The 72,089-nt window shown below is 31.9% G+C and overlaps 1 protein-coding gene and 1 long non-coding RNA gene across 4 annotated transcripts; both read right to left on the bottom strand.

Moving 5' to 3' along the window:
- Window positions 1-14,216: 14,216 nt before the first annotated feature.
- Window positions 14,217-45,475, bottom strand: LOC130799325 (uncharacterized). The gene is made up of 8 exons (XM_057662428.1): window positions 45,308-45,475; window positions 44,087-44,203; window positions 43,099-43,231; window positions 42,090-42,133; window positions 41,343-41,753; window positions 38,426-38,523; window positions 14,603-14,735; window positions 14,217-14,288 (listed from the first exon to the last, which is right to left on the bottom strand). Exons 1-8 carry the CDS (start codon window positions 45,473-45,475, stop codon window positions 14,217-14,219), a joined length of 1,176 nt encoding a protein of 391 aa, XP_057518411.1.
- Window positions 45,476-62,117: 16,642 nt separating this feature from the next.
- On the bottom strand, window positions 62,118-68,979 carry LOC130799518 (uncharacterized). 3 transcript variants are annotated; one of them, XR_009039279.1, is made up of 3 exons: window positions 68,792-68,979; window positions 68,250-68,296; window positions 62,118-62,666 (listed from the first exon to the last, which is right to left on the bottom strand). It is a non-coding gene; the product is annotated as an uncharacterized LOC130799518 (long non-coding RNA). The 3 variants fall into 3 exon arrangements; XR_009039277.1 differs by having other exon boundaries at window positions 68,250-68,979; XR_009039278.1 differs by having other exon boundaries at window positions 62,118-68,296; window positions 68,392-68,966.
- Window positions 68,980-72,089: the final 3,110 nt, after the last annotated feature.

The following is a 72,089-nucleotide window of genomic DNA, read 5'->3' as shown; positions in this document are numbered from 1 at the left end:
CTTTAATGAGTTTGTCTCTTTCGCTAACAAAATACAAAAATCTACCAATAATCAAATTGTTCACATAAGGTCAGATCATGGTAAAGAATTTGAAAATTCAAGCTTTATGAGTTATTGCAATGAACATGGAATAAGTCACAATTTTTCCGCCCCTAGAACACCACAACAAAATGGTGTTGTAGAAAGGAAAAATAGAACTTTAGAAGAAATGGCTAGAACTATGTTAATTGCTAGTGGCTTACCTAGAAATTTTTGGGCCGAGGCTGTTAATACTGCATGTTATATTTTAAATAGAGTATTGATAAGACCAATCACTTCTAAGACACCCTATGAACTATTTAAAGGTGTTAAACCAAATATTGCCTATTTTCGTGTGTTTGGATGCAAATGTTTTGTACATGTTAATGGAAAACGGAATATAGGTAAATTTGATGAAAGAAGTGATGAAGCAGTATTTCTTGGCTACTCATCTCAAAGTAAGGCATATAGAGTCTATAACAAAAGAACAATGAGTGTGGAAGAATCCGTTCACATAATTTTCGATGAAACTAACTTTTTGTCAAGTGAACAGGATATAAATTATTTTAAGATAGGTCTTGCAAATCTAGAAGAAGATGATGAAGAATTGAAAGTGCATGATCAAGAAACAGCTGGTGAACAGCCGGTTCCAGCAGAAGCAGAAAGTACTGATCAAGTTCAGGAACTGCCAGAACATCAGGAACAGCAGACTGTTCCCAATCCAGCTGTTCCCACAGATGAGCAGAACAACCCAGTAGCTGAACAGAATGTTAATCAAGCTAATGAACCAGAACATGCTACTGTTCCCACAAGAGATTTTATGCCAAAACCTTGGAAATATCAAAAATACCATCCTCTTGATTTGATTGTAAGTGACTTAAATAAAGGAACACAAACTAGATCTCAAATGAGAAACTTTTGTGCACATTTTGCGTTCCTATCATCACTTGAACCCAAAAATCACGAAGAAGCTCTAAAGGATTCCGAATGGGTTGTAGCCATGCAAGATGAATTGAACGAATTTGAAAGGAACAAAGTATGGCATTTAGAACCCAAACCGAAACACAAGAAGGTAATTGGTTTGAAATGGGTATTTCGGAACAAACTAGATGAGCATGGAATAATTGTAAGAAACAAAGCAAGGCTCGTGGTCAAAGGGTACAATCAACAAGAAGGTATTGATTATACTGAGACATTTGCTCCAGTAGCAAGGTTAGAAGCTATTAGAATTTTAATTTCTTTTGCTGCATTTATGAACTTTAAATTATATCAAATGGATGTGAAATGTGCTTTCTTGAATGGTTTTCTTGATGAAGAAGTTTTTGTTGAACAACCGCCTGGCTTTGAGAATACCTCGTGTCTTGATCATGTCTATAAGCTTGATAAAGCTCTTTATGGGTTGAAACAAGCTCCTAGGCAATGGTATGAAAGACTATCAAAATTTTTGATTCAAAATGACTTTATTAGAGGTAAAATTGATAAAACCTTATTCTTTAAGAACAAAGGTTCCAATATATTAGTTGTTCAAATATATGTTGATGATATTATTTTTGGTGCCACAAATGAATTGCTATGTAAAGAATTTGCTAACCTTATGAGCACTGAATTTGAAATGAGTATGATGGGAGAATTAAATTTCTTTCTTGGTTTGCAAATTAAACAAACTGCTAATGGTATCTTTATTCATCAACAAAAATATATAAAAGAACTTCTTAAGAAATATGGCATGAATAACGCTAAAACCTACCATACACCCATGGCTACTAATGTAAGATTAGATGAAGATACAAATGGAACAAATATTGACCAAACTATGTATAGAGGCATGATTGGATCTTTATTATATCTAACTGCTAGTAGACCCGATATTTCATTTAGTGTTGGTTTATGTGCAAGATTTCAATCTAACCCTAAAGAATCACATCTAACTGCAGTGAAACGTATTTTGAGATATCTAAAGGGAACAGATGATTTATCATTATTTTATCCTAAAAGTGATGTCTTTGACTTGAAAGGCTTTAGTGATGCAGATTATGCAGGAGATCTTGTTAATAGAAAAAGCACGTCAGGTATGGTACAATTTCTTGGCTCATGTTTAGTTTCGTGGAGTTCCAAGAAACAAAACACTGTTGCATTATCAACTGCTGAAGCTGAGTACGTAGCAGCAGCAGCTTGCTGTTCCCAAATGATATGGATAAAGCAGCAGCTAAGAGACTTTGGTATTAAGTATGCATGTGTTCCTATTTATTGCGATAATACCAGTGCCATATGCATATCCAAAGATCCAGTGCATCACTCACGAGTAAAGCACATCCATATTAGGCATCATTTTCTTAAGGATAATGTTGAAAATAAAAATATCATTGTTAAGCATGTAAACACTAACGAGCAAATAGCAAATATCATGACCAAACCGCTTCCAAGGGAACAGCATGAGAAAATGAGATTGGAACTTGGCATGATCAAGCTGCATTAAAGGAAGTATCATATATGATTCCTAGAGACAAAATGAAAATTGAAAATGATCAATCAACCACAATAATCTTGATTGAAAAATCAATTATCGAAAGGATCAGGTACGCATTTTTTAAAAGGTATATACTTTGGATGTTCTCATGATTGCATGATTATTTTGATCTGACGGTAGTAGCACAATATTACCATTTTTCTTTTTAAAATTAAAAAGACAAACAAAAACAACAATTTTTTTCCAGCAGTTCTTTTAAGTAGGAGTTGAATCTCAACATACTCCATTTTCACAATTCAAAATCAATTGTCTTGATTTGATAACTGCCTCAACACGTCACTTCATCCAATACAATTACTACCTCTCGTCCCATCTTTCATTTCATCTTCACTAACCTTTCACGTTCACTCAACCCTAAACCGTCATTCCTTCCACTTCCCTTTCACTCCGTCATTTTCCTTTGCTTTTCTCTCTAAAAACTTCAATGAAAACCAAGAATATGAAACCAAAAATGAAGCAACCTGTCCCTCTTCGAGTTATCTACCCACCTTCTCTCACTCACAAACCTAAGTCTTCATCAAAGGAACCAGAGGACACCCCTATGTCTCCGCAAACAAGTGGTAAAAGAACAAGAGAATCCAAGAAACCTTCAACCCACTCTACCAAGAAAATGAAGGTAACGCATTACTCAAATGCTGAAGAACTTTCTAAAGAAATGTCTGTAGGATTTGGTCTAGACAAAGAATGGTACGAATCTACAATCTTTCCTAAATTCCATGAAATTTTACAAACTCAAAAATGGGAATCACTTATGAGCGTATATTGCTGCAACCCCATTTACCCTGACATTATGCATGAGTTTATTTCTAATTTTGCTGTTCATGATGGAGTTTGTTCTAGTTCAATCAAAGATATTGATATTGAATTTGATAGTCTGACTTTAGGAGAGTGGTTAGGTGTTCCTGCTACTGGTTTTGATGTTTATCATGTTGGGTCTAAGATTGCGTTTTCTGGAAGAGATGAAAAAGATGTTTGGAGATGCTTGGGGGTTAGGCAAAAAAGGGGGAAAGTAAGTCACAATGTCCTGTCTCCTTTACATAAGTTGCTGTACAACATTGCTAGAAGGTTTATCTTGCCACGAAACTCAAAACGTAGTGAGGTAAGTCTTCGAGATGCAACCCTGATATACTGTATGGTGAACAACATAAAGATTAATTTTCCTTCCTTGATGATTTCTCATTTAAATGATTGTATAGCCAAACGTTGTATGGTTGGCTATGGTGGTTTGTTGTCATGGATTTTCTCAAAGTTTGGTGTTCCACTGGGTGATTATAGTTTTCCTATGGGTCCCAGCAATATGATAGGTGCAAAATGTTTGAGTAATTTGCGCCTTAAATTAAATGAGGAAGGGATTCTTGAAAATATTGTGGAACAGATTGAGATTGATTCTGATAATGAGGAACAGGAGGAAGAGGGGAAGGAAAAGGAGGAACAGGAGGAAGAGGAAGAGAAGGAAGAGAAGGAACAGGAGAAAAAGGAAGAAGAGGAGAAGGAGGAACAGGAGAAAGAAGGGGATGGAGTTAAGGAACAGGAGGTTGTTCCTTCTGAGGAAGAAGACCAGGGGTTGGAATCTAAGGTTTCTCTTGAAGAAGACTCTAGGACTGAACCCAATAGTTTTCCCTCATCAAAGCCAACCACTCCACCAACTCATCATTTTCAATCACCACTACCTTCACCAACACCAAGATCACCATCACCATCATTTCACAAACACAGCTTTGATTAGGCAACCATTCCTACTGCTCCCTTATATTCCATTCTTCTCAAGCTTGATGATTTGCAGGATCGCTTCTTCAAATTTCAAGATGAGATCCGTGTTTCCCTAGCCTCTTTAGCTGACCAGATGACTCAGATGGAGGCTCGTCTTGGCGCTAAATTGGATACAGTTGAGGTGGAAACGGAATATGTTGATGAAGATGCTCCTGCTTCATAGTTTCCCTTTTATTATTTTCATTGCTGCTGTCTCTGTCTTTAAACAATTTCTTTCTTTTGGTACCAGCTGGGGTACACCTCTTAAACATTGTTAACTTTGTTAAACCTTTTTACATATGCTACTAACTGTTAGGTTTGATTAGTCATTGCTTATCATGCTTGCATTCATTGTTATTGCTTTTTAATTTGTGCATCCTTATTCTCTCTTTGACTATAACTATATGTTTAGTGCTGTGGTTTGATTGCTTATCTTCTTTTTGAATGATGTCAAAAGGGGGAATATTTGGCACAAACTTAAATAATGCTTGAGCATGTTTGAGATCTAGTTAAATCTATTATGTTGGACTTATGGATTAAGGTGCTGGTTTGTTTTTCTGATGTTTGTGTGTTGCTAATTTTGTTAGTTGTTGGAAGTTACTGATTTGTTAGTTGTTGGAAGTTACTGACTTCTTGTTTTGTTATTTCAAGTTAAGTTATGCTGATTTCTTTTAATTCTGATTATGGATGATTATATAATTTTCTTCATTGTTTGATTTTATGCTGAAATAATTTAAGTTGTTGTTTTGATTATTTTTAGAGTAACATGTATCATGATATTTGGTTAAGAAGAGTTGTTTTGATCTCTAACATACTCTTCAACATTGGTTTACTCTATTTTGTTTTTAAGTTTGTTTGAAAAGTTTGTCATCATCAAAAAGGGGGAATTTGTTGGACCTCTTGAGTTTTGATGATGACTACACTTTAGCAAATATGTGTTTAGAGATTGTGCAGGTCGATATCCGATTATGATTATGATTATGATCGTTGATAGTACCTATGCCTTAGCTTATGGAAACGTACATGTCAAAAGGTTTCAATTGATGTTAGGAGAAGCATATCGCTTGGGATGTAAAATGGAGACAGCAGATCTACTGTTCCCAAGTTGGATGTTCTAGCTAAACTGAAGTCTGGAGACAGCACACTGTTCCTGAGCTGAAGGTTGACTACGTTAACTAAAAATTCTGGTTATCATATTTTAATTATTATTTTTTTAGTTAATGTATTTTAAATTAAATTGTTGCAGTAAAAATTTATTTAAGTTAATTGGCAAATCGTTTTTGTTAAAGAAAATGTATTCACGATTTATTTGTTAAGATCCTTTATTTTAGGATCTATTTTTAATAAATCTTGGATTTGTTAAAAATAGAATTAACTAACTTTGAATTGGTCTTAGCAAATCTTTTCAGCCGGTCTTTATTCCTAAAAATTAGCAAACAATCATTCCCACTAAGATTAACCGTTTTCTAAATATAGCATGAAGTTCCAGCCATTAATTTGGGGAACAGGAATTACTACTGAAGAAACTGCTACTTTAGGGAACAGCGGTTATTAAAGGAACAGCGGTTATTGTTTATGTACACGTGTGATTTGACTTAATCAAATCTTATGGAAATAACCGTGTGTTTGCTTAATCCACATTACTCCCATGATCTCTTGATAGTGGGATGATGGATTGGATTATTCCACTTTCTTAGGAATATTATTTTCTATAAATTGCAAGATAATTCCGGTTTTTAAAGTGAAGAGAAGTAATCCAACGTTTTGTGCTTAAGTATTTTTCATACGTTTTTGTTGGATTTTACAAGAAATATTTTGTTCTCAAAATTGCCAATTAATTTAGAATATTTTCTTGATGCAACTCTTTGATTTATTTTAGAGAATTTCTATCCTTTTTGTAAGGGTTTTTGAGAGTTTATGTAATTAGACTCGGGTGAGTCTAAGGGGGAAATTAGATAGCTTTGAGTGAAGCTAGAGAGGATTAGCTTGAAGAGAAGCTAAGGTTGTTGCTTGGAGTAAAGCAATTAGAGAGAAGAGGAGTCGGCCTAGGTGTTACGCTTCGAGTGAAGCAAGGTGTTTATTGTGATTGTAACTAATTGCCTTAAACATAGTGGAGTTTTTGAAAATCCCAAGTGGTCGTGGTTTTTCCTTTTGTTTAGGCCCAAAAGGTTTCCACGTAAAATCGTGTGTCTCTCTTATTATTTTGCTCTTAGTTTAAGCTTTATTTATTTTAAATAATTCCGCAAAAACAGGGCACAATCGCTTAAACTTGCAACAACAACAATTCACCCCCCCTCTTGTTGCTGTTCCCGTTCCTAATTGAATCAACAGGAGGATATTGAGATGACAATCTAAACCTTCTTCTTAGTATGGATGGTGTGTGATCATTTAGAGAACTTGTTTCTAATTCCTTTGAGGAATTTTCATTTGGAGTATTTAAACTAGTACGTTTAGGAGCTTTTTCCAAGTCTTGAGGGTGGGTCTCAAGATCATGTTGTGAGTCTTCAATGTGCTCAACCTATTTTTCTTCAACCTCGTCAAGAATTTGTATAGGATCTTGCATATTCTTCTTTTTATTTTCGTTATGATCATTAACATCTAAATCATCATCACTTATGTCATCAAAATGTCTGTTAAGGTTTAACTCTTTAAAACCTTCACTTAATATTCCATTTTTGGATTCATCAAATACCACATGTATGTTTTCCTCAACCATACTTTTTCGCTTGTTTAGCACTTTATAAGCCTTAATATTTAATAAGTATCCAAGAAACATACCTTCGTCACTTCTAGCATCAAACTTACCTAGATTATCCTTACCATTATTTCTGATAAAACACCTACAACCAAATGGTCTAAGCTAAGGTAAGTTTGGTTTTCTACTTTTAAATAACTCATAGGGGGTTTTCATAAGTATAGGTCTATTAAGACACCTATTTAAGACATACTTTGATGTATTAACTACCTCGGCCCAATAATGTTTGGCTAATCCATTTTCTATGAGCATAGTCCTAGCTATTTCTTCTAAAGTACGATTTTTCCTTTCAGCCACACCATTTTGTTGTGATGTCCTAGGAGCTGAAAAGTTATGGGTTACACCGTATTTTTCACAAAAAGAGTCAAAGCCTAGTTGATCAAACTCTCTCTCATGATCACCTCGAATAGAAACTATTGCAAGATTCAACTGAGTTTGCATTTCTTTACATCGTCTTAAAAGCGGCTTCAAGGCTTCACCTTTATCCTTCAAAACATCAACCCACGTAAATCTAGAATAAACATCAACGATTACTAGAATATAAAATTTACCTCGTATGTTCCTTACACGCATTGGACCACATAGATCAATGTTCACGTGATCTTTAAAGTACTTACCATTTTCTTCGGTTTAAATGAACTTCGTACTTGTTTAACTCTAATGCATGCATCACGTGAAGGATTGTGCTCGTAGTCAAGAGCTGGAAGTCCCTGAACTACATCTTTACTTACTAATTCATGCATAGTGTGCGTGTTGATGCGACCAAGCCTTCTATGAAATAGCTTTGGATCATCAGTTATAGCCTTTATACTCTTGATATTTTGAGCTGTAATTTCGTTAGTATTCAAAGAATAAACATTATCATGTCTAAGGGCGATAATAAATGTATCTCCGGTGTTAGGATTTTTGACAACACATTTTTCTTTATCAAAAATTACTTGATTACCTTTATCACATAACTGAGACACACTTAGCAAGTAAATTTTTAGACCTTCAACCAAACAAACATTATCAATAACTTTAGAAGGATCCTTTCCAACTTTGCCAACACCTAAGATTTTGCATTTACCTTTGTCGTCTAAAGTAACCGAGCCACTGCACTTTTCTTTAATTTCAGAAAATAAAGAAACTTTACCACTCATATGTCTTGAACATCCACTATCTAAGATCCATTTTTTCTTTTCCTACGAAACAAAAAATAACCTTTTTTAACCTTACTTAGCCAGCCAAGTGACAAATTTGGGAGCATATTCGGGGTAATCCATGTTAGGTGGTCTTGTCCCTTTAGGAACCCATATTTGTTTTATCTGCTCACGTAACTTATAAGGAAATGTATTCTTAATGATATAGTTTTCCTTATGTTTATAGGGACTTGTAAACTTAGATGTTCTTCTTTGCTACAATAGGAGCAAGTAGCCATGTGTCTATGCTTGTATGCACTTTCAACAAATGTGGTTTGACTCTTGTAGTTATATTTAGCATTATTATAACCAAAACCACGTTTATCATTAGATCCTTTTTTTCATATAAGCATTTTTACGAATTTAAATTCAGAATCATTTAGCTTAGTTAAGGATTATAAACTTTTCTCAAACTCATATCTCAAAGTCTGAAGATCAGATTATGTGTCATCGTTTTTAGTTTGAAGATCAATGAGCTTTTTCATTTGACTGATATTTTGTTCTTTCAAGACTTTGATAGTCTCTTTAAATTTAATTTTTCACCCATAAGCAATTCGTTTTTCTATATAAGGTCTTCACAACCTTCGGCATAGTGACGAATTCTATCTTCTAATATGTTTTTCTCATCTTTCAAGATTTGTTTAATTTGAGACATATCAAAGAGAGTTTTAACTAATTCGTCTTTAGAAAAAGAGTTATGATAGTCAAGTACCTCCTTATGGTTTTGTTCTCGTCATTATCATCATTTGCCATTAAACATAAGTGAGCTTGACAAGATGCTCTGTAGATCCACTTAGCAACCATTACTTGTTTCTTTTTGTTTTTCTTGTAGTATTTATTTTTCTTTTAGGACATTCTTTTACAAGATGCTCTGTAGATCCACACTCAAAATAAGGAAGTATGTTAGTTTTATAATTGATATTAGAAGATTAACATTTGTTTCTAAATTTGAATTGTTTTTATATTTTTTTCGCATTTTCATGATTCCTGCTAGTCCTCTTGTGATTAAGGCAAATGGATCTTCCTCATCATCACCTTCCACATTTTCTCTTGAGGATTCTTGATGTTTCTTTGCCTTTAGTGCAAGATTCTTCATGGATGGTGTTACATCACTTTCTCCATCATCATGTAGGGTACGTTCATAAGTTGTGAGCTTTGGTAGAAGATCGTCAAGTGATAGTACTCTCAAGTCTTGAGCTTCTTCAATGGTGGTTACGTTTGGACCCCATTTAGATCTTGGAAGACACCTTAAGTCCTTTTGGACTTTTTTTGGATTAGTAAAAGTTTTATCAAGAGAATTCAAATTCATTAAACTCGGTACCTTTTAAAGCACAACACAATTCATTCATTGCTCTATAGTTTTTGGACACGAATTCCAAATCACTTTTTGAGTATTCAGATTCAGATTTTTCAACATTATTACTTTAAGCGTCCTTTTTCATTAGTACCTTAGGTCCTTTGGTTATGATGTCCTAAAGTTCCATATCTTCATTAATCAGAAACATCTTCATCAAATTTTTCCAATGAAAGAAATTTGTTCCACGAAACAAATGAGGCCTAGAACACGAACGACCTTGAGCAAACAACCCTTCTCCCATTGGATCCATCACAAGATAATAATCTTTATACGTGAAACTCAACTCTGATACCAATTGAAGATTGATAGGAGATCGAATACTCTCTAGAGGGGTTGAATATTAAAGCTCAAAGTAAGTCGAAATCTATTTCGTAAGATGTGTGGCAATTGCCTTAGTTCTTAAATGAAGCCTCTTATATATATGTTATGCCTCCAACATAGTTTTTCAAACAATTGAAACTTCATTCCTTTTTTTTCGCCAACTGGTTATGCTTAACCAGTGTTCAAAACCTTGGACAACAAGTAAAATCTGATGCTCCACTATGACTTGTTCAACACACTTTTGTTACTATTTTTAGCTCTTTGAAATCTTTGATATGCTGCCATGTTAGTACTCATGCCAAGCATTGAATATTGATTAATTAAAAAAAAACCAAAAGATATAAGCCACATAAAATTCCTAGATTTTAAGTTCATTTGAATTATTCTTCCTAGTTTTTAGGTGAGCTAAAAACAACTCCATATATATAGAAAAACTGTAATTATTATAAACTTGTTTACCAAGTAAATTACTCATTCAAATTATCAAATTATAAACCGTGTACTTAAATGACAAAAACGTTAAACCTAGTCAACTTATTTTAAACTTATTTCAACATATATTTGGACTTAAATTATCTATTAATTAATCACTTTATATCTTTGATGATTTTGGACCTATTTAAAAAAATAAATATAATTACTTAATTTATTTTTATTTAATTTAATATGTGTTTTGAATATCATCACTTAAAGGAGTTAAGTCTTCAATATGCTGAAGATTAAACATCTAACATCCTTAAGAACATGAATTGTAGTAGCTTATCCTTAGTTTTGAGTTTGTTCATCAATGCAAGCTAAAGAATATTTTAGTCCTAGGGATAGAGGATCGTTCCCAGACAAATCTATTACAAGGAATAGTAGGACCACTAGCACAGTAACTAGTATAAACCTCTTTGTCTCCTTCCATACTTCTACCCTTGCTGATATTGTAAAGAAGAACTTGAGAATAGATAGTTTCAAGAGGAAAACCATTGTTATGAGTATTAGAATCGAAAACAATAGTCATATACTTGAAACTACGTGCTAAGTTTCATTTTTTAGGTTTTTATGCTTTTTTTTGCAATTTCTCGCATAAAATAGTTCAAACTTGGTATATTTGGCAAGAAATTTGGCACAAAACACTATTTTGTGTGTATTATTGCGTTGAAATGGTTAGAATTGAAAACAATAGTCATATGCTTGAAACTACCTGACAAGTTTCGTTTTTAAGGTTTTTCAATTTTTTTTGGCATTTTTTCGCATAAAGTAGTTTAAACTTGGTTTATTTGGCATGAAACATGGTAAACAACAGTATTTGGTATATATTAGTGTCGAAATTTTAAGAATTGAAAAAATAACAATATCTTTGAAATTACACGCAAAGTTGCATTTTTTTGCCTTTGTAATCTTTTTTAGCACTTTCTCGCTTAAAGTAGTTCAAACTTGGTTTGTTTGGCATGAAACTTAGCACACAACACTATTTGGTATATGTTATTGTATTGAAATGGTTAGAGTTAATAAAATTGTCATGTCTTTGAAATTACACGCAAAGTTGCGTTTTTTTGCATTTTTAAAGTTTTTTGGCACTTTCTCGCTTAAAGTACTTCAAATTTTGTTTCTTTGGCATAAAAGTTGACATACAACACTGTTTGGTAGATGTTTATTGTGTTGAAAATGTTAGATTGAAAACAATAGTCATATGCTTGAAATTACATGCTAAGTTCCATTTTTAAGGTTTTTAAAACGTTTTTGGCACTTTTTCGCTTAAAATAGTTCAAACTTGGTTTGTTTGGCATGAAACATGGCACACAACACTATTTGGTATATATTATTTTGTTGAAATGGTTAGAGTTGAAACGATAGTCATATCATTGAAATTACGCACAAAGTTGCGTTATTTCCCTTTTTAGGCTTTTTTGACACTCTTTTGCTTAAAATATTTCAAACTTTGTTTGTTTGGCAAATAACATGGAACACAACACCATTTGGTATATATTATTGTATTGAAATGGTTAGAATCGAAAACAATAGTCATATGCTTGAAATTACGTGCTAAGTTCCGCTTTTAAGGTTTTTAAAGCATTTTTGGCACTCTCTCGCTTAAAATAGTATAAACTTGGTTTGTTTGGTATGAAATATGTTACACAACACTATTTGGCATATATTATTATGTTGAAATATTTAGAGGTGAAACAATAATCATATTTTTGAAATTACGCGCAAAGTTTCCTTTATTTGCTTTTAAAGCTTTTTTGGCATTTTTTCGCTTAACATAGTTCAAACCTTGTTTGTTTGGCATGAAACATGGAACGCAACACTATTTGGTATATATTATAGTGTTGAAATTGTTAGAATTTAAAAAATAGTCATATCTTTGAAATTACGCACTAAGTTCCGTTTTTAATGATTTTAAAGTATTTTTGGCACTTTCTCCCATAAAGTAGTACAAAAGTGCTTTGTTTGACATGAAACTTGGCACACAACACTATTTGGTATGTATATTATTGTGTTCAAATGGTTAGATTTGAAACGATAGTGATATATTTGAAATTACACGTAAATTTGCGTTTTTTTTTCCTTTTTAAGCTTTTTTGGCACTTTTTCCTTTAAAGTAGTTCAAAACTTGTTTGTTTTTCATGAAATTTGACACCCAACAATATTTGGTATATATTAGTGTATAGAAATGGATAGAATTGAAAAGCAATAGTCATATGCTTGAAATTATATCGGCATAGAACCAAAGGACGAGGTCCTACGAAAAGCCTCAAAGTCATAGAACGTATGCACTTGGAATACAATGCATTGGGTCAACTGTGTGATAAATGGCATAGGCAATATGGAAATTAAATCGGCATATGTATCCGTAAGATTTCCATATTGTACGCATGGAACGAGGTTCCAGAGGGTTTGAAGAACTCTCTATTGGATGATACTGTGGTAAACAACTTTACTATTTTTATTCATTTAGTTTCATTTTAAAATTAATTTAATTGACAGTAATAAATATAATTTTTCTTTTTTGCAGAATCTTTTTCACATTGAAAATGATGAAGAGACAACTAATGTTCTTCTTTCAGTTGTTGCTAAAAGATTCAGAGATTTCAAATCCAACCTTATAACTGGCTGGATCACTAAAAAACGTGCCCGTAAGACCAAGAAGGTCAAAACGGGAAATGAAGGTGGAGACCAAGCACCTGCAAAGATGCCCTATGAAATATGGGGTCATATATCAAAGAAAAAATGGGAAGCGTTTGTTGCTAAAAAAACAACTCCCACCGAAGTTGTAAGTATTCCATTATATTAGCTTTTGATTTAGTTTTACTTCCTTTGATTCAATCATTAAACTAATATATGACATTTGATTTCTATTGATTAATTAAGAGAAGCGTGATAAAGCTTCTAAATCAGTAAGCAAAAGGAAGTTTTACCATCGCTAGGGCCCTAAAACGTACAATGAGGCCCGAAAAGAGTGGGTGGATACGGGTTTATACCCCCAATTTGAGTCCAAGACCTCATCGACGGCTACCTCTGCATTTGTGAATACTCCTGCTGGAGATCAGGTGCAAGATTGGTACTGCGTGGTACATTAACCATTACTGATCGGGGAACGAAGAAGGTTGCTGATGCTGTGGTGAGTTTTGAAATTATTATTTATATGCTTGATGTGTTTTGTATTTTGGCTTTGATTTACTATAAACTAATTGTTATGTAAATTTTTATTTGAATAGATGGACTAGAAGGAAAAAGAAGCAACTGCGGAGTTCACCCGTGGAGGCAATGTTGATGCATTGCATATGGTATTAAGGAAAGACCATAAAGGGCGGATAGTTGGAAAACAAATGGCTCGTGTGGGGTTAAAGAAGGCCTTCGGCAAAGAGTGTGTCGCTACTCAATCAAGCACGATGCCACCTGAAGAAGTAGCGACCCTCAAAAGGAAATTACGAAGGACGTACTCAACAAAGTTGCAATCACTTTTGCAGAAAATGGGAGCACCCAATGTAGGCTTGGCAAATATCATTATCGAGGATTAAAGTCAACATGGGGATCCTAAGGTTTCGGTCGAACAAACACCCAAGCCCATTACCCTTGTAGCTCAAAATCCAGTAGCCCGGCCCATTACTACTCCCGAACCTCAAAATCCTACACCAGAGACCATGAACTCCGTTGCTCAAAATCCGGAGCCAAAACCCGAGCCTGTGGTAAAGGTACATAGTTTTTAATATATAAACACCTATTAATTTAAATTGCAATGTGTTTTTTGTATTGTGATACTAATTATACTAAACGACACTATTTTCAGGAGGCGACTCCTTGTTCTCTATTGCTGCCTCAGTTAGGTGTGGCCAATAGTGGCGACTTAACTGAGGTTGCATATGGTGTGGCACAGCCAACCACAGAGGGCTAAACAATGCATTTCATATCTGTTATAGGTAGCCACATAAGTTTGCCCGTAGAAACTATTATAAAGGGGTTTGAAAATTTCTCACTCCCAGTTCCAATTCCATAATGGAGCCTTGAGAAACTATCAGACGCCCAAGGTAGTTTCGTCACATGGTCATATGCTTGTGTCCGATTCACTACCAAGGTAATAATCAGTAGTATCTTATTTATTTTTATTATTTTAATTGCATGGTTACACTAATTAAATTGTATAAATTCAAATAACAAAAGAGTCCAAAGGGCTCTAAGAGAGAGATCGATTCCTCATCAAAGACGTCGGCTAGTTCAAAGTCGATGGCAACCAATCCAATTTTGACTAATGCGAAGCTAAAGGAACTCTCTTCGGATTGAAAATGGCTCCACACATGTGCATGTCGCATGTCTGAGGAGGACCCAATCATGCTACCCCTATAGAAGGACCAATTCAGCTGTGCTGAAAACGCTTTTGTAATTATCGGTCCTAGTGATATTTTGCAATTTTTTAGAGGAGACATTTTTAATGTAGCTCTTATCTATGTCTACAATTTGGGCTTTATTGTTTAATTGTTTTAATAACCGAATGACTGAAAAAAATTTCTAATTCGTGAGTTTAGTGCGGCTTTTGAGGTGATAAATTGTTGCGAACCTACAATAAAAATTGGATGGTTTTGTCCTGAAACGATTACGAGTATTAGATGCATAAAAGTGCCAGATGACTTCAAAGCATACATTGAGCGTGCTTTGAAAAATTCACCTGCAACCAAACACACCTTCATTCTGGCTCCATAGTTCAAACTTGGTTTGTTTGACATAAAACATGGCACACAACACGATTTGGTATATGTTATTGTGTTAAAATGGTTAAAATTGAAAACAATAGTCATGTGCTTAAAATTATGTGCTTAAAATTATGTTTTTAATGTTTTTTAAGCTTTTTTTTTGGCACTTTCTTGTATAAAGTAGTTCAAACTTGGTTTGTTTGACATGATACTTGGCACAAAACACAATTTGGTATATATTATTGTATTGAAATGGTTAGAATTGAAACAATAATCATATGCTTGAAATTACGTCTTTAGTTTCGTTTTTAAGGTTTTTTAAGCTTCTTTAGCACTTTCTCGTACAAAGTAGTTCAAACATAGTTTGTTTGACATCAAATTGGCACAAAACACTATATTATTCTGTTGAAATTGTTAGAATTGAAAACAATAGTCATATGCTTAAAATTACGTATTGAGTTATATTTTTAAGGTTTTTTAAGCTTTTTTTGCATTTTCTCACATAAAGTAGTTCAAACTTGGTTTGTTTGGCATGAAACTTAGCACACAATACTTTTTGGTATATATTATTGTGTTGCAATGGTTAGAATCGAAAACAATAGTCATATACTTGAACTTACGTGCTAAGTTTCGTTTTTAAGATTTTTACGCTTTTTTAGCAGTATCTCACATAAAGTCGTTCAAACTTTGTTTATTTGGCATGAAACTTGGCACACAACATTATTTGGTATGTATTATTGAGATGAAATGGTTAGGATCGAAAACAATAGTCATATGCTTGAAATTACCAGATAAGTTCCGTTTTTAAGGTTTTTCAATATTTTTTGGCACTTCTCGCATAAAATAGTTTATACTTGGTTTATTTGAAATGAAACTTGGTAAACAACACTACCTGGTATATATTAGTGTTGAAAAAAATAATCATATCTTTGAAATTACGCGCAAAGTTGAGTGTTTTTGCCTTTTACGCTTTTTGGCACTTTTTTGCTTAAAGTAGTTCGAACTTGGTTTGTTTGGCATGAAACTTAGCACACAACACTATTTGATATATATTATTGTATTGAAATGGTTAGAGATGAAAAAATAGTCATGTCTTTGAAATTACGCGCAAAGTTGCGTTTTTTGCCTTTTTAAGCTTTCTTGGCACCTTCTCGCTTAAAATAGTTCAAACTGGGTTTGTTTGGCATGAAACTTAGCACATAAAACTATTTGGTATATTTTATTGTGTTAAAATTGTTAGGGTTGAAAACAATAGTCATATGCTTGAAATTACGTTATAAGTTCCATTTTAAAAGTTTTTAAAACTTTTTTGACACTTTTTCTCATAAAGAAGTTGAAACTTTGTTTGTTTGGCATGAAACTTGACACACAACACTATTTTGTATATAAATTATTGTGTGTAAATGGTTAGAATTGAAAACAATTGTCATATGCTTGATATTACGAGCGCAGTTCCGTTTTTAAGGTTTTTAAATCTTTTTTGGCACTTTGTCGCAAAAAGTACTTCAAACTTGGTTTGTTTGGCATGAAACTAGGCCCAAAAAGCTATTTGTTATATATAATTGTGTTGAAATGGTTAGGATTAAAAACATTAGTCATATGTTTGAAATTACGTGTAAAGTTGCGTTTTTAAAGTTTTTTAAGCATTTTTGATACTTTCTCGCATAAAATAGTTAAAACTTGGTTTATTTACATTGTAACTTTGCTCACAAAACTATTTGGTATATATTATTGTATTGAAATGGTTGGAGTTGAAAAAAAATCATATTTTTGAAATTACGCGCAAAATTGCATTTTTTGGACTTTTTAAAGTTTTTTAGCATTTCTCACTTGAGGTAGTTCAAATTTGGTTTGTTTGGCATAAATTTTGACGCACAACACTATTTGGTATATATTAGTGTGTTAAAATTGTTATAATTGAAAACAGTAGTCATATGCTTGAAATTACGTGCTAAATTTCGTTTTTAAGGTTTTTAAAACGTCTTTGGCAATTTCTCGCTTAAAATAGTTCCAACATGGTTTGTTTGGCATCAAACATGGAACATAACATTATTTGGTATATATTAGTATGTTGAAATGGTTAGAGTTAAAAGAATAGTCATATCTTTGAAATCACGCGCAAAGTTGCATTTTTTTTTTTCCTTTTTAAGCTTTTTTGACACTTTTTCGCTTAAAATATTTCAAAACTGGATTGTTTGGCATGAAACATGAAACACAACACTATTTGGTGAATATTATAGTGTTGAAATGGTTAGAATTGAAAAAATAGTCACATCTTTGAAATTACACGATAAGTTCCGTTTTTAATGATTTTCAAGATTTTTACGCACTTTCTCGCATAAAAAAGTTCAAAATGGTTTGTTTGGCATGAAACATGTTACACAACACTAATTGGTATATATTATGCTGTCCAAATGGTTAGATTTGAAACAATAGTCATATCTTTGAAATTAGACGCAAAGTTGTGTTTTTTTTTAACTTTTTAAGCTTTTTTGGCACTTTTTCGTTTAAAGTTGTTCAAACATGGTTTTTTTCCATAATATTTTACACACAAGACTATTTGGTATGTTTTATTGTGTAGAAATGGTTAGCATTGAAAATATATAATCATATGCTTAAAATTATCTGCTAAGTTTCGTTTTTATGGATTTTAAAACATTTTTGGCACTTTCTCGCTTAAAGTGGTTCAAACTTGGTTTATTTCCCATGAAATTCGGCACACAACACTATTTGGTATATATTATTGTGTTAAAATGGTTAGAATAGAGAAAATATTCATATACTTAAAAGTACGTGCTAAGCTGCGTTTTTAAAGTTTTTAAATATTTTTTGGCACTTTATCGCATAAAGTAATTCCGATTTAGTTTGTTTGGCATGAAACTTGGCACACAACAATATTTGGTATATATTATTGTGCTTAAATGTTTAGAGTTTAAAACCATAGACATATTGTTGAAATTACATGTTAAGTTCCGCTTTTAACGTTTTTTAAGCTTTTTTGGTATTTTTTCAGATAAAATAGTTCAAACTTGGTTTGTTTCGCATGAAACTTGGAAACAACACTATTTTATATATATTATAGTGTTTAAATGGTTAGAATAGAAAAAAATTGTCATATGCTTAAAATTATGTGCTAAGTTCCATTTTTAAGGATTATTACGCTTTTTTGGATCTTTCTCGCATAAAGTAGCTCCTACTTAATTTATTAGGCATGAAACTTGCGCACAAAACTATTTGGTATATATTTTTGATTTGAAATGGTTAAAATTCATTACAATAGTCATATACTTGAAATTACGTGCTAAGTTCCGTTTCTAAGGTTTTTAAAATGTTTTTCGTACTTTCTCACTTAAAATTATTCCAGCATGGTTTGTTTGGCATTAAACATGGAAAAAAAAACTATTTGGTATACATTATTGTGTTGAATTGGTTAGAGTTGAAAGACTAGTCATATCTTTGAAATCACGCACAAAGTTGTATTTTTTTTTTTGCCTTTTTAAGGTTTTTTGACACTTTTTCGCTTAAAGAATTTCAAACTTGGTTTGTTTTGTATGAAACATGAAACACAACATTATTTGGTATATATTATTGTGTTCAAATAGTTAGAGTTGAAACAATAATCATATCTTTGAAATTACATGCAAATTTGTGTTTTTTTTAACTTTTAAAGCTTTTTTTGGCACTTTTTCGTTTAAAGTAGTTCAAACTAGGTTTGTTTTTCATAAAACTTGACATACAATATTATTTGGTATATATTATTGTTTAGAAATGGTTAGAATTAAAAATAAAGAATCATATGCTTGAAATTATGTGCTAAGTTTTGTTTTTAAGGATTTTAAAACGTTTTTGGTACTTTCTCGCTCAAAGTGGTTCAAACTTGGTTTGTTTGGCATGGAACTTGGCAGACAACACTATTTGGTATATATTATTGTGTTCAAATGGTTAGAGTTGAAAAAATAGTCATATCTTTGAAATTACACACAAAGTTGTGTTTTTTTAACTTTTTAAGCTTTTTTGGCACTTTTTCGTTTAAAGTAGTTCAAACTTGGTTTATTGTTCATAAATTTTGACACACAAGACTATTTGGTATATATTATTGTGTAGAAATGGTTAGAATTGAAAATATATAATCATATGTATAAAATTAAGCGCTAAGTTTCGTTTTTAAGGATTTTAAAACATTTTTGGCACTTTCTCGCTTAAAGTGGTTCAAACTTGGTTTGTTTCACATGAATTTTGGTACACAACACTATTTGGTATATATTATTGTGTTATAATGGTTAGAATTGAGAAAATATTCATAAACTAAAAAGTACGTGCTAAGCTCCGTTTTTAAGGTTTTTTAAAACATTTTTTGGTTTGTTTGGCATGAAACTTGGCACACAACAATATTTGGTATTTATCATTGTGCTTAAACGTTTAGAGTTTAAAACAATGGACATGGACATATTATTGAAATTACGTGTTAAGTTCCGCTTTTAACGTTTTTAAGCTTTTTGGCATTTTCTCTAATAAAATAGTTCAAACTTGGTTCGTTTCGCATGAAACTTGGCAACAAAACTATATTGTATATATTATAGTGTTGAAATGGTTAGAATAGAAAACAGTAGTTATATGCTTGAAATTATGTGCTAAGTTCCATTTTAAAGGATTATTACGCTTTTTTGTATCTTTCTCGCACAAAGTAGATCCTACTTAATTTATTTGGCATGAAACTTTCGCACAAAATTATTTGGTATATATTTTTGTGTTGAAATGGTTAAAATTCAAAAAAAATAGTCATATGCTTTAAATTACGTGCTATGTTCCGTTTTTAAGGTTTTTTTTTATGCTATTTTTGCACTTTCTCGTATAAAAGTAGTTCAAACTTGGTTTGTTGTAATGTAACTTGGCACACAATACTATTTGGTATATATTATTGTGTTGAAATGGTTAGGGTTAAAAGCAATAGTCATATGTTTGAAATTACGTTCTAAGTTCCGTTTTTAAGGTTTTTAAAAGTTTTTTGCACTTTTTCGCATAAAGTCTTTGAAACTTGGTTTGTTTGGCATGCAACTTGGCACATAACACTATTCGGTATATGTATTATTGTGTGGAAATGGTTAGAAATGAAAACAATTGTCATATGCTTGATATTACGTGCGAAGTTCCTTTTTTAAGAATTTTTATGCTTTTTTCGCACATTGTCGCAAAAAGTAGTTCAAACTTGGTTTATTTAGCATGAAACTAGGCACACAAAACTATTCGGAATATTTAGTTGTGTTGAAATGGTTAGGATTGAAAACAATAGTCATATGCTTGAAATTGTAAAGTTGCGTTTTTAAGGTTTTTTATGCATTTTTGACACTTTTTCTCAAAAAATAGTTTAAAGTTGGTTTATTTTCATTGTAACATTATACACAACACTATTTGGTATATATATTATTGTATTGAAATGGTTAGAGTTGAAAAAAGAGTCATATTTTTGAAAATTACACGCAAAGTTGCATTTTTTGGCCTTTTTTAAATTTTTTTGCACTTTCTCGCGTAAAGTAGTTCAAATTTGGTTTGTTTGGCATGAATGTTGACACACAACACTATTTGGTATACATTATTGTGTTGAAATTGTTATAATTGAAACCTATAGTCATATGCTTGAAATTACGTGTTAAGTTCCGGTTTTAAGGTTTTTAAAACGTTTTTGGCACTTTCTCGCTTAAAATAGTTCCAACATGGTTTGTTTGGCATTAAACATGGAACACAATACTATTTCTTATACATTATTGTGTTGAATTGGCTAGAGTTGAAAGAATAGTCATATCTTGTATTTTTTTGCCATTTTAAGCTTTTTTGACACTTTTTCGCTTAAAAAATTTCATACTTGGTTTGTGTTGTATGAAACATGAAATACAACAGTATTTGGTGTATGTTATAGAGTTGAAATAGTTAGAATTGAAAAAATAGTCATATCTTTGAAATTACACGATAAGTTCCGTTTATAATGATTTTCAAGATTTTTTGCCACTTTCTCGCATAAAATAGTTCAAAATTGGTTTGTTTGGCATGAAAGATGGCACACAACACTATTTGGTATATATTATTGTGTTCAAATAGTTAGAGTTGAAACAATAATCATATCTTTGAAATTACACGCAAAGTTGTGTTTTTTTAACTTTTTAAGCTTTTTTGCACTTTTTCTGTTTAAAGTATTTCAAAATTGGTTTGTTTTTCATAAAACTTGAAATATCGTACTATTATGTATATGTTATTGTGTAGAAATGGTTAAAATTGAAAATAAATAATCATATGCTTGAAATTATGTGCTAAGTTTCGTTTTTAAGGATTTTAAAACGTTTTTGGCACTTTTCTCGCTTAAAGTGGTTCAAACTTGGTTTGTTTTGCATGAAACTTGGCAGACAACACTAATTGGTATATATTATTGTGTTAAAATGGTTATAATTGAGAAAATTATTCATATACTTCAAACTACGTGCTAAGCTCCGTTTTAAGGTTTTAAAAGATTTTTTGGCACTTTCTCGCATAAAGTAATTACGATTTGGTTTGTTTGGAATGAAACTTGGCACACGACACTATTTGGTATATATTATTGTGTTCAAATAGTTAGAAATGAAAAAATAGTCATATCTTTGAAACTACACGCAAAGTTGTGTTTTTTTTAACTTTTTAAGCTTTTTTGGCACTTTTTCGTTTAAAGTACTTCAAACTTGGTTTGTTTTTCATAAAATTTGACACACAAGAATATTTGGTGTATATTATTGTGTAGAAATGGTTAGAATTGAAAATATATAAGCATATGCTTAAAATTATGTGCTAAGATTCGTTTTTAAGGATTTTAAAACATTTTTGGCACTTTCTCGCTTAAAGTGGTTCAAACTTGTTTTGTTTCGCATAAAATTTGGTACACAACACTATTTGGTATATATTATTGTGTTAAAATTATTAGAATTGAGAAAATATTCATAAACTTAAAATTACGTGCTAGGCTCCGTTTTTAAGGTTTTTAAATATTTTTTGGCACTTTCTCGCATAAAGTAATTTCGATTTGGTTTGTTTGGCATGAAACTTGGCACAAAAAAATATTTGGTATGTATCATTGTGCTTAAATATTTAGAGTTTAAAACAATAGACATATTATTGAAATTACGTGTTAAGTTCCGCTTTTAACGTTTTTTAAGCTTTCTTCGCAATTTCTCTGATAAAATAGTTAAAACTTGGTTCGTTTCGCATGAAACTTGGCAACAAAACTATATTGTATATTATAGTGTTGAAATGGTTAGAATAGAAAACAATAGTCATATGCTTGAATTTATGTGCTAAGTTCCATTTTTAAAGATTATTACGCTTTTCTGGATCTTTCTCGCATACAGTAGCTCCAACATAATTTATTTGGTATGAAACTTGCGCAAAAAATTATTTGGTATATATTTTTGTGTTGAAATGGTTAAAATTGAAAAAAAAAATTCATATGCTTTAAATTACGTGCTAAGTTCCGTTTTTAAAGTTTTTTTTATATGCTTTTTTTCACTTTCTCGTATAAAAGTAGTTCAAACTTGGTTTGTTATAATGAAACTTGGCACACAATATTATTTGGTATATATTATTGTGTTGAAATGGTCAGGGTTAAAAGCAATAGTCATATGCTTGAAATTACTTTCTAAGTTCCGTTTTTAAGGTTTTTAAAACTTGTTTGCACTTTTTCTCATAAAGTATTTGAAACTTGGTTTGTTTGGCATGAAACTTGACACACAACACTATTTGGTACATATATATTATTGCATGGAAATGGTTAGAATTGAAAACAATTCTCATATGCTTGATATTATGTGCGAAGTTCCTTTTTTAAGATTTTTTATGCTTTTTTGCCACATTGTCGCAAAAAGTAGTTAAAACTTGGTTTGTTTGGCATGAAACTAGGCACACAAAACTATTTTGGAATATTTAGTTGTGTTGAAATGGTTAGGATTGAAAAAATTAGTCATATGCTTAAAATTTTGTGTAAAGTTGCGTTTTTAAGGTTTTTTAAACATTTTTGACACTTTTTCTCAAAAAATAGTTTAAACTTGGTTTATTTTCATTGTAACTTTGTACACAACACTATTTGTTATATATTATTGTATTGAAATGGTTAGAGTTGAAAAAAGAGTCATATTTTTGAAAATTACACGCAAAGTTGCATTTTTTGGCCTTTTTAAAGTTTTTTTGCACTTTCTCGCTTAAAGTTGTTCTAATTTGGTTTGTTTGGCATAAATGTTGACACACAACACTATTTGGTATACATTATTGTGTTGAAATTGTTATAATTGAAACCAATAGTCATATGCTTGAAATTACGTGCTATGTTCCGTTTCTAAGGTTTTTAAAACGTTTTTGGCACTTTCTCGCTTAAAAAAGTTCCAGCATGGTTTGTTTGGCATTAAACATGGAACACAATACTATTTGGTATACATTATTGTGTTGAAATGGTTAGAGTTGAAAGAATAGTCATATCTTTGAAATCACGCGCAAAGTTCTATTTTTTTTTTGCCTTTTAAAGCTTTTTTGCCACTTTTTCGCTTAAAAAATTTCAAACTTGGTTAGTTTTTTATGAAACATGAAACGCAACAGTATTTGGTGTATATTATAGTGTTGAATTAGTTAGAATTGAAAAAATAGTCATATCTTTGAAATTACACGATAAGTTTCGTTTTTAATGATTTTCAAGATTTTTTTTCCACTTTCTCGCATAAAATAGTTCAAAATTAGTTCGTTTGGCATGAAAGTCGGCACACAACACTATTTAGAATATATTATAGTGTTCAAATAGTTAGAGTTGAAACAATAATCATATCTTTAAAATTACACGCAAAGTTGTGTTTTTTTAACTTTTTAAGCTTTTTTGGCACTTTTTCGTTTAAAGTAGTTCAAACTTGGTTTGTTTTTCATAAAACTTGACACACAATACTATTTGGTATATGTTATTGTGTAGAAATGGTTAGAATTGAAAATAAATAATCATATGCTTGAATAATGGGCTAAGTTTTGTTTTTTAGGATTTTAAAACGTTTTTGGCACTTTCTCGCTTAAAATGGTTCAAACTTGGTTTGTTTCGCATGAAACTCTGCAGACAACACTAATTGGTATATATTATTGTGTTAAAATGGTTAGAATTTAGAAAAATTGTACATATAGTTGAAAGTACGTGCTAAGCTCCGTTCTTAAGATTTTTAAAGATTTTTTGGCACTTTCTCGTGTAGAGTAATTACGATTTGGTTTGTTTGGAATGAAACTTGGCAAACAACACTATTTGGTATATATTATTGTGTTCAAATAGTTAAAGTTGAAAAAATAGTCATTTCTTTGAAATTACACACAAAGTTGTTTTTTTTACTTTTAAAGCTTTTTTGGCACTTTTTCGTTTAAAGTACTTCAAACTTGGTTTGTTTTTCATAAAATTTGACACACAAGACTATTGGGTATATATATTATTGTGTAGAAATGGTTATAATTGAAAATATATAATCATATGCTTAACATTTTGATCTAAGTTTCGTTTTTAAGGATTTTAAAACATTTTTGGCACTTTCTCGCTTAAAGTGGTTCAAACTTGGTTTGTTACGCATGAAATTTGGTACACAACACTATTTGGTATATATTATTGTGTTAAAATGGTTAGAATTATGAAAATATTCATAAAATTAAAACAACGTGCTAAGCTCCGTTTTTAAGGTTTTTAAATATTTTTTGGCACTTTCTCGCATAAAGTAATTTCGATTTGGTTTGTTTGGCATGAAACTTGGCACACAACAATATTTGGTATATATCATTGTGCTTAAATGTTTAGAGTTTAAAACAATAGACATAATATTGAAATTACGTGTTAAGTTCCGCTTTTATCGTTTTTTAAGCTTTTTTCGCATTTTCTCTGATAAAATAGATCAAACTTGGTTCGTTTCGCATGAAACTTGGCAACAAAACTATATTGTATATATTATAGTGTTGAAATGGTTAGAATAGAAAACAATAGTCATAAGCTTGAAATTATGTGCTAAGTTCCATTTTTAAGGATTATTACGCTTTTTTGGATCTTTCTCGTATAAAGTAGCTCCAACTTAAATTATTTGGCATTAAACTTGCGCACAAAACAATTTGGTATATATTTTTGTGTTGAAATGGTTAAATTTGAAAAAAAAGAGTCATATACTTTAAATTACGTGCTAAGTTCCGTTTTTAAGGTTTTTTTTAAATGCTTTTTTTGCACTTTCTCGTATAAAAGTAGTTCAAACTTGATTGGTTTGTTATAATGAAACTTGGCACACAACACTATTTGGTATATATTATTGTGTTGAAATGGTTAGGGTTAAAAGCAATAGTCATATGCTTGAAATTACGTTCTAAGTTCCATTTTTAAGGTTTTCAAAACTTTTTTGCACTTTTTTCGCAAAAAGTAGTTGAAACTTGGTTTTTTTGGCATGAAACTTCGCACAAAACACTATTTGGTATATATATTATTGCGTGGAAATGGTTAGAATTGAAAAGAATTGTCATATGCTTGATATTACGTGCGAAGTTCTTTTTTTAAGATTTCTTCTGCTTTTTTGGCACATTGTCGCAAAAAGTAGTTCAAACTTGGTTTGTTTGGCATGAAACTAGGCACACAAAACTATTTGGAATATATAGTTGTGTTGAAGTGGTTAGGATTGAAAACATTAGTCATATGCTTGAAATTACGTGTAAAATTGCATTTTTAAGGTTTTTTATGCATTTTTGACACTTTTTCTCATAAAATAGTTTAACCTTGGTTTATTTTCATTGTAACTTTGTACACAACACTATTTGGTATATATTATTGCATTGAAATGGTTAGAGTTGAAAAAAGTGTCATATTTTTGAAAATTACACGCAAAGTAGCATTTTTTGGCCTTTTAAAAGTTTTTTTGCACTTTATCGCTTAAAGTAGTTCAAATTTGGTTTGTTTGCCATAAATGTTGACACACAACACTATTTGGTATACTTTATTGTGTTGAAATTGTTATAATTGAAAACAATAGTCATATGCTTGAAATTACATGCTAAGTTCCGTTTCTAAGGTTTTTCAAACGTTTTTGGCACTTTCTCGCTTAAAATAGTTCCAGCATTGTTTGTTTAGCGTTAAACATGGAACACAATACTATTTGGTATACATTATTGTGTTGAAATGGTTAGAGTTGAAATAATAGTCATATCTTTGAAATCACGTGCAAAGTTGTATTTTTTTTGCCTTTTTAAGCTTTTTTGAAACTTTTTCGCTAAAAATATTTCAAACTTGGTTTGTTTTGTATGAAACATGAAACACAATAGTATTTGGTGTATATTATAGTGTTGAAATAGTTAGAATTGAAAAAATAGTCATATCTTTGAAATTACACGATAAGTTCCGTTTTTAATGATTTTCAAGATTTTTTTTCACTTTGTCGCATAAAATATCACATAAAATAGTTCAAAATTGGTTTTTTTTGGCATGAAAGTTGGCACACAACACTATGTGGTATATATTATTGTGTTCAAATAGTTAGAGTTGAAAAAATAATCATATATTTGAAATTACACGCAAAGTTGTTTTTTTTAACTTTTTAAGTTTTTTTGGCACTTTTTCGTTTAAAGTAGTTCAAACTTGGTTTGCTTTTCATAAAACTTGACATACAATACTATTTGGTATATGTTATTGTGTAGAAATGATTAGAATTAAAAAAGAAATAATCATATGCTTGAAATTATGTGCTAAGTTTTGTTTTTAAGGATTTTAAAACGTTTTTGGCATTTTCTCGCTTAAAGTGGTTCAAACTTGAATTTTTTTCGCATGAAACTTGGAAGACAACACTAATTGGTATATATTATTGTGTTCATATGGTTAGAATTGAGAAAATTATTCATATACTTGAAAGTACGTGCTAAGCTCCGTTTTTATGGTTTTAAAAGATTTTTTGGCACTTTCTCGCATAAAGTAATTACGATTTGGTTTGTTTCGAATGAAACTTGACACACAACACTATTATGTATATATTATTTTGTTCAAATGGTTAGAGTTGAAACAAAAGTCATATCTTTGAAATTACACGCAAAGTTATGTTTTTTTAACTTTTTAAGCTTTTTTGGCACTTTTTGGTTTAAAGTACTTCGAACTTGGTTTGTTTTTCATTAAATTTGACACACAAGACTATTTCCTATATATTATTCTGTAGAAATGGTTAGAATTGAAATTATATAATAATATAGTTAAAATTATGTGCTAAGTTTCGTTTTTAAGGATTTTAAAACATTTTTGGCACTTTCTCGCTTAAAGTTGTTCCAACTTGTTTCGCATGAATTTCGCACACAACACTATTTGGTATATATTATTGTGTTATAATGGTTATAATTGAGAAAATATTCATAAACTTAAAAGTATGTCCTAAGTTCCTTTTCAAGGTTTTTAAATAGTCATATGCTTTAAATTACGTGCTAAGTTCCGTTTTTAAGGTTTTATTCATGCTTTTTTTGCACTTTCTCGTATAAAAGTAGTTCAAACTTGGTTTGTTATAATGAAACTTGGCACACAACACTATTTCGTATATATTATTGTGGTGAAATGGTTAGGGTTGAAAGCAATAGTCATATGCTTGAAATTACGTTCTAAGTTCCATTTTTAAGGTTTTTAAAACTATTTTGCACTTTTTCGCATAAAGTCGTTGAAACTTAGTTTTTTTGGCATGAATTTGGCATACAACACTATTTGGTATATATAGTATTGCGTGGAAATGGTTAGAATGCGAAACAATTGTCATATGCTTGATATTAATTGCGAAGTTCCGTTTTTAAGGTTTTTTATGCTTTTTTGGCACTTTGTCGCAAAAAGTAGTTCAAACTTGGTTTGTTTGGCATGAAACTAGGCCCACGAAACTATTTGGAATATATAGTTGTGTTGAAATGGTTAGGATTGAAAACATTAGTCATATGCTTGAAATTACGTGTAAAGTTGTGTTTTTAAGGTTTTTTAAGCATTTTTGACATTTTTACTCATAAAATAGTTTAAACTTGGTTTATTTGCATTGTAACTTTGTACACAACACTGTTTGGTATATATTATTGTATTGAAATGGTTAGAGTTGAAAAAAGAGTCATGTTTTCGATAATTGCACTCAAAGTTGCATTTTTTGGCTTTTTTAATGTTTTTTTGCACTTTCTGGCTTTAAGTAGTTCAAATTTGGTTTGTTTTGCATAAATGTTGACACACAACACTATTTGGTATATATTATTGTCTTGAAATTGTTATAATTGAAAAAAATAGTCATATGCTTGAAATTACGTGCTAAGTTCCCTTTCTAAGGTTTTTAAAACGTTTTTGGCACTTTCTCGCTTAAAATAGTTCCAGCATGGTCTGTTTGGCATTAAACATGGAACACAATACTATTTTGTATACATTATAGTGTTGAAATGGTTAGAGTTAAAAGAATAGTCATATCTTTGAAATCACGCGCAAAGTTGTTTTTTTTTTTTTTGGCTTTTTAAAACTTTTTTGACAGTTTTTTGCTTAAAATATTTCAATCTTGGTTTATTTTGTATGAAACATGAAACACAACACTATTTGGTGTATATTATAGTGTTGAAATAGTTAGAATTTAAAAAATAGTCATATCTTTGATATCGTACGATAAGTTCCGTTTTTAATAATTTTCAACATTTTTTGCCACCTTCTCGTATAAAATAGTTCAAAATTGGTTTGTTTGGCATGAAAGTTGGCACACAACACTATTTGGTATATATTACTGTGTTCAAATAGTTATAGTTGAAAAAATAATCATATCTTTGAAATTACACGCGACGTTGTGTTTTTTAGAACTTTTTAAGCTTTTTTGGCACTTTTTTCATTTAAAGTAGTTCAAACTTGGTTTTTTTTCATAAAACTCTACACACAATACTATTTGGTATATATTATTGTGTAGAAATGGTTAGAATTGAAATAAATAATCGTATGCTTGAAATTACGAGCTAAGTTTCGTTTTTAAGGATTTTAAAATGTTTTTGGCACTTTCTCGCTTAGTGTGGTTCAACCTTGGTTTTTTCGCATGAAACTTGGCAGACAACACTAATTGGTATATATTATTGTGTTAAAATATTTAGAAATGAGAAAAATATTCATATACTTTAAAGTACATGCTATGCTCCGTTTTTAAGGTTTTTAATGATTTTTGGGCACTTTCTCGCATAAAGTAATTACGATTTGGTTTGTTTCGAATGAAACTTGGCACACAACACTATTTGCTATATATTATTGTGTTGAAATGGTTAGAGTTGAAACAATAGTCATAACTTTGAAATTACACGCAAAGTTGTGTTTTTATAACTTTTTAAGCTTTTTTGGCACATTTTCGTTTAAAGTACTTCAACACCTGTTTTGTTTTTTCATAAAATTTGACAAACAAGACTATTTGGTATATATTATTGTGTAGAAATGCTTAGAATTGAAAGTGTATAATCATATGCTTAAAATTATGGGCTAAGTTTCGTTTTTAAGGATTTTAAAACATTTTTGGCACTTTCTCGCTTAAAGTGGTTCAAACTTGGTTTGTTTCGCATGAAATTTTGCACACAACACTATTTGGTTTTATATTATTGTGTTAAACTGGTTAGAATTGAGAAAACATTTATAAACTTAAAAGTACGTGCTAAGCTCCGTCTTTAAGGGTTTTAAATATTTTTTGGCACTTTCTCACATAGAGTAATTCCGACTTGGTTTGTTAGGCATGAAACTTGGCACACAACAATATTTGGTATATATTATTGTGCTTAAATGTTTATAATTTAAAACCATAGACATATTATTAAAACTATGTGTTAAGTTCCGCTTTTAACGTTTTTTAAGCTTTTTTCGCATTTTCTCTGATAAAATTGATCAAACTTGGTTCGTTTCGCATGAAACTTAGCAACAACACTATTTTGTATATATTATTGTGTTGAAATGGTTAGAATAGAAAACAATAGTCATATGCTTGAAATTATGTGCTAAGTTCAATTTTTAAGCATTATTACGCTTTTTTGGATCTTTCTCGCTTAAAGTAGCTTCTACTTAATTTATTTGGCATGAAACTTGCACACAAAACTATTTGGTATATATTTTTGAGTTGAAATGGTTAAAATTTAAAAAAAAAATAGTCATATGCTTTAAATTACGTGCTAAGCTCCGTTTTTAAGGTTTTTTTATGCTTTTTTTGCACTTTCTCATATAAAAGTAGTTCAAACTTGGTTTGTTATAATAAAACTTGGCACACAACACTATTTGGTATATATATTATTGTGTTGAAATGGTTATGGTTAAAAGCAATAGTCATATGCTTGAAATTACGTTCTAATTTCCATTTTTAAGGTTTTTAAAACTATTTTGCACTTTTTCTCATAAAGTAGTTGAAACTTGGTTTTTCTGGCATGAGACTTGGCACACAACACTATTTGGTATATATATTATTGCGTGGAAATGGTTAAAATTGAAAACAACAGTCATATGCTTTATATTACATGCGAAGTTCCGTTTTTAAGGTTTTTTATGCTTTTTTGGCACTTTGTCGCAAAAAGTAGTTCAAACTTGGTTTGTTTGGCATGAAACTAGGCACACAAAACTATTTGGAATATTTAGTTGTGTTGAAATGGTTAGGATTGAAAACATTAGTCATATGCTTGAAATTACGTGTAAAGTTGCGTTTTTAAGGTTTTTTAAGCATTTTTGACACTTTTTCTCAAAAAATAGTTTAAACTTGGTTTATTTTCATTGTAACTTTGTCCACAACACTATTTGGTATATATTATTGTATTGAAATGGTTAGAGTTGAAAAAAGAGTCATATTTTTGAAAATTACACGCAAAGTTGCATTTTTTGGCCTTTTTAAAGTTTTTTTGCACTTTCTCGCTTAAAGTAGTTCAAATTTTGTTTGTTTGGCATAAATGTTGACACACAACACTATTTGGTATATATTATTGTGTTGAAATTGTTATAATTGATAACAATAGTCATATGCTTGAAATTAAATGCTAAGTTCCGTTTCTAAGGTTTTTCAAACGTTTTTGGCACTTTCTCGCTTAAAATAGTTCTAGCATGGTTTGTTTGGCATTAAACATGCAACACAATACTATTTTGTATACATTATTGTGTTGAAAAGGTTAGAGTTGAAAGAATAGTCATATCTTTGAAATCACGCGCAAAGATGTATCTTCTTTTGCTTTTTAAAGCTTTTTTGACAATTTTTTGCTTAAAATATTTCAAACTTGGTTTGTTTTGTAGGAAACATCAAACAAAACACTATTTGGTGTATATATTATAGTGTTGAAATAGTTAGAATTGAAAAAATAGTCGTATCTTTGATATTAAACGATAAGTTCCGTTTTTAATAATTTTCAAGATTTTTTGCCACTTTCTCGTATAAAATAGTTCAAAATTAGTTTGTTTGGCATGAAAGTTTGCACACAACACTATTTGGTATATATTATTGTGTTCAAATAGTTAGAGTTGAAACAATAATCATATCTTTGAAATTACACGCAAAGTTGTGTATTTATTAACTTTTTAAGCTTTTTTGGCACTTTTTCGTTTAAAGTAGTTCAAACTTGGTTTCTTTTTCATAAAACTTGACACACCATACTATTTTGTATATATTATTGTGTAAAAATTGTTAGAATTGAAAATAAATAATCATATGCTTGAAATTATGTGCTATGTTTCGTTTTTATGGATTTTAATACGTTTTTGGCACCTTTTCATTTAACGTAGTTCAAACTTGGTTTGTTTTTAATAAAATTTGACACAAAAGACTATTTGGTATATATTATTGTGTAGAAATGGTTAGAATTGAAAATATATAATCGTATGCTTAAAATTATGTGCTAAGTTTTGTTTTTAAGGATTTTAAAACATTTTTGGCACTTTCTCGCTTAAAGTGGTTCAAATTTGGTTTGTTTCGCATGAAATTTGGCACTCAACACTATTTGGTATATATTATTGTATTAAAATGGTTAGAATTGAGAAAATATTCATATATTTAAAAGTACGTGCTAAGCTCCATTTTTAAGGTTTTTAAATATTTTTTGGCACTTTCTCGCATAAAGTGATTCCGACTTGGTATGTTTGGCATGAAACTTGACACACAACAATATTTTGTATATATTATTGTGCTTAAATGTTTAGAGTTTAAAACCATAGACATATTATTGAAATTACGTGTTAAGTTCCACTTTTAACGTTTTTTAAGGTTTTTTCGCATTTTCTCTGATAAAAAATAGTTCAAACATGGTTCGTTTCACATGAAACTTGGCAACAACACTATATTGTATATATTATAGTGTTAAAATGGTTAGAATATAAAACAATAGTCATATGCTTGACATTATGTGCTAAATTCCATTTTTAAGGATTATTACGCTTTTTTAGATCTTTCTCGCATAAAGTAGCTCCTACTTAATTTATTTGGCATGAAACTTGTGCACAAAACTATTTGGTATATATTTTTGTGTTGAAATGTTTAAAATTGAAAAGAAATAGTCATATGCTTTAAATTACGTGCTAAGTTCCGTTTTTAAGGTGTTTTTTATGCTTTTTTTGCACTTTCTCGTATAAAAGTAGTTCAAACTTGGTTTGTTATAATGAAACTTGGCACACAACACTATTTGGTATATATTATTGTGTTGAAATGGTTGGGGTTAAAAGCAATAGTCATATCCTTGAAATTACGTTCTAAGTTCCGTTCTTAAGATTTTTAAAACTTTTTTGCACTTTTTCGTATTAAGTAGTTGAAGCTTGGTTTGTTTGGCATAAAACTTGGCACCCAACACTATTTGGTATATATATTGTTACGTGAAAATGGTTAGAACTGAAAACAATTGTCATATGCTTGATATTACGTGCAAAGTTTCTTTTTTAAGATTTTTTATGCTTTTTTGCACATTGTCGCAAAAAGTAGTTCAGACTTGGTTTGTTTGGCATGAAAATAGGCACACAAAACTATTTGGAATATATAGTTATGTTGAAATGGTTAGGATTGAAAACATTAGTGATATGATTGAAATTACGTGTAAAGTTGCATTTTTAAGGTTTTTTAAGCATTTTTGACACTTTTTCTCATAAAATAGTTTACACTTGGTTTATTTGCATTGTAACTTTGTACACAACACTATTTTGTATATATTATTGTATTGAAATGTTTAGAGTTGAAAAAAGAGTCATATTTTTGAAAATTACACGCAAAGTTACATTTTTTGGCCACTTTCTCGCTTAAAGTAGTTCAAATTTGGTTTGTTTGGCATAAATGTTGACACACAACACTATTTGGTATACATTATTGTGTTGAAATTGTTATAATTGAAAAAAAAGTCATATGCTTGAAATTACGTGCTAAGTTCCATTTCTAAGGATTTTAAATCGTTTTTGGCACTTTCTCGTTTAAAATAGTTCCAGCATGGTTTGTTTGGCATTAAACATGGAACACAATACTATTTTGTATACATTATTGTGTTGAAATGGTTAGAGTTGAAAGAATAGTCATATCTTTGAAATCACGCGCAAAGTTGTATTTTTTTTGCCTTTTTAAGCTTTTTTGACACTTTTTCGCTTAAAATATTTGAAACTTGGTTTGTTTTGTATGAAACATGAAACACAACAGTATTTGGTGTATATTATAGTGTTGAAATATTTAGAATTGGAAAAATAGTCATATCTTTGAAATTACACGATTAGTTCCGTTTTTAATGATTTTCAAGATTTTTTGCCACTCTCTCGCATAAAATAGTTCAAAATTGGTTTGTTTGGAATGAAAGTCGGCACACAACACTATTTAGTATATATTATTGTGTTCAAATAGTTACAGTTGAAACAATAATCATATCTTTGAAATTACACGCAAAGTTGTGCTTTTTTATCTTTTTAAGCTTTTTTGTCACTTTTTCGTTTAAAGTAGTTCCAACTTGGTTTGTTTTTCATAAAACTTGACATACAATAGTATTTGGTATATGTTATTGTGTATAAATGGTTAGAATTGAAAATAAATAATCGTATGTTTCAAATTATGTGTTAAGTTTCGTTGTTAAGGATTTTAAAACGTTTTTTGCGTTTTCTCGCTTAAAGTGGTTCAAACTTGGTTTGTTTGGCATGAAACTTGGCAGACAACACTATTTGATATATATTATTGTGCTAAAATGGTTAGAATTTAAAAAAATATTCATATACTTGAAAGTACGTCCTAAGCTCCGTTTTTAAGGTTTTTAAAGATTTTTTGGCACTTTCTCGCATAAAGTAATTACGATTTGGTTTGTTTGGAATGAAACTTGGCATACAACACTATTTGGTATATATTATTGTGTTCAATTGGTTATAGTTGAAACAATAGTCATATCTTTGAAATTACACGCAAAGTTGTGTTTTTTTAACTTTTTAGCTTTTTTGGCACTTTTTCGTTTAAAGTACTTCAAACTTGGTTTGTTTTTCATAAAATTTGACACACAAGAATATTTGGTATATATTATTGTGTAGAAATGGTTAGAATTGAAAATGTATAATCATACACTTAAAATTATGTGCTAAGTTTCGTTTTTAAGGATTTTAAAACATTTTTGGCACTTTCTCGCTTAAAGTGGTTCAAACTTGGTTTGTTTCGCATGAAATTTGGCACACAACACTATTTGGTATATATTATTGTGTTAAAATGGTTAGAATTGAAAAAATATTCATATACTTACAAGTATGTGCTAAGCTCCGTTTTTAAGGTTTTTAAATATATTTTGGCTTATGCTTGAAATTACGTGCTAAGTTCCGTTTTTAAAGCTTTTCAAGCTTTTTTTTGGCACTTTCTCGCTTAAAGTATTGAAACTTGGTTTGTTTGGCATGAAACGTGACACACAACACTATTTGATACATAGTATTGTTTTGAAATGGTTGGAATTGAAAAAAAAAATAGTCAAATGCTTGAAATTACGTGCTAAGTTCCGCTTTTAAGGTTTTTTAAAACTTTTTTTGCACTATCTCGCATAAAAGTATACAAATTTGGTTTGTATGCCATGAAATTTGGCACACACTATTATTTGGTATATATTATTGTGTCTAAATGATTATAATTGAAAAAAATATTCATATGCTTGAAATTACGTGCTAATTTCCAAATGGTTAGAATTGAAAAAAAAATACTCATCATATGCTTGAAATTATGTGTTATATTCCGTTTAGAAGGATTTTCAAGCTTTTTTCGCACTTTCTCGCATAAAGTAGTTCAAACTCAGTTCGTTTAGCATGAAACATAGCACACAACACTATTTGGTATATATTATTGTATTGAAATGGTTTCAGTAGAAAAAATAGTCATATCTTTGAAATTACGCGCCAAGTTGCGTTTTTTTTTTTGCCTTTTTAATCTTTTTTGGCACTTTCTCGCTTAAAATAATTTAAACTTGGTTGCTTTGGCATTAAAATTGGAACACAACACTATTTGGTATATATTATTGTGTTGAAATGGTTAGAATTGAAAGGAGTATGCATATGCTTGAAATTATGTGCTAAGATCCGTTTTTTAAGGTTTTTAAAGATTTTTTGGCACTTTCCCGCATAAAGTAGTTTCGACTTGATTTGTTTGGCATGAAACTTGGCACACAACACTATTTGGTTTATATTATTGTGTTGAAATGGTTGGATTTGAAAATAGTAGTAATATGCTACATAATTTTGTGCTAAGTTCCGTTTTTTAAAGATTTTCAAGCTTTTTTGGCACTTGCACGCATAAAGTAGTTCAAAATTGGTTTGTTTGGCATGAAACTTGGCACACAACACTATTTGGTATATATTATTGTGTTGAAAAATTTAGATTTTATAACAATAGTCATATGGTTGAAATTACGTGTTAAGTTCTGTTTTTAACGTTTTTTAAGCTTTTTTGGCACTTTTTCTCCTAAAGTAGTTCAAACTTAGTTCATTTGGCATGGTATTGGCACACAACACTATTTGGTATATATTATTGTGTTGAAATGGTTAAATACAATAGTTAAATATTTTAAATTACGTGTTAAGTTCCATTTTTAAGGCTTTTTTATGTTTTTTGCCACTTTCTCTCATAAAGTTGCTCTACCTTTGTATGTTGGGCATGAAACTTAGCACACAATAATATTTTGTGTATATTATTGTGTTGAAATGGTTAGAATTGAAAAAAGATACTCATATGCTTGTTTATGTGTTATGTTCCGTTTATAAGGATTTTCAAGTTTTTTTGACACTTTCTCGCATAACGTAGTTCAAACTTGGTTCGTTTGGCATGAAACATAGCACACAAAACTATTTGGCATATATTATTTTTTTGAAATGGTTAGAATTGAAAAGAATAGTCATATGTTTGAAATTACGTGCTATGTTTCGTTTTTAAGCTTTTTAAAACTTTTTTGGCACTTTCTCAATTAAAGTAGTTCAAATTTTGTTTATTTGGCATGAAATTTGGAACACAAAACTATTTTACATATAATATTCTATTGAAATGGAAAGATAAAATAGCAATATGCTTTAAATTACGTGTTAAATTTCGTTTTTAAGGTTTTCTTATGCTTTTTTTTGCACTTTCCTCACATAAAGTAGTTTAAACTAGGTTTGTTTGGCATAAAACTTGGCACACAACATTATTTGGTAAATATTATTTTGTTGCAATGGTTAGAGTTGAAAACAATAGACATATGCTTGAAATTATGTGCTAAGTAGCGTTTTCAAGGTTTTATAAGTTTTTTTTGCGCTTTTTCTCATAAAGTATTTCAAACTTAGTTCATTTGGCATGAAACTTGGCATACAACACTATTTGGTATTTATTAATATGTTGAAATGGTTAGCATGGAATACAATATTCATATGCTTGAAATTATGTGCTAAGTTCCATTTTTAAGGTTTTTTAAGCTTGTTTGGCACTTTTGCTCATAAAGTAGTTCAAACTTGATTTGTTTGGCATGAAACTTGGCACACAACGCTATTTCGTATATATTATTAGGTTGAACGGGTTAGAATCGAAAACAACAGTCATATGCTTGATAAATGTGCTAAGTTCCGTTTTTTAGGATTCTCAAGTTTTTTTGACACTTTCTCGCATAAAGTAATTTAAACTTAGTTAATTTGGCATTAAACTTGACACACAAGACAATTTGGTATATATTATTGTGTTTAAATGGTTAGAATCAAAAACAATAGTTATATGTTTGAAATTAATTGCTAAGTTTCGTTTTTAAGGATTTTCAAAATTTTTTGGCACTTTCTCGCTTAAAGTATTTCTAACTTGGTTTGTTTGGCATAAAAATTGGCACACAACACTATTTGGTATATATCATTGTGTTGAAAAGGTTAGAGTTCAAAACAATAGTCATATGCTTGAAATTACATGTTGAGTTTCGTTTTTAAGGTTTTTTATACTTTTTTGGCACTTTCTCGCATAAAGTTGTTCAAACTTGGTTCGTTTGGCATGAAACATAGCACACAATATTATTTGGTATATATTATTGTGTTGAAATTGTTCGAGTTGAAAAAATATTCATATTTTTTAAATTACGCACAAAGTTTCATTTTTTTGCCTTTTTAAGCTTTTTTGGCACTTTCTTGCTTAAAGTATGAAACATGGTTTGTTTGGCATGAAACTTGACACACAATACTATTTGGTATATATTATTGTGTGGAAATGGTTAGAATTTAAAAACAATAGTCATATGCTTGAAATTATGTGCTAAGTTCCATTTTTAAGGTTTTTATAACTTTTTTGGCATTTTCTTGCTTAAAATAGATCAAACATGGTTTGTTTAGCATAAAACATGGCACACAATACTATTTGGTATATATTATTGTGGTGAAATGGTTAGAATTGAAACAAATAGGCATCTCCTTGAATTTACGTGCTAAGTTCCGTTGTAAGGTTTTTTAAGGTTTTTTTGCACCATCTCGCTTAAAATTATACAAATTTGGTTTGGTTGGCATGAAACTTGGCACTTAACATTATTTTGTATATATTATTTTGTTGAATTGGTTGGAATTGAAAAAAATAATCATATGTTTGACATTACGTGCTAAGTTCCGTTTTTAAACATTTTCAAGCTTTTTTGGCATTTTCTCGCATAAAATTGTTTTTGGCATGAATTTTGGCACACATTACTATTTTGTATATATTATGCTGTTGAAATTTTTAGAGTAAAAACAATAGTCATATCTTTGAAATTACGCGCAAAATTGCGTTTTTTTCTTTTTTAAGCTTTTTTGGCACTTTCTCGCTTAAATTAGTTCAAACTTGGTTTGTTTCGCATGAAACTTGACACACAACACTATTTGGCATATATTATTATGTGGAAATGGTTAAAATTGGGTACATCTTTATACCACCCCTCAGACGCTTGTTGACATGATCAACTTCAAATGAAAAGCAAGTGGCTTCCAAAGGAAGGTGATTATTGCAAGCATTCGTAGCCTATGATATTACATGTGGAAGACCAGAAATGAAGCAAATTGGCTTTGTCGCATGAGCACAGTTGCTAACATAATGAATATTGTAAAGCATGAAATTAAGATTAGATTTTCTACTTTGTACCTAGTACAATCTCAAACCAACCTTTGGTTTAGAGATCTATAATCAGCAACCTTGTGTTTTGCCTTGAGGTCTCTTCTTATGGTATGCACATAAAGAATGGGTTAATACAACATTTCCTAGAAGGTGGGTATTTCCTCCATACTGATGCAAAGTTACAGTCGGCCTGATCCCATAGTTTTGATGTGTTTCTTTGGTTTTGTTTGGAATGAAATTCTTTTTCTTTTCAAAAAATTAAAAAAACTAAAATAATAATAGTAATAATAATAATAATAATAATAATAATAATAATAATAATAATAATAATAGTAATAATAATAATAACAATAATAATAATAATAATAATTATTATTATTATTATAATAATAATAATAATAATAATAATAATAATAATAATAATAATATTAATAATAATAATAATATTAATAATAATAATAATAATAATAATAATAATAATAATAATAATAATAATAATATTAATAATAAATAAATAAATAAATAAATAAAGCAAATAAATAAAATAATAATAATACAAAAAAATAATTCTAATAATAATTTACTTAATTAATTAAAAATATTAATTAATTAATAAATCAATTAATAATAAATAATTAATTAATTAATTAAGTAATAATTATAATAATAATAATAATAATAATAATAATAATAATAATAATAATAATAATAATAATAATAACAATAAAAATAATAATAATAATAATAATAATAATAATAATAATAATAATAATAATAATAATAATAATAATAATAATAATAGTTCAAACTCTACAAAAAGTAAACGATAAGAACAAAACAGAACGAAGAGAATATGTTAAGTCGTGAATTTTGTTTTTACCCTTGTCTTCTTTCCTTAGCCTTCTCCATTTTCATCCATCTTCTTCTTCCATCCATCTTCTTCCCATAATAACCTTTTCATCAACAACCTACCCCCAAGTCATGGAGGACTTCTCTATGACTATACATGTTAGGATTTACATCCAGAAAATCATGACTTACTGTATTAAAGACTCTACCAAAAGGCAGAGTAAATACAAAATACAATTTATTATTGAAAACGATTGCCAAATACGTTACGATGCTAAGAACAAACAACAATGAATAAAATAAGTTTGACAATGTAATAAAAAAAACACAAAGATTTAAGGAGGTTCACCCAATGATGGCTACGTCCTCCGTGGTGTGTAGTTTATGTTTATATTATATCAAAAGAATACAAACAACACTTCAATATGAAGAATTACAATTGAGATAGAGATAACAAACAAGAAAGGCTATGTGTTTCGCTTAGGGGTTGTGTTTGATGTGTTTGATGTGTGAGTATGAGAGCTCTATTTATAGTACTAGGTACATGAATATGAATAGCTCACTTGAATACATAGTTAATATTGAATAATGAATACTCTGAAATAACTCTAGAAACTTGGAAGGTCAAAAATCAGCATCCCACGCATATCAGAGAGACTGCTCGACTGAACAAAGAGCTTGCTCGGGTCGAGCGGCTCGGTCGAGCGAGAAGTAGCAAAAACTGGAGCATTCTGACTGACCGCTCGACCCACCAAAAGGCTCGCTCGGTCGAGCGAATGGGTCGAGCGACCCTACAGCTTCCTCTGACAGAAACTTGATCGAGCATACTTAATCAAACCTTTACATATTCTTCATTAATCTTCATTAACACCCATAATTCTTCATGAATACTCCACACATAATTACACCCATTTAGTTACCAAAGTACCAAGAGTCACACTCATGAATTCACCCCATTTATGTGCACTCAAGTCACACATTAGTATACTACCACATTAGTATACTACCATTCATAACAATCTCCACCTTGACTTGAGTTCACCCAAGTCAAAACGTTCATCAATCCACTTCATAATAAAAAAACATACACACCTCAAAATGCCCTAAGAGGGCATTACTTCAAGCAAGGAGCTAAACCTACCAAGTCAACACATAATTCAAACTTGGTAGTAGGTAATGACTTTGTCATCATGTCGGCCGGATTTTCCGTAGTGTCAATCTTTTTCAACAACACCCTTTTGTGCTCAACTTCATCCCGGATGAAATTATACTTAATATCAATGTGTTTGGACCTTCTATGAAATGCGTTTTGATTCCTAGCCAAATGAATTGCACTTTGACTATCACAATGCACACTTACCTCACACACTTTATTGCACATCTCACCAACAAGACCTTTAAGCCACTTTGCCTCTTTGAATGACTCGGCCACGGCTATGTACTCCGCTTCGGTTGTTGAAAGGGCAACCACATCTTGCAAAGATGATTGCCAACTTATCGCCGAACCACCCAAAGTAAACACGAACCCACTTGTGGACTTTCTATTATCTAGATCACCACCATAATCCGAGTCACAAAACCCGGTTAGCTTGCGTGAATTCTTCCCATACATAAGACATACATTAGAAGTATTTTTTAAATACCTCAATAACCATTTTAGTGCCTCCCAATGTCCCTTCCCCGGATTAGACATATATCTACTCACCAAACTCACTGCATGAGCAATGTCGGGTCTAGAGCATACCATAGCATACATAACGCTACCAACGGCACTAGACACAACTATCATAACAACTATCACCAAGATCTTTCATATCAAATTCACTTGAAAGCAACTCTTTCAAGTTCTCCACCTTAAACAAAAAACTACATGCTACTAGCATGTCATCAACATATAAGAGCAAATATAATAAAGAACCATCTTCAAACTTCTTAAAATAGACACAACTATCATAAGAACTTCTAATAAAATCATGTGAAATCATAAAGGAATCAAACCTTTTATACCATTGCCTTGGAGATTGCTTCAACCCATACAATGACCTCTTCAATCTACACACATGATTTTCCTTACCGGCTACCTCAAAACCTTCCGGTTGCTTCATAAATATTTCTTCTTCAAGCTCACCGTGAAGAAAAGCCGTCTTTACATCCAATTGATGTAATTCCAAATCCTCCATCGCCACCAAAGCAAGCAATGCCCTTATAGAAGAGTGTTTCACCACCGGTGAGAAAACCTCATGAAAATCCACACCCTCAATTTGAGAGTATCCCTTTGCAACTACCCTTGCTTTGTAGATGGGAGGAATATCACTAGAAGGACCCTCCTTCCTCTTGAATATCCACTTGCACCCCACAATCTTCTTTTTCTTTGGTGCAACAACGATATCCCAAGTTCCATTCTTTGCAAGAGATTCCATCTCTTGCTTCATAGCAATCAACCATTTCCTTGAATCATTTGAGGCCATAGCCTCCTTGTACATACTTGGTTCATTTAACCCTTCGACTTCGCTAGCAATGTTGAGAGCATAAACAACATAATCACACTCTTCAATATACCTCCTTGGAGCCACGATCTTCCTTCTTTGCCTAGTTGTGGACAAAGGAGGAGACCTTTGTTGAACATCATCATCTTTCTCATCATCAACATTGGAAGATTCAACCTCCACTTGTGCATCATTATTTACATCATTATCAAAAGGTTTTTCAACATTAGATACAAGCATACTATTTTTATCAAAAACAACATCTCTAGAAACAATTATTTTCTTTGAATCATTACACCATACCCTATACCCTTTTACACCCACTCCATATCCCACAAAAATGCCTTTTCTAGCCCTTGGTTCTAACTTACCATTATTTACATGAATATAAGCTGGACAACCAAAGATCCTAAGACTAGAATAGTTTACCGGAGTGTTGTACCACACCTCTTTTGGCGACTTGAACTTCAAGGCGGTATTAGGTGAACGGTTGATCAAATAACATGCCCTAGCCACCGCTTCGGCCCAAAATTGCTTCCCTAAATTAGCTTGTTTTAGCATGCATCTAGCCCTTTCTAACAATTTTTTATTCATCCTCTCCGCTACACCATTTTGTTGAGGACGTCCTGCACAAGTTCTATGTCTAACAATGCCTTCATTAGAACAATATTTGAGAAATTTATTATCAACAAATTCAAGACCATTGTCGGTTCTTAAGGTCTTGATGCTCCTACCGGTTTTCTTTTCAATCATCTTCTTCCATTCCAAGAAGACATCAAACACTTCATTTTTATGTTTTATAAAATACACCAAACTTTCCTAGAGAAATCATCAATAAAGGTCAACATGTAGCTACAACCACTAAGGGAGGGCATTCTAGAAGGCCCCCACAAATCGGAATGGACATAATCTAAAATTCCCTTAGTGTTGTGAATGGCGGGTTTAAAACTAACTCTCCTGTGTTTCCCATAAACACAATGTTCACAAAAACCAAGGTTCCCAAATTTCTTCCCATCAAATAAACCTTGTTTAGAGAGTTCAAACATACCTCTTTCGCCCATGTGACCAAGCCTCAAATGCCAAAGTTTGGTGTCTTGATCGGACATTGTGCTTGTGGATACATTTGCCGAGCCAAGAATGGTTGAACCTTCAAGAGCATACAAACTACCATTCAACTTCCCCTTCATCACCACTAGTGAGCCATTGGCAACCTTCATAACTCCACCTTCACAAGTGATTTTACACCCGATTTTATCAAGAGTACCCAAAGATAATAGATTCTTTTTCAACCCCAGGACATACCTCACATCGGTTAAGGTCCTCACAATCCCATCAAACATTTTTATTCTAATGCTCCCAATCCCAACAACCTTACATGTAGTGTTGTTTCCCATGGTAACATTTCCCCCATCAACACTTTCATAAGTTTGGAAGAAAGTTTTGTTGGGAGTCATGTGGAATGTGCACCCCGAATCCAGAATCCACTCATCATTATCTTTGTACCCATGTGTGGCAACTAAAACATCACCATCATCACTATCATTCACATAACTAGCATTAGCATTGCTAGTTCCTTCCATAGCCTCTTCCTCAAGTTTTTTCTTTAACTTCCAACAATCCTTCTTGATGTGGCCCTTAAGCTTGCAATAGTTACAAGTTTTATTTTTATTTGGCCTCACGGACTTGGACCTCCCTTTACCCTTGTTTCCACTCCCACTAGTGGAACCTTTCTCTTTTGACCTCCCCCTTACAAACAAACCATCACTAGCATTGCTTGGTGACTTTTGTGACAATTGTGTATCAATGAGGTCCCTTTATGTTAAGGCACTCTTCACATCATCACTACTCAAATTATCTCTACCATAAAGTAGAGTTTCTCTAAAATTTTTATAAGAGGGGGGTAAAGAACATAAAAGGTAAATTGCCAAGTCTTCATCATCAAGCTTGACATCAATGTTTTGTAAATCCATAACAATGGAACAAAACTCATCTAAGTGAGGTTTTAAAGGTTTACCTTCCTCCAAGCGTAAGTCTTAGAGTCTACTCTTCAAGAGTAGCCTATTGGTAACACTCTTGGCCATATAGAGTGATTCCAATTTCTCCCATATACTTTTGGTTGTTGTTTCTTTAACAACCTCTCTTAGAACATCATTGGAAAGGCATAATTGAAGTGCCGATAATGCCTTAGTGTCTATCTCTTCCCATCTCGATGCGGATATTCCTTCCGGCATATTATCTACACCATCAATGGCCTTATGCACACCATTTTGAATCAAAATGGCTCTCATTTTGACTTGCCATAAGCCAAAGTTTACATTCCTATCAAACTTCTCAATGTCGAGCTTCATTGTAGTCATGATTTTCAAGTAATAATTTCTTAAAACACCGCAAAAACAACTTGGCTCTGATACCAATTGAAAAGGATCACCAAATACGTTACGATGCTAAGAACAAACAACAATGAATAAAATAAGTTTGACAATGTAACAAAAAAAACACAAAGATTTAAGGAGGTTCATCCAATGATGGCTACGTCCTCCGTGGTGTGTAGTTTATGTCTATATTATATCAAAAGAATACAAACAACACTTCAATATGAAGAATTACAATTGAGATAGAGATAACAAACAAGAAAGGCTATGTGTTTCGCTTAGGGATTGTGTTTGATGTGTTTGATGTGTGAGTATGAGAGCTCTATTTATAGTACTAGGTACATGAATATGAATAGCTCACTTGAATACATAGTTAATATTGAATAATGAATACTATGAAATAACTCTAGAAACTTGGAAGGTCAAAAATCAGCATCCCACGCATATCAGAGAGACTGCTCGACTGAACAAAGAGCTTGCTCGGGTCGAGCGGCTCGGTCGAGCGAGAAGTAGCAAAAACTGGAGCATTCTGACTGACCGCTCGACCCACCAAAAGGCTCGCTCGGTCGAGCGAATGGGTCGAGCGACCCTACAGCTTCCTCTAACAGAAACTTGATCGAGCATACTTAATCAAACCTTTACATATTCTTCATTAATCTTCATTAACACCCATAATTCTTCATGAATACTCCACACATAATTACACCCATTTAGTTACCAAAGTACCAAGAGTCACACTCATGAATTCACCCCATTTATGTGCACTCAAGTCACACATTAGTATACTACCACATTAGTATACTACCATTCATAACAATTATGATAGTAAAATCAGCATCCCTGTTTCTCAAGTTGATGCTTTGTGAATAATGTTTTGACCAATTATTTCCTCTCTTCCAAATCCTTTGAAAGTTGTTTGCTTGCAGCTTCGGCCTTTGAACTCCTATCAAGCAGCTTTGTGCGTTACCTTGATAAAATACCAACTTTATCAGCAAGGACTCTAATACAACCACGAAACTCAGAAGTTGCATCATCTTCAATGACGCTAGTAGCACTCGATAACACAATAAGAAATATGCTGAGTACTATTCTAGTACCACATCCAGACCTCATAAGTTCTTTACAAAATAAATCATCAACTAAAGCTATCATTATTTTTTATGTAACAGCCTCTGCTAACTACCACAAAGGAACATATAATACACAAATCAACAAAAGTACTCTCAAGATTCTACCAAAACACAATGACGACGATGATGGTGGTGGTGGTGGTGATGGTGAAGATAGATGAAAGAAGATGAATGGAAGAAGATGAATGAAAATGGACAAATTTTGAGGAAAGAAGACAAGGGTAAAAGCGAAATTTTACAACTTAACGTATAAAACTAACATTTTTTGGGCATTAATGTTATGACAGCTGACAATGTTATTTTGTGGAATTTTTTAAGATTTGCTACCGCAAAGCCTTTCGCAAAAATTCATTGCTACCGTGTAGAATATCCCTATAATAATAATAATAATAATAATAATAATAATAATAATAATAATAATAATAATAATGACCTAATACAACCCTTCCTAGAAGGTGGGTAACTTCTTCATACTGATGCTAAATTACAGTAGATTGAGATGTCTAACTATGATGTATCTGTTTTGTTTGATGCAGTGGATTTTCATTTTTCCAGACGATATAGCCCCAAGGTTGGATGGTTTTAATAGAAAATTTTACAAGGCCTTCTGGGACATTTTGGGGGAGGATGTTGTCCAAGCAGTCACTCATTTCCTCAACACAGGCAGGATGCCTAAAAACTTATTACACGACAAACTGGCAATTTATTAAAGAGGTGTGGGTAGCACTAAACTTTCCAACCCACTTCATCCATATTGTCATGACATGTATAACCTCCTCCAGCTACACCCTCATGCTAAACGGTAGTCCCATCCCTACTTTTCAAGCTAAAATAGGCTTACGCCAAGGAGATCCTTTGTCTCCATTTCTCTTTGAATCGAAATGGAATACTTATCTCGTATCCTTAGATGTATTGAAGGTCAATATGGGTTCCACCTGAGAAGCAGAAAGACTAAGTTATCCCACCTGTCTTGCTGATGATCTAATGCTATTGTGCAAGGGAGATGTGCCTTCTGTGCGGGTTCTCCAGCAATGCATTCAAGCCTTTTCTAATGCCTCAGGGCTCTAGGCCAATGCTTCAAAATTTGCAATCTACACAGCAGGGATAAATCCTACCAACCAAGCCGCCATTGGAACTCTCACTCACTTCCCCTTTTGTTCCCTTCTGTTCAGGTATTTGGGCATTCCTCTTTGTTTTAAGAGATTATCTATTGTTGAATGTGAACAGCTTGTAGACACGATGACTAGCAGAATTAGAGTTTGACAAGCCAAAAACCTTTCGTACGCTGCTACACTTCAGCTTATAAATTCAGTCTTGATGGGTATCTCTTCTTACTGATGCCAGATATTTATCCTCCCAAGAAAGTTATCAATTGCATTAATGTCATTTGTAGATCCTTTTATGGTTTGGTATTGGTGATTCTCATAAGCCCGATCATGTGAACTAAAAACAAGTCCGTAAACCTAAAAATTATTGTGGCCTTTGTATTAAAGATATCTCAACTTGGAATCAAGCAGTTGTTGGCAAAATCACATGGCATATTTAGATGATGAAAGATTCATTGTTGGTGACATGGGTTCACGGTGTATATACAAAAGGGGGAAAATGGGCTTTATTTAACGCCCCTAGCACTGCGAGTTGGACCATGCGAAAACTTTGCAATATTAAGGACACCTGGAAGCAGTGGATCTTTAAGGATGCCTACTCAATCAAATAGGCCTATATAGATACCTTCAAAATACAACGGAGGTAAACTGGAGAAAGTTGGTCTAGAATCGTGTTTCTATCCCATGAGCTAAATTTTGCTGCTGACTCATGGCATTGGGGAAACTCAAAACCAAAGACAAGCTTCATAGCATAGGAGTGACGCTAGACAACTTATGCCCGCTTTACGTGAAGCAAAGGAAAATGTTCAACACCTCTACTTCGATTGCCCCTTCAGTAAAAAAATGCTTAGACTGTATTGAGAACTGGGTGGGCATCAGAGTTAAATCCATTGCCAAGATGGACTTCCGAAAACACAAGCTTAAGAGAATACAACACATTATGAGTGCTATATACACTTCTACCATATATGCAATCTGGAAATGCAGGAACACAGCTGTATGGGAAACTTTAATTCAAGACCCGCACTCTGTTACACTGAAAATTCGGGAAGAAATAGAGCTTCGCCTTAGAGTCCTGCACATTCCAAACTCTGTACTTGACACTGCTCCTACAGTCTGAAAGTCTTGCTACCAGATCAGAAGCCAACATATCAACTACTACCTATTCTGTTCTGACGCTACTACAGCCTCCTGATCTGCACCACTACCTGGTCTGTCTGGATGCAGTTCTGGGTATGTTATTGGTACTGGTGGCACAAGTGCAGGTGCTACTCTCATGTTGTTCCTATGGTCCAGATTATGTTTGTGCTAACCTTGTTGACTCACCGCTAAAGATAAGTTTCTTCATTCGTTTCCCTAAGTGGGCTTAAATTATGGGTGTTGTTAAACTTCGCCATCTCTTTTTATTTTATCGTCACCCCTTCCTTAAGAAAATTACAAATTTGTCCCTGATTTTTAAAAAATTACAATTTTGCCATTCATTTCAATTTTCTTATTTATAGTAATAATAACATTAATAATAATAATAATAATAATAATAATAATAATAATAATAATATTAATAATAATAATAATAATAATAATAATAATAATAATAATAACAATAACAACAATAATAATAATAATTAACTTTTTTATATTCTTTAAAAAAATATAAATAAAATTAATAATAATAACAGTAATAATAATAATAATAATAATAACAAAAATAATAAAATTAAAAATAATAATAATTATTCAAAAACAAAAAAAAAAGAAATGGGAGTCGCCCAGAACCGGGCAATTGGACTCCGGTTCAATCGCCAGACAACTGGCGATTGAACCGGGGTCCAATCGCCCGGTTCTGGGCGCTCCCATTTCTTTTCTTTTTTTTTTGTTTTTTCTTTTTGGAAAATTTAAATAATAATAATAATAGGAGTAAATCTTAACGTTAATGTATGGGAGACTGAGCGCATCTTAACGTTAATGTATTTTCAATGCTAATAGGAGTAAATCTTTGAATGCCCTTTATTAAGGCTTATTATTAATAAATGTAATGGGAACCACCAATTCATAATTAATGTCATGGAAACCACCAATTGTTGTTGTTATTAATGTTATTATTATTATTATTATTATTATTATTATTATTATTATTATTATTATTATTATTATTTAAATGTTCCAAAAAGAAAAAAAAAAGAAATGGGAGTCGCCAGAACCGGGCGATGGACCCCGGTTCAATTGCCAGTTTTCTGGCGGTTGAACCGGGGTCCAATCGCCCGGTTCTGGGCGACTCCAATTTTTTTTCTTTTTGAATAATTATTGTTATTTTTAATTTTATTATTATTATTATTATTATTATTATTATTATTATTATTATTATTATTATTATTACTGTTATTATTATTAATTTTATTTATATTTTTTTAAAGAATATAAAAAAGTTAATTATTATTATTATTGTTATTGATATAATAATAATAATAATAATAATAATAATAATAATAATTATTATTATTATTATTATTATTATTATTATTATTAATATTATTATTATTATTATTATTATTATTATTATATATAAGAAATTTGAAATGAATGGCAAATTTGTAATTTTTTAAAAATCAGGGGCAAATTCATAATTTCATTTGGAGGGGTGGCGATAAAATGAAAAGGGTGGCGATATTTAAGGATCGGGTAAATTATAACATCATCTTTTTGCTTTTTGAAGTTGTATGCTATTGTCGTGTCTTGATTTCGTATGTAAGGCTAGGTTTTTTGTCTACTTGTCGATGTATAGGCTTTTTGATTGTATAGCTTCTCTTGTCGTATATGGCAATTCAGATTGCTTGGTTGCTCTCTATGAAAACGACGATGTATTAGAGTTCGAACAATGTGTTTCAAACTCCAATATTACCAAGATCGAGTGTATGAGGTTTTGTGACAAACAAATTACGCTATCAATAATATCGATGTTTATTGGAGAAAATAAAGCAATACAATGACACAAAGATTTAACGAGATTCACCCAACTAAGGCTACGTCCTCCGGTGTGTAGTATCTCTTATATTATCAAAAGGAGTTCAAAGAACTCTCAAATATGGAGAATTACAATAGAGAAGAGATATAGGCTAGTGTATGGCTTGGGGTGTATTTTGTGGATAATTCACCTTGTGAGTATGAGAGCTCTATATATAGTACTAGATACAAGAATATCAATAGCTCTCCTGAATACAACATTAATATAGTTAATGAATAATATGAAATAACTCCAAGAGCTTGAAAGGTCGAAAAACAGCATCCCATGCACATCAGAGGATCCGCTCGACCGGATCAGAGAGCCCGCTCGGTCGAGCGAGTATCAGCTGCATTCTGGAGCATTCTGTCTGACCGCTTGACCCAACCTGGAGCTCGCTCGGTCGAGCGAGCTGGTCGAGCGGCTGTTCAAAGGCTTCTAACAGTATTGCTCGACTTTACATTGTAGAGCATCTTAAACAAACCTTTCCAGTTCTTCATTAAGTCCCATAACTCTCACACTTCATTACCTTATTAATCCATACTTAATCACCATCATAAACCACAATAATCAACTTAATACACCAACTTAACATATTCATGAGATTTCATCCCAAAGGTCACACATGAATGCACCTCATCAAATGTGCACTCAAGTCACACCAATCAAAACAATCTCCACCTTGACTTGAGTTCACCCAAGTCAATAGAATTCTCTAATTCACTCCAACATAACTTAACAACTTACACAACAACATACTCAAAATAAAAACAACACATGTGCATAAACATAGCACATGCACTAAACATGCCCTCATAGGGCTCACAAGAGTATGCTTTTAATTACCAATCAAGTCCATACATCCCATGGACTCATTGGGATATGTTGAAATTATTCTCAAACTGTCCTTAAAAGAAGTATCAATTTCATTTTCATGCTCGGTTGAAGTAGTGGACACACAAGCCGAACTAATTAAGGTTGAACCCAAAAGCATATACACGCCATCATTAATGGATCCTTTCAAGAACAAATTAGGAACCTTGCCAACCTTCAACACTCCACCTTCACCAATGCACCTCAAACCTTCTTTATCCAGAATACTAACGGAAATTATGTTTTTATTCATACCTGGAACATGAAGGACTCCGGTCAATGTTCTTTCAACACCATCAAACATAACAATTTTAACATCTCCAATACCAACTATCGGACAACTAGCCTCATTGCCCATAGTGACTTTCCTTCCATCAACCTTTTGATAAGTTGAGAAGAACCTAGAGTTAAAAGTTATGTGTCTAGAACATCCCGAATCCAAAATCCAAGAATTACCACCCTTATATTCACTAGTAACGACAAGAGCATCAACATCATATATCTCATCTTCAACATAGCTAGCTTCGGCGGAGCTATCTCTTGCGGATTTGCTTTCATTTGATTGTTTGGCTCTTAATTTCCAATAATCTTTCTTGAAGTGGCCCTTCTTCTTACAAAAATTGCAAGTCATGCTTCTTTTATTCCTACTCGACTCTTTAACAAATAAAGCATCATTGGAAACTCTTGACTCCTTTTGAGCAAATTGAGAATCAATAAGGTCCTTTTGAGTCAAGGCCTTTCTAACATCCTCACTACTCAAAGTGTCTCTTCCATATAACAAGGTTTCCCTAAAATGCTTATATTAAGACGGTACAGAAACTAACAAAAGAATAGCCAAATCCTCATCATCCACTTTTACATCAATATTTTGCAAATCCATAACTATTGAGTAAAATTCATCAAGGTGCGGTTTCATGGGCTTCTCTTCTTGCAATCTGAGATCATACAAACGACTCTTTAACAAAAGTCGATTGGTAACACTCTTTTTCATATAGAGTGACTCCAATTTATCCCAAATGCCTTTTGAAGTTTCCTCCTTTACAACTTCTCTCAAAACTTCATTAGAGAGACAAAGTTGTATGGCAGATAGAGCCTTCGCATCCATATCTTCCCATCTCGCCTCACTTATGCCTTCGGGTCTCTTCTCCACACCATCTAGTGCTTTATGCACTCCATTTTGTATCAAAATTGCTTTCATTTTGACTTGCCATAAGCCAAAGTTCACATTCCTATCAAACTTCTCAATATCAAGTTTCATTGTAGCCATGTTTCACCAATATAACCTCTAAAACACGATAATAACAACTTGGCTCTGATACCAATTGAAAACGACGATGTATTAGAGTTCGAACAATGTGTTTCAAACTCCAATATTACCAAGATCAAGTGTATGAGGTTTTGTGACAAACAAATTACGCTATCAATAATATCGATGTTTGTAGGAGAAAATAAAGTAATAAAATGACACAAAGATTTAACGAGGTTCACCCAACTAAGGCTACGTCCTCCGGTGTGTAGTATCTCTTATATTATCAAAAAGAGTTTAAAGAACTCTCAAATATGGAGAATTACAATAGAGAAGAGATATAGGCTAGTGTATGGCTTGGGGTGTTCATCTTGTGAGTATGAGAGCTCTATATATAGTACTAGATACAAGAATATCAATAGCTCTCCTAAATACTACATTAATATAGATAATGAATAATATGAAATAACTCCAAGAACTTGAAAGTTCGAAAAACAGCATCCCATGCACATCAGAGGATCCGCTCGACCGGATCAGAGAGCTTGCTCGGTCGAGCGGCTCGGTCGAGCGAATATCAGCTACATTCTGGAGCATTCTGTCTGACCGCTCGACCCAACCTGGAGCTCGCTCGGTCGAGCGAGCTGGTCGAGCGGCTCTTCAGAGGCTTCTGACAGTATTGCTCGACTTTACATTGTAGAGCATCTTGAATCAACCTTTCCACTTCTTCATTAAGTCCTATAATTCTCACACTTCATTACCTTATTAATCCATACTTAATCACCATCATAAATCACAATAATCAACTTAATACACCAACTTAACACATTCATGGGATTCCATCCCAAAGGTCACACATGAATGCACCTCATCAAATGTGCACTCAAGTCACACCAATCACAACACTCTACTTCAATGCGCATCAAGAGTAGCGCGAGGAAACCCTTCATAGAAGATGGATCTCGTTTCCAAACAAATGCAATTAAGGTAGAGCAAGTTTCCTTGTCTTAGGTTGTATAATAATGAAATTTTTTTGCTAAAAAAATATATAATTTAAAAAAAAGATAAATAATAATAATAATAATAATAATAATAATAATAATAATAATAATAATAATAATATTATTATTATTATTATTATTATTATTATTATTATCATTATTATTATTATTATTATTATTATTATTATTATTATTATTATTATTATCATTATTATTATTATTATTATTATTATTGACTAAAATTTTATAATAACATTGACTATATGAAACTAAATTAAATAAAATTAGAGACCAAACTAACCAGATCAGATAAGATCAAAACTTAATTCAGATCATATCAGAAGACGAAAAGAACATGCCTTTAATTTGAAATACTAGATAAAGGAATCAAAATCTCAAAAAAAAAATCACTTTATAATATGAACAAAAAATTTGCTTAGCTTAGATTATTTTTCAAGTCTAATTAAAGCTAAAAAAACAATCAGTAGCTTTAATACAATAGTTTGTGCATATTGGTTGTGTTTTCAACTCTTGAAATGTTCTCATAGATTTAACAGTTTTTAACAGCTAGTTAACCGTGTGAAATACCAAATCATTAAAACATTTGAATTCAAAACAAGTAACAACTTTCTTAAAAATTTCCTGCGGTTTGAAATTTGAACTTGAAACAACTTCTAAAAAAAATCTTATGATTATTTGAATATTCAACTTCAACTTGATTTATTCATGTCTACTAAAATCGGTTTGCACCAATGTATATATATAGTAAATTCGCCTAATTTATCCGTCTATTATCGCCAGTTTAAAATACTTAATAATCATGCGTGCTACTTTACCTAAATTATAAAATTAAACACATAAAATTCATTGTCTGTAATACAAAATATAAGTTTGAGCAAAATAATACAAAGTCCATATTACATATTACAAAATCTTAAAGTTAAAAACATACTAAATTAAATATTAATCGAGAGTTGTGATGCTTGTTTTAATTTCAAAAATTCCCTCTCTTACACAACTAATTTAATCTAATTAATTTACTAACCCTAATTACCCCTTAAACATTCCCTCCCTTTTAAATCTAACCCCCTCCTCATTCCCATAACTGCCCTAAATAAACCCTAAGTTTCGATGCTATGTTCATTTCCCTACTGTGTCTTCATCTTCATCCCTAAGTATGAAGATCTTCATCTTCCTCCTCCACGCACCTAAGTAAAATCCTAGAATTTTTCGACCCTCATTCTGGGTTTTAGTTTTCTTCATCAGTATTTCCCCTTTCTCTCTCCTCTCATTTCTTGTGTTCAATATTGAGATTTGGGTTCTTTGTACATCTAGGACGATTATGGAGTCACCAAGTTCTTGTCTTTCTTGGTTGTCTTCATCTAAAGATAGTGATTTCGTGGGTCCTCTTATTTCTTAGTTTGACTAATACAACTATGTTCCTCCATCTCCTAGTATCTATGTCAAAACCGATCCTAACTGGGGAATGGAATTAAATTCAGAAGATGAAGAAATTAAGGGTTTGTTCAATTTACAACTAGATCTACAAGATCTTTATCTTGAAGACTCGTTCCCTTCTTCAAATGAAGAATCACTCGATGATGATGATTTAAAGTTTGATTTTGATGTTGAAGGACCTTTCTCTCGTATGGATATATCTTTCCTTTCTGACTTATGATGATTTCGTTTATGTGTTGTTTAATGGTATGCATGTTTGTAATCTGTGATGATGTTAACATTGTGTTTTTCTTTGTCAACCCTATGATATTTTGTTTGAGGGTAAAAAGTTGATTTATAGCTACAATAAACCCTAAAAATGCGACTCTTGCCACCAATCTAGGGTTTTCAGTTCATAAACCACCAAACGTCATGTTTAGGAGGCTATGTTCTCACTAGATTTAGGAGGCAAGTTATGTGATTTATGGATTCTTTGTGATGAGAACAATTTGTTCTTTGAGATCAACTCTTTAGATTTTGTGTTAAAGCCATCAATAAATTTGTGCAAGCTTCCTTTTCCATTAAAATGTTTATGGTAAAACAACATGATGATTCTGTTGCTACATGATGTTTACACCTAACATTTTCTTAACCTAGTTTTCCCAAAAGTGAGTATAACAAGTAACCCAAAAGTATGCTCATATTTGTGATATGTGCGTTGTTGTTCCTTTTAATATGAAATAGTATTGATGGTGCTATTGTTGATTATGCAACTGTTGTTGGTTTCATCTGTTGTTTGTGTTGTTGTTGTATTTGTTGTTGGTGCTTGTTCTGTTAGTTGTGGTTGATGAAAAAATTGTTCATCATTAACTCCCAAGTAAAATAAGATGACTTCAAAAGTGCTACTTTCCACCTTTGTGTCCAAATAATGCAGTGCCTCAAAAATAATTTTCTTTCTTACACCTAAACAATGTGGAAGTCTCCCTTTCCTTGCCAATTTTGTCTTGTTCATATATGGAATGTGATAAGCTATACCACCCAATTTTTAATCACCTCAATTTTATATGCTTGTAAAGTGATCCATACAAACTTTAATACATTTGGTTGTAAAGCCTCACAAGCAGCATTTACTGCCTTAACCAATTGTGAATAAATATAGGCTGGTTTTTTATGATAGAATGCTTGTGTAGACTTAAAAAATCCTAAATCTACCACATTCATGTCTAGAGAATTAGGAGGTTGTTGCACTAATTAAAACTAAATCCATCTATTGCTGCGGCCAATCTAAACACTATATCATCATCTAAAATGTGTGGCTTAGCATAGTCTTGTTGAATGTATATAGTTTTGCTTGATCCTGCTGGCCATTTGCTTCTAATAGCTGGTAGTATCTTGTGCACAATCATATCCCTTGTGTGATTTTTAGTGATTGACTGTATGGGTTGGTCTTTGTCTCTCCTCTCTTCCTATTCTTTAAGCTCCTTGAGTTGGTACCTGAGATGTAAAAGGAAAGATTTCTATCTTTCCATCAAACATCAGTTGACCATGATTTGAAAATATTGGTCTAGCCACTGCATACATATACATGATTTTAGGCACATATCTTTTTGACTAAATTTCTCTATGTGACTTTACCTCCCCAGGTTGGAGATAATACGTTTGTTGTGTCTTTGTGAAGTAAAATAACTTCTCATTTATGTTAACTATGTTTGACATGTCTTTAAACTTAAAATTGTTTGTTTCCTCATCTAAAATACAACTTGTGAGACAAAAAGTTAACCTCTCAAGTTTATTTTTTTCATCAAGCAACGATTTAATTGCATTGGTTTGCTTTCGAATGAATTTCTTCTTTTTCCATCTGCATATTGTGCATTAACTAATCCCCATGATCTTCGCAATTGTTGTTTGACTTGTCTTTTTGGCCTTTTCAAGTCCCTTGATGTAAAAGTCCGGTTAAAGTGAACCAGATATTCACATGTAATATGAATTCCGAATTACACGTCATATTTAAGTTAAATCGTTCTTAAGATCGATGACGTTCTAGTGATAAAAAAATATGTAATAAAAAAAAACGATAAAATAAATCAGCGGAAGTCTTTAATCACCATATGTTACCATACTTTAATCACAATAATAAAATCAATCACACATACAACAAATTCATAGATTAATATAAGCACATTACAAAAATCCATCATCAAACTAAATCATGAACCAAACATAAGTAATCATTAAATTAGAATGTTCACAACCACCATCAAATTTACTTTCTTTTTCTATGTATGAAAATTAAAGTCATAAACATTATTCTTCTAGCAAATTGAAATTTTTCTAAAGAATCATAAGTTATGATGACTAAAAAAAATAAATAAATGTACGTACACAATTCTTCTAACAAATTGAGATTTTATTAAAGAATCATTATTTTATAAAAACCTCATTAACTAAAAGTATGAACACAATACTTGTAACAAATTGAATTTTGTTAAAGAATTATAAATTCATGAAAAACTACATAAAATAAAACATAAACATAATTCCTTCTAACGAATTGAATTTTTTTTAAAGGAATGTGAATTCATAGATATTATACAAATAGAAGATATGAAAATAATTCTTCAAACAAATTAAATTTTGTTAAAAAATTATAAATTCATGAAAAACTATATAAAATTAAACATAACATGATTCCTTCTAACAAATTCAAATTTGGTTAAAGGAACATGAATTCATAAATATTATACAAATCTATAATCTATCTATAATCTATAACTATTACTAAAACAAAACATTCTTGATATCATCACTTTTTTAAATTGCTTACGTGTCACTTTCTCATTAAAAATTTTCTTTCTAAAATTCAATGATGATGTCATTGTTATTATGATTAATGTTTATATTTTTGACTTTTCAATTTTCTAATTATGACTATAATATTATTTATATTGATTGTTTTTTACTTTTTAGTTCACATCATTTAATGTATTACAAATACATATATTTTATTTTATTTTTTTCAATTTTTTGTACTATCTTTATAATGTTATTTTAAATGAGTATATGTTTAAAGATGGATAAAATATTTTAAATGAGTATATGTTTAAAGATGGATAAAATATAAAGCCGTAAATTTAATTTTTTATTTATACAAATATGTCAAAAATTTAACAAAGTCATACATCGCACGGGCATTATCTAGTAGAATGTATGAAAATAATTCTTCAAACAAATTGAATTTTGATAAAGAATTATGAATCATCAAAAATAAATAAAATAACGCTATAAACTAAATTGTTTTAACAAATTAAAATTTTACAAAAAAGAATAATGAATTAAAAACTTACTATTTAAAGAAAAAGGATTGATATAGAGCAATTGATCACCCAAAAGCCACTCAAGAATTTTTCTCACATTTTCTTTGTTTTTGTTCTTCTTAGTCGAAACTCTCAAGGAATTTTTTAGAGTAACTTTCTGAATTATTTCTTGCTCACTCTTAGGCAAGATTCAATACTAATTCAAATCAAGGAGTAAATAGCTTAAATGCCTTGGTTAATTGCCATTAACTTGCAATTAGGGAGAGGTTACAAGATTTCTCCATAAGCCCCAAGTGACCGGCGAAGACCCCTCAAATTACCCATCTTTTATTTATTTTTTTTTTAATTAAATTAATTAATTTATTGTTCAGTTTCATTGATAAACGCAAAAGTCGTTACACAATAAACTTGTTACACAATAACTTACTCCGCAACGCACGCACAACAAAGATATTATTCAAAAATTATTTAAGATATTTAATCGACTAATTTATTTATTTATAATTATTTTATAAAATCGATATTTTAACGAAGTTGTAACATTCGTTTTCTTTTTTTAAAATAATAATAATAATAATAATAATAATAATAATAAATAAATTTCAGAAATTTTAAAAATAATAAATAAATAAATAAATAAATAACTCCGCATTAACAAATAATTTCTCACTTCTCCCTCTAAATCTTATAACTAACCTCACTTACCTATTATAAATTAAATCAATTACCCTTAATTCATTCACATTATTACTCACACTTTCTTTTTCTCCTATAAACTACTTCCTCCATCCTCCAATTGCTTAAAATTTAATCAAGAAAAGGCAAGATTTTGATATTAAAGGTATGTAATTTCATCTCTTTATAATATTGTTCTACCAATTTCAATCCAAATTACATATTTTGTATTTGATAAAAAAAAATTATTTCTGACCTTAATTTTCCGGCGATACGGCAGTTATCGGGATACCACTAGCGTGCGATGGCGGCCACCGGAGCCACCGCCGGCACCTTCTCCTTCTTCCTTTTCCCTTTCTCCTTCTCTCTCTTCCTTCCCTTTCTTCTTTCTTTTTCGTCGGTATCCAGGACAAAATCCACCTTTCTCTTTTTTTTATAATAATTATGATTTCTTTTTTTTTCTTTTCTTCTATTTTAACTCTTACAATTTTAAATTATATGTTTAAAATTATTCTTTTAAATAAAGTATATAAAAGGAAAAGGAGTCTTTTAATTTATTTATTTCGATGGGTTGATCGGGGTATTAAATTGAGATATATTATTTTCTCGTGTAGACAGCGGATTCATAGACAGAGATTATTAGGAGCGTACGTTGTCTAGCATCGCGTGACAAGGTAATTCTGAATGTCCATCTAATTAGAACTATCCCGTTAGTATTATGTGCTAAGTGATGATTAATGTGTTTAAATAGGATGCATGATTTCATATGACATTATTTTATATGATGTTATGTTTTATATATTCTCAAATTATATTTTACTATTATTTTTGTCAAACTTGAATTTATAATTACTATTTTAATAAAATTTAAATTAATAACGTAATTAGATACGGTTTAATTTGAAAGAGAAATATTTTATAATGGTGATTTGGAAAATGAGATTTCAGTTAGATATTCCGAAGATATATATATTTATTGGGAAAATTTATGATTATAAAATAAAATGTATAATGTATGTTTGATTATATGTTTGTGTGCACGCGACAAATTATTAAAAAATATTAAATCACGTAAAGTGTAACACGAGGGAAATGAAGCTCTTATATTTGTTGTAATCCAAGTATAAGGGTGATGAACAGGTTGTCATATTTAGTTAGTATAGCTGCCGACAGGTATTATTATTTCTGATACTTGATAAGATGTTTGTTCTTCCTTCTATTTGTTGTGATCCAAGTAGAAGGGGTGTGCACACTAGGGTTCCGTGAGACTATTCTGCTGGCCTTGAATAATTTTTGGGTGACAACCTCTTGATGAAGTAGGTATAGGGGTAAAGCCTCAGCCTACTGGCGTTCTTGTTCCCTCAAATTAAAAAAATTTGATTATGTGTTTGTCATTATTAAATATCAAGTTAATAAATTGGTTTATGTGATATTATATATATTGTTTTCTCAAATCCTTTTCAAACCTAATCCTTTTACGGGATGAAGTTGAAATTACTCAATTTTCTGATTTTGGGAATTTTTCTCTTGTTTTTCATGTATTCTTATGTTGCAGGTTATTGATTGCGTGGGAATTGTGTAGTGAGGATCACTTAGAAATATAGCTTTTATTAGAGTCGTATTTCAGTTTAAATTTTTTTTTAGTTGTTTAAATTTTATATAGACATAGATTGCGTTTCAATCTTCTCTTATGTTGTAAGACCCTTTGTTGCATTTAAAATTATTAAGTTATTTCTTAGTCGTTAAGCCTTACATTTATTTTATTAGAAATACATGTGGCGGTAACAGTCCCATGAATAGGTTTTGGTTCATGTTTTTCATTAAAGGTGTTTTCAAAAGTTCGACCTATTTTGAGGGTGTTACAAAGTGGTATCAGAGTTTAGGTTTTGTAACACCCCGGCCCCTCAAACCGCTGGTGACTACTCATGGAGACTGTAGACTGGCTCCACAAACCAACACAAGTCCTTCCAGCGCACTTTGCCCTCACTCGTGCACACCCGGGAACACTTCCTAGGAGGTCACATATCCTAAGATTGCTCCCCACTAAGCACGCTTAACTGTGAAGTTCTTAGCAAATGGACTCCCTAAAAAAGAAGATGTAACTTATTGATATGGGTAGTCTATCAATCCTTTTTCAAGCTAAATCTGGGGTATTACACTCACCCACCCCCACTTAAGAATACAACGTCCTCGTTGGACCGTAACTTTAGGATCTTTTCCCCCGCTAGATGCACTGAACACTATCAGCCACGGTCGCAGGGTTGCTCTGATACCATTTGTAACACCCCGGCCCCTCGGACCGCTGGTGACTACTCATGGAGACTGTAGACTGTCTCCACAAACCAACACAAGTCCTTCCAGCGCACTTTGGCCTCACTCGTGCGCACCCGAGAACACTTCGCAGGAGGTCACCCATTCTAAGATTGCTCCCCACTAAGCACGCTTAATTGTGGAGTTCTTAGCAAATGGGCTCCCTAGAAAAGAAGATGCACCTTGTTGATTTGAGTAGTCTATCAATCCTTTTTCAAGCTAAATTTGGGATATTACACTCAGCTTAGGTTTGTTTTGACATCAAAGTAGTCAAAAGATTTTCAACTAAAATTACACTAATTTTCATTCTCATTGCCGCAGTATATTACCGCCTACCAAATGGATCATTAAGACACTAGGACATAAATAAGTGTAGGAGATCAGTAGGACAATAACAATTTCAATAATTCATGAGTGTATTATAAGGCGAATATGAGACTCAACAACAATAAATAACTACACATTAAAAAAAAATCTATTAAAAATATAACTTTTTTTGTATTATAATTATATAATATGGGTAATTAAGTATGAGAGGGGACGGATGAATATGAGGTGAATAAGACTTTATATCGACCACCTTCCCGATACTATTAGCGGGTTGGACTTTTCATACCCTTACCCAACTAGTATCCATCGAAGTTATATCCATACCTACCCCAATTTGGACGGATGAAGTGTGAAACCCACTAAATCATACCCATCTATCATTCTTATTAATGGCTAAAGAAAAATTTTCGTCAAATTGAGTTAAATGGATACAAACGAAAAAGTTTCATTTTAATTTTTTTCGGCAAAACAAATGAATAAAATGAGAAAATTGACACATAAAATTGATTTTTAAATTTCAATTCATGTATAAAATGTTAAATTATTTCATAATTTATGTTGGTGATAATTAATTATAAAATTTCTTAAATTTGATCAAGTTAATTGAATTTGTGGAAACCAAATAAGAATTTATGTCTGAAAAACGTGTTAGGAGCCTAATTCAAGCAAAGATATATCAAAATCTCTAACATACGTACCCTAAAAAAAACCTTCTTTTTTCTTTACTTTTAATTTTTGAATTTTGACATCTATACCATACAGGGAAAAAAATTAAAATTTTTTTATTAAAATTTCATTTTAATTATCAATTTTAGTTCACATAAATAAAACTAATTTAATTATGTAATTTTAACCCAAGTTTAATCTCTTTGATAAAAACTAAAAAAACATATAAAAACTTTATAATCATATAAAATGCGGAATATAACAATTGTTAAATATCTACAACCTAACAAAACATGTATGTCATGTTATACGAATCAATAGAAAAAGGTAAGAATTAACAACCTTTAATGGGTGACTTCTACAGCAATGTAAAAATTAAGTACTGCAAAGTACTATTGTCTCAGTGATTAATGACGAATAAGATAATTCTAATTAGTCTACTTACATCTAGATCAATGATATGCTAGCACCCAAAAAACAATGAAAGAAGAAACAAGTTTTGTTTTCTGTTAACTCTTTTAGTCTATTATTTCTACCTGAATATCATGTCTATTTATTTATAATAAAAGGCTACAACACTAATTAAAAACTCTTTTTCAAATAAACTCTATTATTTGACTATTGAGGATAATTGAGTACTTGCACCATAATATTATTAATTTATCTATTTAGTATGACTTCTCATAATCATACATTTAAGTTTATATGGTCTAATATAATTAGTTTAAGAACGCACATTATTCTCTAACAAGTAATGTCTACATATTAAATATACAACTTATATGCTCGTATTAATCTATACGTACTTAACAAGTATTGTTAGATTGTTATTCAAACATAATCCCTCAAGAATGAAGTCAGAAGATAATTAGGTTGAATCTCAATTGCCTCAAGCTGTTGAAAAAGGCCGAGGGGTCGAGGAAATTGATGGAAGCATCCAGACAATTAGACCAAACCTCAAGCAAGGGGGTTTTTGGAGTGAAAGCCAGCAAACTGAATATAGTTGGAACTTTCAGTCTCTTAAGTAATATGTATCATTACGATGCTTCACAAATCCACCCACTAACTTAAACATTTATCACCCTATTTTCACTTTTTGTTCACTGGATGTTGAGGCACTTAGAGAGTATTGTTTTGTGCTTTGTTTTCTCCCATGGGTCTTCGTAGAATCTGATTCCACTCAAAACGAAAAAGAAGCTTTCTCGATCAGCCTGATTTTAGCTGATTCGTACCAAGGATGAGGAGGAAAACTCAGGAAAGCTGTGGACAGAAAACCAACAAGCTGATTCGGACACAATGGTTAAACAAGCTTAATAACAAATAAGGACAATAATATTTAGACACAATAAGATGCAAAATATAAGCGAACAACGTTTCCAAGCAAAAAGGCATTGTTTTTCCGGGGATTGCAGAAAATTACCTTTTTGACTGACTGTTTACTCTCGCTATATGCCAGTGGCGAAATGATATTGAGAAAAGTTTTAAAACGATTCAACAGCACAAGGAGAGAACACAAATTACCACCAATCTATATCATTGTCAGTTTCTCATTGTTATAATAACACTTACCTTAACCCGAGCAATTTTGATCAAGGATTATGCCTGTTACTACCCTGATAAGTATCATAAAAGATAATATAAAGCAACACGATACACAGAGACAATGACATAGTGGTCAAATTGTTATTGTGTGTAACTATGTCTTAAAACCAAACAAGATATGATTAACGCTTGAAGCATTTTCTAGCCTAGACCACTACTTTACCTAAAACATACATAGAGCAAGCCAAAATTTGTACCCACAAACATCTGTATGTTTCAGAACAGACTACATAATATAATCCGAAGCCCTTTCATAAGAAAAGATATAAAGCCTCAAAATCGCTGTTTGTTTCTACACAACGAAGTTCTTGAATCAATATAAAATTATTTGCATAACACCTACTCATGAAAGTCTTTATTGTGACTACATTCTTGAAGATCATGTATCTGTTTTGTGGGATTAGCTCAATAAAGGTTCAATGCTATCATGCTCCCTCCTGTACATACCATTCACCAGTATTACATGGGCTGAAAAGGGAAAGGAAAAACAACCATATGGCATCTACTTCGTTCATATGCACCTTTTGCAAAAAAAAACTACCTAATCTAATTTTTATTGCAAAAAACTACCTTATATGATATTTTGGTTTTCAAAAGACTACCACTTGACGGAAACCGTCTGTTGACTGTCAAGTGGGACGTTGACTTTGCACGTGAGAGTTATTCTCCTTTTCCATTCTCTGATCTTCTTATTCCCATAATCAATACATCTACAATATCTGCATCTGACATTCTTAATTTCAAATCCTCCATTAAAGACTCTTCTCATTTTCTTTCTTCTTGGTCTAATACTTCACTTACTCATCACTGTAACTGGATTGAAATCACCTGTTCTAATACTCCTTTGTCTGTTATTACAATTGACCTTCAAAGTCTCAATCTTTCAGGTGAATTCTCTCCTTCAATATGTCAGCTTCCTAATCTTTCTTCCCTTAATCTTGCTGATAATCTCTTCAATCAACGAATCCCACTTCATTTCTCTCAATGTGAGTCTTTAGTAAGTCTAAGTCTTAGAAGTAATCTTATATTGGGTACTATCCTAGAATAGATTTCTCATTTTTCTTCATTGAAAAAGCTTGATTTAAGTAGAAATCATATAGAACGTAAAATCCCAGAAAGCATTGGGTTATTACATGATTTGCAAGTTCTTAACTTTGCTAATAATTTGCTTGTTGGTAATCTTCCTAGGATTTTTAGTAACTTCACTCAACTTATTGCTCTTGCTTTCTCTACAAAGTTTTGGATTTTTTAGGGTGATTCCCGACACTATTCTGGGCTAAAACAATCTAAAAGTTCCTGACCTTTCTCAAAATAATCTAACTGGTGAACTTCCCAAGAATCTGGGTGATTCATTGAGAAGTTTGGTTGGTTTTGATGTTTCATCCAATAAGCTTAGTGGGGTTTTCCCAAATATATATTTTCTGGCGAAATTCCTGAATCTATATCAATTTCAACCCAATTAGAGCAAGTTTAGATTGATAATAACAACTTTATTAGTATAATTCTTCAGGGAATTAGATTAGTTAAGAGCTTATACAGATTCTCTGCTTCAAATAACCAATTATTTGGTAATCTCCCTCCTAATTTTTGTGATTCTTCTGTTAAGAGCATTAAATTTTTAATCTTCGTTTGTTTTTGTGCTACATTTTAGGGTTCTTGATAGTGTTGGGGATTTTCTTTTAGAAGAAGAAAAAAGAGAATGTTGTAGATGGAACTCAGAAGAAGAAAAATAAAGAAGAAAATTAGGATGTAGATTCTCTAAGTGGAACTCGAAAGAAGAAAAGGACATCAGAAAATGGAGATTTTTTTGCAAAAAAATAAAAAATTAGATTAAATAGTTTTTGCAAAAGGTGCTATAAATTAAGTAGTTTTTTGTTATTTTTCCTTGCAAATATGGTCTCATCTCAACCAAAGGAAAAACAACATCAATTGGCTTTTCTTAAGACAATGAAACCAATAAATTAAAATTATTAGCAGATTTCATCCTAATTGACAGAAGCACAGAAGAGATAGAAAATTCGGCCAAAATAAATCTTGCTCATGATATAAAAGTTATAAAAAACATGGCTAGTGTGTTGTGATTAAGGGGTGACTATGACCCTTAATCCATTGTAGGTATGTATTGGTAACAAAGAGGTGAAAAGGCGTGAAAAGGCAAAATTGGGTTTTGAGGCAGAAATAAAAGCTGAGTCAACTTTTCCCTGGCCAAGGGAAAGCCGACTCGGCGTTATGTGCTAGAATTCTTATTTGTTCTTTTCTTCTCGGCTTCTCTTTCCTAGGCTCTTGTTGTGATTGGTGTGACTTGAGAGCACATTTGATGAGGTGCATTCATGTGTAACCTTTGGGATGGAATCCCATGAATGTGTTAATGTGGGTGTATTAAGTTAGGTTTTGATGATTGATTTATGATGGTGATTAAGTATGGATTAATAAGGTAATGAAGTGTGAGAGTTATGAGACTTAATGAAGAAGTGGAAAGGTTGAATCAAGATGCTCTACTATGCAAGTCGAGCAAATACTGTCAGAAGCCTTCTGAAGGGCCGCTCGACCAGCTCGCTCGACCGAGCGAGCTCAGGGTTAGGTCGAGCGAGCAAACAGAATGCAACCAGAAGCTTATTGAAGTCCGCTCGACCAAGTCGCTCGACCGAGCGAACCCTTGTTTTGGTCGAGCGAAGTCTCTGATACTCTAGAATGTTGTTTTATGACTCTTTATGTACTTAGGGATGTTTCATTATCATTTAATCATAGCATTAATGTACTTAATGTAACTTAGTGTGATCTCTCCTATAAATAGAGAGCTCTCAATCTCATTGTAAACATCCACAAATACACCTCAAGCCAAACACTAGCCTATATCTCTTCTCTATTGTAATTCTCCATATTTGAGAGTTCTTTGAACTCCTTTTGATAATATAAGGGATACTACACACCGGAGGACGTAGCCTTAGTTGGGTGAACCTCGTTAAATCTTTGTGTTGTTTTATTGCTTTATTTTCTCCTACAAACATTGATATCATTGATAGCGTAATTTGTTTGTCACTAAAACTTCATACACTCGATCTTGGTAATATTGGAGTTTGAAACAAATTGTTCGAACTCTAATACATCGTCGTTTTCAGCTCTTGTATGTAAGTAATTAGGCTCTATGTATTATACATAGGCCTAATTACATAGATTAGTGACTAATGCTTTCTAATCGTCTCTCTCTCTTTCTCTCCTTATTCTCTTATTTCTCTCAATTGTGATTATCACTATTGTAACTCCATTAGAGGTTCCTTAAGGCAATAAAGACATAGGCTAAACCGTGGACGTAGCCCAATTAAGGGTGAATTATGTAAATCATTATGTTTGGTTTGTTTGCTCTTTCATTGCTTAGATTAGGATTCTTGATTGTTTTGTGTTGAATTATGTTTTGGTGTTGTTTGTGCAAAACAATTCTTGAAGCATAAACCTTTGATCTTATAGTAGTGGGGGTTTAATTCCTCACAGTATCAAGAATTCAAAGAAACTTTTTAGTGCATATGAAAGGAAATACTAAGAAAAGAGCATTATGTCATGGACTTGAGATTATTATTTGATTTAGGAATCTTGTTCTTATGCATTGCTAGAAAAGAAATCAAAAGCTCCATCATGGTTTCTAAGAACAATTTGCTAGAGTCCTTCCCCACCCACCCACCCGAAATCGAGACTGACTATTTTCCATTTCCCCTAGAATTATACTATGCATAGTTAATAAGACATGGAGTGTGACTTCTCACTTAGTCATTTTCTGTTCTTGTCTTGCCTTGAGAGGTCCATCACTAGTTGTGACAGTGAGTGCCACACCTCCTCAACTTAAGTCTATACATAAATAACCAGCATTAGACATTATCAAGCCCCCCCACCGTGCACGAGCCTTTTAGGATGCTTGAAAGTCGAAACTATGTTTTAAGTCGCATGTTTAGATGCCTCTTCAATATTATCCCTGTCCTTTCTTACAACCTCATCCAGCACTAAAAACTACACTTACATCATAATTATATTAGCTAAAAAGGGAACTTAGTGAAATCCATCTTCAATCAGATTTTCAAGATCAATTTTCTCTTCTAGACAAATTTTTCAACAAAAATCCATAACTACCAATGACTAACTAATGCAACTTGCAAGACACTTCAGAATTGCAACTTGCAAGATACTACAAAAAACCATTATATGCTTTGACTTACTAAACACGCCTTCAAATACATAGTCCAAAAGGACATCCGCATATGCTTTGAAAGATAACTTATGAGTTAATAAGATATAACTTAGAATTGAGAAAATATGAGAAAACCACAATAAATTATAGGAGTATATCAGTTTTCAATCCTGATTCACAACAAATTGTTTGGCTACAATACAACAGCAAAACCTTAATCCCAACATATACGACTAAATAAATGAAAACAAACCAACATGAGATGTTCTTTACCTATTGATATATCCTCAAGTATGATAATGCAGTACTTTGTTAATAACATCCGAAAATTTTTTCCATACCCATTAATTTATACATCCATTAATTAACTCTACAATAATACAAGTAATGTCAACACAAATATTGAATATAAACAAAAGCTCAGCTGAATGAAATACAAGAAACAAAAGCTACAAGCACATATCATAAAAATAAGAATCATATCCTAATTACTCCCGCTGGCCGTAATCTTAGTAAACTTTTTATTTTAGATCATCCCTTCGTTTTGACTACAATAATTTAGTTCTTGTCTAGAATTTATCTCCCAACCTCATTCCACAAAGTCGTTCTCACTCTTCATCTCATCCACCTATTTCATCCAACCACTTGATTTCTAAGCATTTTCTCGCACTACGAATTCTTTTGAATTTTAGGGTAAAGAAAATACCCAAAAGGGAGAAGAAATTGACTTTCTAGTAGGTCATCAGAATCAAACCCTTATCACTGACCTACAAACACTAATTTCTAAGAGGAGAAGAAGGAATTTACCTTCTCATAGTTTGTGAGAATCAACCCCTATCGGCACCTATAACTACTAGATTAGCAGATGATTCTCGTACTACAAACTAAAACAGCAACTTTTAATTGTTGGTATAAAATGAAAGGGATAGAGTAATATAGTATCAAATTCTAAGTATATATACAAAATATAAAACTCAAGAAAACACAAAATGGGAAAAACAAACAAAATCATAAACAAACAATACATAGAAATTTAACCATTAAAACAGAAAAGAAAGAAAAACCTTAGTAGAAGTTTCTGCTTCATAAGTTTCATCATCCCAGCATTTTCCTGAATCAGAATCCCAAACACATAGTTTTACAACCAGCCTCAAAATTAAGGACATGAACCCACAATTGAGACAAAATCAGAAAAGAAAAAATCACCTTCAGATTTAAGAAGTTAATTATCTTAAGAAAGAGGAGTTGAGCGCTGGATGCAGAGGTTTATCGATCAATTACTGCAATAAACCTAAAGAAATCCCAAATCAAGAACAGGAACAGATCGATGAACCGCTGCCTCCAGAGCCCTTAACCCAATTCATCATACAATTTATGTTCAACCCCGCAAAATTACGTTAAAATTTAATTAATCACTAGATAAATTTGCAAAAAAAAATTCCATAAACACAAAATTTCTTCTAAACCCAGATCTCATAATCAAAATGATGAAGTAACCGAGTAGAATAAAAATGAATGGAATTAGTACGTGGATGCAAAATTGAAGTCAATCGTAAAATAAATCATGTATTTAAAATAAATAAGAAGGGGAAGAAATAGGAATAACCAAACAAGAGGGAATCATGAAAGGGAGAAAGAGTACATCTTTCTCATAGAATCACTCTCACAATCACAGTCACATTCACATTCACTCCTTCCCTCATCTTTAAAAAGACTGTCTTTTTTGACAAGGCTGTGTAAAAGGAGGATCTTTTAAGGCCAGCTACTTCCTTACCTTTTTGTACAATACCTTCTACTTCTACATCTATTACGATTTTTAGAACATGTCATCCCAATTTTTATTTGAAAATGAAATGGGAATTTGGAAAAAAAAAATTGGGATTGGAATTGAGATTTAATTGTTGAAAATTTATATAATATATTTTTGATTTTTTATTTGGCATGTTTATAAGATTAAGTTGAAATTGATGATACGTATTAAAATTAAAATATAAATTTATAATTTTATCCCTATTAAAAATGAAAAAGCTATCAAAATTGGAATTTAATTATTGAGAATTTGTATAATATACTTCTAATCTATTGTTTGGTAGGTTAATGGGCATAAGTTGCAAATTGTGAATATGTATAGAAAATAAAATATAAATTTATAAAACCTTTCCTACTTAAGTCTAATTTACATCTTTTAATACTTGCCCCACTAGGTAATAAAACCTTGGGAATTCATGGCATATAATCTCATTTACAATCTCTAATTCTAATCTCAAGTCCACTTACTAAACATGAAATGTTTATGAAATTGAGAATTAAATTCACATTTCCATCTCATAATCCCACATACCTAAAGATTTGATGATAATGGAGTTTTATTTCTGAAAATTACAGTTCTATTTCTTACGGGGAATGTATGTTTAATATATATACATGAGAATAACTGACAAATGATAACTGCTCAACAGAGGATAACTGCCTAATAATGTGATGAAACTGCAACTGCATAACTGCTTTCCAATACTCCCCCTCAAGTTAGGTCGTGGGATCACCGATGCCTAACTTGCATAAAGTGCTATTGAAAACCTGTGAAGAAACTGCTTTTGTGAGAATGTCGGCTAGTTGGTCTTTAGATCTAATAAAAGGGATACGAATGACCTTGCTTTCTAGCTTCTCCTTGATAAAGTGTCGATCGATCTCTACATGTTTCGTTCGATCATGTTGGACTGGGTTCTCGGAGATGCTTATTGCTGCTTTATTGTCATAATATAGAAGACTCGCCTGTGACTGGTGAAAGCCCAGCTCTCCTAGAAGTTTCCTGATCCATAGAATCTCTGTAACTCCTTTTGCTATCCCTCTGAATTCTGCTTAAGCACTGGACAAAGCGACCACCTTCTGTTTCTTACTCTTCCAAGTGACTAGATTACCTACTACAAGAGTGAAATATCCTGAGGTGGACTTCTTGTCGTCCCTATCGCCAGCCCAATCAGCATCTGTGTAACCAATGAAATCAAGATTATTATTCTTTGAGTAGAAAACTCCTTTATTACTGGTTCCCTTTAAGTATCTCAGGATCCTCAATACCGCTGCCATGTGTTCCACTTGAGGTCGATGCATGAACTTGCTTACAATCCCTACTGCATAAGCAATATCTGGTCTCGTGTGGGATAAGTAGATCAGTTTTCCCACCGTCCGTCTATAACGATCTTGATCTGCCGCTTCTACCCCTTCAACGATTTGTACACCATGATTAGCAACCATGGAGTATCTGCTGGCTTGCAGTCTAACATGCCTGTTTCTGCTAAGAGATCTAGGATGTACTTTCTCTGATTGATAAATATCCCCTTCTTTGATCTTAAAACTTCTATTCCAAGGAAGTATTTCAGTTGTCCCAAATCTTTCATCTCAAATTCTTGAAATAATTTGCTCCTGAGGCGATCAATTTCCTTGGAGTCGTTTCCAGTAATCACCATATCATCTACATAGATCACGAGGCATGTAATTTGATTTCCACTTCGCCTGAGGAATAGAGTATGGTCTGAGTTGCTCTGTTTGTAGCCAAATCTCTTCATTGCTGTAGTGAATCTCCCAAACCATGCTCTAGGGGATTGTTTCAAGCCGTATAGTGCTCTTTTAAGTCGACACCCCTCTCCTTGACTGAACTTATCTGAATACCCGGGTGGTGGCTTCATGTATACTTCTTCTTCAATCTCTCCATGTAAGAAGGCGTTTTTTACATCAAATTGGAACAGAGGCCACTCTTTATTTGCTGCTACTGAGAAGAGGACTCGAATGGTGTCAATTTTAGCAACAGGTGAGAATGTTTCTGAGTAGTCTACCCCGTAAGTTTGTGTGTACCCTTTAGTAACAAGTCTTGCTTTATACCGCTCAATGGTTCCATCAGCATGATACTTGACTGAAAAAACCCATTTACAGCCAACCGTCTTCTTATCACTGGGTAATCTGCATTTATGCCACGTTCTGTTTTTCTGGAGAGCCATGATCTCTTCGTCCATAGCTTGCTTCCACTTGGTTCTTGAAGGGCTTCTTCAGTGGTTTTCGGAATGGTACTGGAATAAAGGGATGCGTTGAAGGCAATAGCGGTTTGTGATAGTTGTTCATCATCTGGTCTATCAATAGGATATCGGTTGTAGTGCCTACTTGCTCTTTAGGAGCTCGACTGTCAGCCAAGGGATGAGTCAACCAGCTGAGATCCTCACTCATAATCTCCCCCTGAGATCGAGGTTGGGTGTAGTAGGGAGAGTGTTCAAAGAAGTCACAGTCCATGGTGGTATAAAGTCTGTGGTGGATAGGGTCATAACATCGATAGCCCTTTTGAGTAGTACCATACCCAAGAAACACACATCTCACTGCCCGTGGTTCAAACTTTGTTCGGACTCTAGATGGAAGATGAACATACACAACACACCCAAATATTCGAGGAGGAAGAGAGTAAGAGGAGGGAACAGGAGTAAAGGTATTGAGTGTTGCAAGAGTGGTCTGGAATTTGAGGATTTTTGTGGGAAGTCGATTTGTGAGATAGATAGCAGTAGCAATAGCCTCAGGCCAAAAATGGATAGGTACATGAGTGTCAAACATGAGAGCCCGTGCTATGTCAAGAAGGGTACGGTTTTTGCGTTCAGAAACCCCATTTTGTTGAGGAATGTCGGGGCAGGATGTTTGATGAATAAGACCATGTTCAAGAAAAAACTGTTTCATTGCAAGAGAGGTATATTCACCACCATTATCTGAGCGAAGGATTTTAGGTTTTGCATGGAACTGAGTGAGAATCATGTTATAGAATTTTACAAAGACATCAAAAACCTCAGATTTGTGCTTTAAAAAATACACCCAGCACATGCGAGAACAATCATCAATAATTAACACAAAAGTATGAAAAACCATGAGAGTCA

The sequence above is a fragment of the Amaranthus tricolor genome, chromosome 14 (assembly GCF_026212465.1).
Source record: "Amaranthus tricolor cultivar Red isolate AtriRed21 chromosome 14, ASM2621246v1, whole genome shotgun sequence".
NCBI classification, from domain to species: domain Eukaryota; kingdom Viridiplantae; phylum Streptophyta; class Magnoliopsida; order Caryophyllales; family Amaranthaceae; genus Amaranthus; species Amaranthus tricolor.
This window is presented reverse-complemented; position numbering and strand designations above follow the sequence as displayed.

Bases quoted from the DNA above. Each gene is read 5' to 3' on its own strand.
- LOC130799325 (XM_057662428.1), bottom strand. From the start codon at position 45,475: ATGATAGCTTTAGTTGATGATTTATTTTGTAAAGAACTTATGAGGTCT. The intron at 44,204-45,307 runs GTTGGTATTTTA...GGTGTGCATAAG, and splicing joins TTAGAGTCCTTGCTGATAAA to GCCATTGATGGTGTAGATAA. The intron at 14,289-14,602 runs GTCTTTGATGAG...TGCATTGTTTAG, and splicing joins TCGACTTTGAACTAGCCGAC to CCCTCTGTGGTTGGCTGTGC.